The sequence below is a fragment of the Triturus cristatus genome, chromosome 6 (genome assembly GCF_964204655.1).
Source record: "Triturus cristatus chromosome 6, aTriCri1.1, whole genome shotgun sequence".
NCBI lineage: Eukaryota > Metazoa > Chordata > Amphibia > Caudata > Salamandridae > Triturus > Triturus cristatus.
In genome coordinates, this window is record NC_140589.1 from 677,655,625 (window position 1) to 677,727,713 (window position 72,089).

The following is a 72,089-nucleotide window of genomic DNA, read 5'->3' on the forward strand; positions in this document are numbered from 1 at the left end:
AAACAGCGGGGTGGCTCCCGCTCTCAGGGACACCAATGCAGGGTGGGCTCCCACTTCCGAGACATCAATGCGGGGGAATCCCCACAACGGGATTCCCTCCAAATATATTGCAGCTCAGCGCTGCGAAGCCCCAGCACTCTTCTTATCCTGGAGTACAGGAGAAAAACAGTGCAGCACTCATGAGGTGCTTGAATCCAAAATTCCAGGGCAAAGGCTGGGCCCAGGCAGGCCAGCTCACAGGGCCCTCTAGCAGGGAGGCTGTCCCTTGTGGCGGTTCCTCCCTGGGCCCTGCAGCAGCAAGTCCCAAGTAGCAAGGCAGCACACTGACATGGGGTCACAGCCCCAATATTTATAGTACATTTTCTTTGTCTGCCATGGCACAGGGCTTGGGGGAATCTAGCCTCAACTGGTTCTGGGGGGTGTGGAGCACTTTGTTTACAGGGCTCCCACCCTCCTTTGTCAGGTTGGGGTTCTGTCATCAGACACACCACAGGGGGCGGAGCCAGCATTCACCTAGGCAGGCACAGGCCTATTCAGGGTCAGGGGACTACTCTTCCCACTACTCCAAATGCAGATCTCTCATTCAGCCTAGCGCTGACTCACCCTGCCCTCCCTGGAGCCACACACACCTCACCAGCCCCTGTCACTCCAAAGCCAGACATGCAATACACATCAGGCAGTCAGACACATAGCACACAGAAATGCCAACTTCTAAAAGTGGCACTTCTAAAATAGTGATAATAAATCTGCGCACACCATTGCATAGCATTTATTATCACTATTCCAAACATACCAAACTTGACCACACTGCTCCTCTCATATCAGGAATTACCACTGAAACACTTATCAGGGAATGCCCAAAGCATTCCTATGAGAGGGCAGCCTCACAGCAGTGAGAAACCAAAATGGTGGTTTGTCACTACCAGGACATGTGACACACTTAAGGTACATGTCCTACCTACAATGCACCCTGCCCATAGGGCTAGCTAGGGCCTACCTTAGGGGTGACTGACATGCAGTAAAAGGGGAATCACAGACATGGCACAAACTTTAGGTTTTGCGTCACAGCGGCAGTAACACTGCGCGCACAGGCCCTGCAATGGCAGAGGCCTGAGACAGGTTTGAAAGGCTATTTTGGTGGGTATTGCAATCAGCGCTGCAAGCCCACCAGTAGCATTTAATTTACTGGCCCCGGGTATATGAGATAACACATTACTGGGGACTGACAGGTAAATTAAATATGTCAAAACAGGTGTAGACTAATCTTACCATGTTTACCACAGAGAGCACACACACTTTACACTGAACAGCAGTGCTAAAGTGCCCAGAGTCCTGGAGGAAGGCAAAAGTTCAGGGATGACCCTGCAAAAAGGGCCAAGGCCAACAGGGTTCTTCTGAGATCTTTATTGTTTGTGATTTAGGATGGTATAAAGTGGACTGGAAGTAATTTTTTCACTTGATTGACATTTGAACATTAGGGGTATTTTTACTAAGGTTTTGCGTCAGGGTTGTGTCACATTTGTGGAGCAGTCCCAATGCGAAATGGCATTTGGCATTTACTAACCCACGCAAAGCAAATTTGCGTGGCTTTGCTTGGTTTAGCAAAGTAATGCAAGGTAGTGCATAGTGCTGCCATGCATTACTTTGCAACGAGGAGGCCTTCCATGGGTGGAGCATGGCTGTCCCTAATGCTTTCACCCAGGAATTTTGGCGCAATTTACTAAAGCTAATAAAGGTGGGAATGCATCAAAAATCTCTGCCTCCCTGAAGCAGGCGTAATGGGGAGAAAAATCCTTTTTCTTCATTACATCCTCTTTCTATGCATGATTAATTCTGTAGCACACATAAAAGAGGAATATGCTTGTAAGGATTGTTATTGTGCAGGAGGGCATTCCTTCTCAAAATCAATCCTGCTCCTAACGCATGCACCCTTGTACTATGGTGCAAGAGTGTTTGCATTGGTGTTTAATTAATCAATCAATCTGGATTTGTAAAGCCCAGCTAATCACCTGTGAGGGTATCCAGGTGTGTCATTTGCCTCAAGTGGCTATCTCAGGGAGAAATCTGAAGAGTATCATATATTAGTAGATATGGAGCTTTCAGCTCTCTCACATTCACACAACACAACACAGCAACCTGCTTTGCTGCACTGCATTGCGTTGCGTGAATTCGAAGTAAATCTGCCCCAAAGTGCATTTCGACCAATATCAATCATGCACCAGCAAGCAGGTAGTATAATGAATTACACCAAGAGCATGGCCAATTCTAAAGACCAACTGGAGGTCTGGGAGTCGCCTCATCAAATACTGCAACTCAAGGCCGTTTACTCTCATATTGTGATGGTGGATCACAGTGGCCTAACTTAACAGCTTTGTATTCACCACAGCACGCCTCATCAGGAGCTTGACAAAATACAACTACATTACCTCCACCCTGAAGAAACTCCCTGCACCATCTTTAAAACCATCTGTGTCATATACATTGTCATCTTCACCAGCCCTCGTGCATATCTGGTTGACCAGCAGGAAACCATCAGACAAGAGACGAAGAAGTGTGAAAAATAAAACAAAGCAACAAGCTTTCTCTTGATATGCAACCAGGATCGAAAAGTAAACCTCCTTACCCACCATATATCCCCACTACCGCTCTAATTTATGAAGACACATTTCTTTAAAGAACACTGCATCATGATGCAATAATGATTGATTTCCTTTCTTAGAGATCAATTACGAGTCTCGTGGTCCACAGACCACCGGATTTGCGGTGCGCAGTGGTGGCGGCTTGCAACTGCCGCATTACGACTCTAGTGGTTGTGCTACCCTGGGACTGCCGATACTGCCAGGGAACCGCTGTTCCCTGGCAGTGGTGTGGCGGACCTGAGGCATCGGTATGCTTGGCGGGACTGCCATGGTCCCACCGAGCATATTAGGAGTTTCCTCTGTGCCAGGGTTTTCATGGTGGTTTCTCCTCCATGAAAACCCTGGCAGAGAGGAAACAAAGTGCTTCATGCCCTGTGGATGCATACAGGGGGAGCCAAGCTTGCGCAGAACTTCCAGAACGGCACATACATTTCAGTCCATGCCATGATGGAATTGTTTTTGACGTTCCCATTACTGTGCTTACTTTATAGTCACAACGTTGGGAACGCCAAAGGAATCGCCTGCCAGTGACTAAAAAAGTCATAATGCGGCTGGCAGTTCTCACGCAGATTTGGCGATGTGGCAACAGGGCGGTCCCGCCGCGCTGCACCATCAAACTCGTAATCGGCCCCTTAGAACCCAGCTACACCTCCAAACACTTGATGCTGCATCTCTGCAATAGACGATCTACAGCACCAGCTTTACATCATACAGATACTACATACATATATACATACTTATATTCCACAATTCACAGGTCTCTGAAATCAGTACTATGCTGGAGAAAACGAAAGGACAATTTGACAAATGAACTTATCAAGTAAACAACATTTGCATGAATATCTCTTCTCACTTGCCTGGCTAATATTACCACAATGTTAAACACTTTGAGTGCAATCACAAAAATAAGGCATTCTTTAGGTATATAGCAGCACCATGTTACGCAGTGTCGTTCCTACTTCCAGGCATTCTTGGCAGTCACATGTGTAATGCGAAAACCTCAGTATCTTGACAAGTTTCACATTCCCATAAAAAAGATGAAAATGGCTTCTCCCTTCAGGTGGAGAAGAAAATAATTTGCAAGCCTAGCAGAAGAGTGAGTGTTCTGAAGGCGCCCTCTCTGCACAGACAGCTGGTTGTAATCCTGCCGACTGACGCCTGCATCTATTAGTGCCTTAGGAGAGGCCTTGATACAGTGTTTATGATTCTCAGGAGAATCTATCTGGATTCAATCAACTGTACAGATTTTTTAATAGGGCATCCAAGTCTGAAGCTATGACACATTTTTCACACATCACATCACTCATTGAGTTCTCTTGCAGAAACTGTCAGAGCTCATCTCAATGTACAACATTTCAGGGAAGCTGCATTGGCACATTCGGAGACTGCCCGCCAAGAGGCCTGGTAATTTACGCACTCCATATAAAATCTTAAACAAGTGTTTTATTCTGCTTCAACGTTTACTCGTTGTTATCATTTTTTATGTCATTGTTGAGTAACTAATTAATAGTTATCAAGGCATGGAGCTGTAACATATTTTTGCTTTACTTTTTATCCAGTATAAAAACTGAATTACACAAATGAAAATCCACAAAGAGCATTCATGTGGCTGCAATGTGGCTTTTGCATTCTATGCTTTATTCTCCCTGTTCCATAAAAAGTTGTCCAATAGCAAACAGATCAGTTTTTTTAATACTCATTTTTATTAAACGGTTTAAGTATATTCAATAGTATGCAAATAACATGATTATCTATCTATCTATCTATCTATCTATCTATCTATCTATCTATCTATCTATCTATCTATCTATCTATCTATCTATCTATCTATCTATCGATCTATTTGTCTATCAATCTATCTATAATAGATATATATATATCAAGTAATGCAAAGTTTCCTAGTAGTTTGTTTAAAGGGTACAAAGATAAAATGGGTATCCCAAAATGCATTTTTCCACCAATAAATTTTCCTTAGACTTTTGTATCTTGTGTAGCGCGATAACGTCTGAAAAGATTTACATGAAATTTGGCAGGATTAGACATTATGGTGCACATATGATACTTTTGGGTATTACAGGTATGTAAGGTAAGTATATTTTAAGTTATGAGGTATTTTTAAATTAGTGATATATGTTGTCACTGTATTTTTTAAGTATTAGGTTTGATGTTTCCCCCCTACTTATTACCTCTTTATTAAAGTATTAATAAGTAGGGAAAAATATTTACAGGGTTCTATATATTTTGAAAAAATGTTCGGAGTACTGCAGTACTGCCTCAAGAGTACTCCAGTACCACCAACAAATTTAAAAAATAAATATATTAAAAAATGTAAAATATACTGTAATACCCTATATTTTACAACCAAAGTGTACTATAGTATAGTCCATTTTTTCAAATTGTTTACATTTTTAAATATTTACTAAAAACTTCTAAAGATTACTACTGTAATACCTACAAATTAACATGTTATTATTTGTTTTGTAAAAATGCACCGTTCTCCTTAAAGTGCTGTAAAAATATATAGAAATGTTTAAATACATTTCTCTACCTATTACCCCTTTAAAAAAGTGGTACTAGGTAGGGAACATCAATTAACCTACTACTTATCTGGATCTTATACCCTAACCCAGAAAGCATTGAAATGCAGAACACAGACAAAATGTGCTGAAAACGACATGACTGCCTTTTATAATTGGTAAACACAGTCATTAGCCAATCACATACTGACTTATCCTGCACATATACCACAGTATACTGCAAACCTACCACGAGATACTGTGACACAATATATAACCAAGATTTTAAGAAATTATAACATTTGCACTACCTATATTATTCACACATACTATAAAAAATGAACATTTATTCCAAATAACCTATTTTCGTGACACATTATATCCGTTAACACACTTTTATGCTATGTCTGTTTCAATTACCACAATTCATTTTACCCCACTACACTATTTGCCACTCCGCTCTACACTACTACTATCTATGCTATTACACAACGCTATTACACTCTATGCCACTCCACTCTAAATCACTCCAATATTCACAACGCTACTCTGCGTTAATCAACTATCCGCCACTCCACTCTACCCCACTCCGCTCTACACCTCATCAATGTATGTTATTACACTCTATGCTACTCCATTTTATGACACTACACTCTATGCTATTCCACTCTATGCCATTCCACTGTCAGCCACTTCAGTATACACCACAGCACTGTATGCTATTCCTCTGTAAACCACTGCTCTTTCCGCCACCCCACTGTACGCCACTCTACTATACGGCACTTCGCTCTGCAGCAATCCACTGTATGCTATTACACTACATTACTGCATTGTCTGGAACTACACTGTATGTCACTTCACTCTATGCCAATCCACTCTACCATGCTACACTCTATGCTATTCCACTGTACAACACTCCACTCTACGTCACTCTACTCTACGCTGTTCCACTATATGTAACTCCACTCTACGTCACTACACTGTATGCCAGTACCAATGAATGTTGTTCCACCCTACACAACTCCACTGTATTCTACTCCACTGTATGACTCTCCAGTCTGCACCACTCCACTCTGCACTAATAGTCTCAATGCTATTACACTGTATGCCACTTCAATCTACAACACTCCAGTCTATGCTATTCCACTATACACCACCACGGTATACCTCACTCCACTTAAAACCACTTTACTCTCTGCTACTCCAGTATACTCGACTCCACTCTACGCTATTACACTGTACACCTCTTCACTCTATGCCACTCCATTCTACACCTCATCACTGTATGCTATTACACTTTATGCCACTCCATTTTATGCCACTCCAGTGTACCCAATACACCGTATGCTCTTGTAATTCACACTACTCCACTGCACGCTATTTTACTGTTCGCAACTCCACTCTAGGACACTACACTCTACCCTATTCCACTCTATGCCATTCCACTGTAAGCCAATTTAGTGTACACCACTGCATTGTATGCTATTCTTCTGTACACCACTGCTCTTTCCGCCACCCCACTGTATACCACTCTACTATATGCTACTTCTCCCTGTGGCAATTCACTGTATGCTATTAAACTACATTACTACATTGTCTGGGACTACACTGTATGTCACTTCACTCTATGCCAATCCACTCTACCATACTACACTCTACGCTATTCCACTGTTCAACATTCCACTCAATGTCACTCTACTCTATGCTATTCCACTATATGCCACTCTACTCCATTTCACTACACTGTATGCCAGTACCACTGAACGTTATTCCACTCTACACAAATCCACTGTATTATACTCCACTGTATGACTCTCCACTCTGCACCACTCCACTCTACACCACTACCCTCTATGCTATTCCACTGTATGCCACTTTAATCTACAACACTCCAGTCTATGCTATTCCACTATACGGCACTATTCTGTACCTCACTCCACTCAAAACCACTTTACTCTATACTACTCCAATATACCCTACTCCACTCTACGCTATTACACTCTATGCCACTCCACTCTACCCAACTACAGTGTACGCTATTCCACTGTCTGCCACTGCAGTATACACTACTCTACTCTACGCTATTCTAATGTATGCCACTACAGTGTACCTCACTCCATTGTATGCCGCTCCACTCCTCACCACTGAACTCTATACTACTCTCCTGTATACTCTTACACTCTACCACACTACACTCTATGCCACAGCACTCTTCGCCACTCCACTGTAGATTATTCTACTTTATGCCCCTCCACTCTACAACACTCCACTGTACACTATTCCACTCTATGCCACTCCACTCTACAACACTTCACTATATGATATTCCATAGTTTGCCACTCTACTGTACCACGTTCCACGATATTCTATTCCAATCTACTCCACTCTACGCACTATATGGCAGTGCACTTTACAACGTTCTCCTCCACTCCATTCAACAATAATACATTTTACCATTTCAAAAAATGTTTTATTAAAAAGAAATAACAATTTTAATTCAATGACTAAACCAAAGGTTAAACCTTTGTTCTAATTAAGAAAACGTTATTTATTTTTTCTATACAAACCAAACTTATAATACACAAACCTTAGAATGTATCCTTTACATTCATAATTTACTGACCACCTTTACCTTCACATAACTTTATTATTCTTTAGATACAAACAAAAGTTAAAGTACAGACAAATGTAAATTTATATACATATACCTTTAATGTATAATTTAGGCAGCACCTTCAAATTATAATAACGTGCGCGCCTCCATACAAAGTGTATTCAACTCTGTAGCCACACTACATTAACTATAACTTGCACCTTCTCCATGTACTACTTATTTTGTTTCATACTATCTCACTTAAACATTGCAAAATATTAGTATTAACAAGAACAGTTATGACATGGCAAATCAAATCTTTTGCAAGAACAGTGCATTGTAGAGTGCTGAGTTATAGTTCATACAGTGTGGCTACTGAGTTGAACATACTGTGTATGGAGGTGCGCAATCTACAGTAATTTGAACGTTGTGCATGAATTATATAGATATAGATCTATCTATCTATCTTTCTTTACATTAGCTGAAAAAAACAAAGATTAAAGTAACTGTATAGTTAGATGAAATGTTCAGTAAGAATGAAACATTTTTAACTAAAAGAAACGCAGAAATTCACCAGTTATAGTTATCTCAAGTAACTATAACGCGTGCCCTAAGGTAACTATAACTTGCGTCCCCACCATGCACAGTTTTCTCAACCATAATTTCATTGCAAATGTTGCAGTGACATTATCAATGTGAGGTAAGTAGCAGTGCATGATTGGGGCATGAGCTATAGGTCACCAATTATAGGTACTTGAATAACTATACCTGTTGAATTTCTGTGATTTTTTTAGATTAAAATATTACGCTGATACTGAAAATTTCACCTAACGATAATGTTACTTTAACCTTTGTTATTTAAGTAAATTTCCAGAGGTTTTAAAGCTAAATAATATGTTGTTACCATCAATAATACCAACCTCCTTACAGGCAGCCAACCCCATGATCCAAGGTTGGCTGCAGGGTCTGGCCTGTTTCTTTGCAGTATATGGTCCGAACTCGGCCAAAAGGAATTGGAAAGCTCTACATGAGCACCAGTTTTATTACTCAAGGTCACATTTATGTTTTAGGTACAGGAAGATTGTGATTTGTTCATAATCACAGGATGTTGATCCGATGCTGAAATTAGAACATTCTTCAGCACTTTCAAATTTGGCAGCCTTGGCCATAAAGCTATTTCCTCTCCATGTTTGTTGATGCATATTACTGACGATCAGAATGAGCAGGCAATCTTACCGAGTAGAACAGAAAAGCTCTGGACAGCAAAGGACAGCAAAGATGGCTCTCTTCACTCTAAGTGAAAAACAGTAGTAGAAGTTGAAGTCTTCATTGTTAGGGTTACTAATGCCTTCTAAGTCGTTGGTGCATTGTTGTACTACAGCCAGAGAAGCACTGATTCCCCTCCTTGCACTGAAAAAAGCCTCTCCTGAACCATGATGTAGCATTCTATGCTAGTTTCATACTTATTGGGCTTATGAGGCCAAAACATTCTGCAACCCCAAGGATGTTCGCCAATAAACACATAAACAGAATCTGAGGATGGCATACTTGTTTTTCTTTGGGAGACATACATTGTAATATCACTCTCTCTCTCACGCCCTCTTTCCATATATATATATATGACAAAGTGACCAAGACCACGGACGTGGTCAAAACACGTCTTTCTGTAGTGTGAATAAATGACCTTGAACACTGATCAGCGGGCTTGTCGAGTTGCTTCATTCTCTCTGAATAATTGAAATATATATATATCTCTACCATGTATGCCAATAACTACATGAATAATGAAATGTGCAATAAATGGTCTAACTAACTGCTTGTTTGATGGTAAAAAAGGGTAAAGTGGAATTGAGAAATAATCTAATTGTCTCTTCCACTAATGTTGACCAACCCTATTTGTTTGTCTGTTACAATGAATTTGAATTGTAATTGATTGTGATTAAGGCTCCCTGTTTTCGGTTTTACTGATTTTCACAGATACATACAGACAGAAAACATTCATTTTCTTGTCTGTATTTATTTTTAAATGTGGATAAAAACGGAAATTGCTTTTTTATTAATTCCATATACCCTCTGCCATGACTGCCAGGCCAATAGATGTGTGGATTGATAGATAAGGGTGTTAAAAAGAAAGGAATTTTAGTAAAGAGGCTTCAACAGCAGTCGATTTGCACAAGGGTTATTCTGAAATTTGCATATTTTCACGTAAGTGCACTGATTTATCTTCTGCGGGTGTTCACAGCACTGAAACCTGTCACACATTCAAGCATGAGTGCATATTTATCGGTTAAATTAATGTGGAAATATACAAATTTTAGCTTCATTTTTGCACAAACCCCAAAATAAATATGGATAAATACAGATAAAATTAACAAACGTAAATAAATATGGATAAATACAGACGGAAATGAAAAAAAAAAAAATACCATAAAACCGGGAGCCCTAATTGTGATATAGAATCAAAGACATGGCTAATGCGCATATGTATGAATTTGACCATTGCACACTGCAATAGGGCACTCAATAATCGCAAATGAATTGTCCTTCCTCACTTTTAGTTATTTGAACTATAAGTATGTTTGTTCTTCCGGCGTGCGTCGACACTGACGAAGGTTTAGGCTGAAATGCGTCTGTTTGTTTATTTTGTGTACAAATAAATCCATATTGGGATTTCAAACCAACAAAAGTGATGGTCCTTACTGTTTCGAGGAGGCAGTGGAGCGTCATATTGAAGCGGATCGCCACTGCTGGACCGGGCACCCGTTTAAAGAGTGCGGGTTTTTGTTGGTGGCTGTGAGGAGCAAGGAGAAACTAGAAACGAACCCGCACCACCACGACAGCTGATTAAAACGGCATCGGGGGAAGCAGGACTTGAAATATCGAGGTCTTCTGCGACTCGGAGGTAAGAAGATATCTGCAACGGCTGTGTGAAGCGCATGAAGCGAGCGGCGAGAACGAGTTGGTAGTGCACATATACAGAGTATTGATGTTTAGCGAGACAGCGCGCCTACTGGAATTTTCAAAACCCGCCGGGAAGGGAGCTCCCAGGGTGCGAGCCAGACGCCTGATGTGACACAAAATAGTGTTAAAAGTAAATTCCAGCAACTTGAACGACTCCATGAACGGGAAATTAGGAAGTGGTGGGAGGCCACTTCCCTACAGCACTACATAGAGGTTGACAGAATACCCAGAGGTCTACGCATTTACACAGTGCCAGCATATGAGAACCCAGATCCGGACCTGTTGAGTGAGTGGGCAGAATACATGGCATGTTCATCACGGGGAATGCTGAAGATCCTAATTAAATTTGCTTGGAGCGACCGCGAAATAGCCCTAAAAGACATTGAGTCCTTGGAAAGCAGCATCCTACAAATAGTGGAACAGAGTAAACTTGATGAGGAGAAAGAAGCCATCAAAAAACGCCTGAACACATATGAAAAGAAAATCCAACTAAGAAAACAACAAAAGTTTGAGAGGGATGCTCGTGATTACGAGCAAGGAAGAATACTGACCTTTGCGAGAAGGTATGATGTACCACGCAGAGATCTAAAAACAGCGAAGAAAAAGGTAATTGAAGCCCGGGATACCTCCGAATCAAAGGTAACAAGTGCGGAACAGTCAAAGGAGGAGGGAGGAAATACGGGCCATAGCCAATGACAACAGCAGTCTTTTAACGAGGAATTCACCCTCATCAGACAGACATGGCTGAGAAGAGGGAAGGGGAGACACCCAGATCAACAAAAGACAGGCGAAACAAAAGAAGGTGCGGCAGAAAACACTGAAAAGGGAAACGGAATGAGAAGCACCAGGAATCACAGGGGCAGGAACCTCAAGGACTAGAAGACAACTTAACAATTGTCAATTTGACACCGAAAGTACTGACACCGGAAGAGGAATCAGTACTCAAGTTGGGTTTGACATTTTGCCCCACACGCAATTACAATATACGCAAACACATATAGACTTATTTAAGTTCATAAGAAAAATCTAATTATTGAAGTTCTTTAAATTAAGAAATCCAGGGCAAACGTCACAAAGTAATCCAACAGTGCCACAGGAACCTGACATGATGAATATCCGCGATTTGGACACTCTGGCAATCCTCGAAGAAATGGGTAATGAAGGGAGCTCACAGCAAGAATTGGAAAGAGATAACATCATGAGAGCACAAGAAATGGGTGTGTCACAAAAAGGCGAGACAAGCCCCTTCAAACCATCTTCAAGGTTTTGCCCCCAGATGCCAACCGATGCAATCGATACCTTCTCTGAAATTGTAAATAATGAATTTCTTACTCTGCGTGGCAAGGAGGAGGTACACACAAAAAGGATGAACTGGAATCTTACATTTAGTCAAAGAAAGGCATTAAAAAGTTTAGAACAAGACTCTGCAGTAGTAATAAAACCATCAGACAAAGATGGTAACGTTGTCTTACAGACTAGAGAAAACTACTGCAGGGAAGCCTTACGACAACTGCAGAACAAGGATAACTATGTTCCAACTACGGAAGAGAACTACCTGAGGAGCATTCACAACTATGCGGATCTCATCGGAAAATGGTACAGCAAAGGAATCTTGACACAAGAAGAATTTTTGTTTTTGGAGAATAAACACTCGAGAATCCCGACCTTCTACCACCTGCCGAAGATTCACAAGGACCCTGCTAGACCACCAGGGAGACCCATTGTGTCATCAATAGGGGGACTGACATTCATATCGGCCTACTTGAAAGTGTTTGAGACAAGAGAGATATGAAGGGTAGAGATCCTCAAAGAAGTAAACCCATGTATCAACCATATATATGATGCAGTTAAAGCTACGGTAAAAGGCAGTTTCTTTAAATGTTCTATATAAAACATAGCGGCCTGTTGCATGTTTGACAAGTAACACGGCAAAAACAATTCTGTTGCATTCAGATGTTTCCATGGCACTCAGCTTGATTTTAAAGTCACCAATTACCAACTCAATTGCAAACTTAACTGACTTTGACTATGTAAAAGTGTAGACATGTCACTTTGTAGGATATCAAATGCAGATGACACAAAATTATTCAATGAATCAATGAAAGTAGACAATGTGGTCATGCCATTATCAACAACAGCTAATGCTTTTTCTAAATTTTCCTTATTTTCCTTATCAATTTGTTGCAACCTTTCAGCAGCTTCTTTCAAAGCTCATTATATGTTGCAGATACGAAACGTTCAGAATGTGGAGATCTAGGACCTAATAAGAAAGTCCATGTTGTATGAAAGAAGCGATAAATGTTGCTTAACAGCAGACAATGTAGAATCCTCTAGTCAGTGCTGGAATAACTTACCTACACTATGGACATGTCTGAACTGGGGTGGCGGAGTGAGCTAAAGAATGATGATGGATTAAACCCAGATCAGTTGACTGGGGGTGAGTGCTTACAATGTTCAACACTCTGTCCATCATCCCCTTTGGTTTTGCTTTGTTCACCCTAAGTTGGCAGGGTATGCCCAGACGTGGGTCCCTTGCTCACTTGGCCACTTGATTCAAGCTAGCCTGGCTGATGATGGATGATTAGCCAGAAACCGGTCCCAGGATGCTTGTTTCCGGTCCAGGGAAGACATGGCTTGGCAGTTCTGGCTGGACTGTGGCACAGGGTCAGACTGATTTGCAAATGGCCATGTCTGAACTGGGGTGGCGGAGTGAGCTAAAGAATGATGATGGATTAAACCCAGATCAGTTGACTGGGGGTGAGTGCTTGCAATGTTCAACACTCCATCCATCATCCCCTTTGGTTTTGCTATCTAAAAGTGTATACATGTCACTTTGTATGATATCAAATGCAGAAGACACAATATTATTCAATGAATCAAGCTAATGCTTTTTCAAAATTTTCCTTATTTTCCTTACCAATTTGTCGCAACCTTTCAGCAGCTTCTTTCAAAGTTCATTATATGTTGCAGATACAAAACGTTCAGAATGTGGAGATCTAGGACCTAATAAGAAGGTCCATGTTGTATGAAAGAAGCGATAAATGTTGCTTAACAGCAGACAATGTTGAATCCTCTAGTCAGTGCTGGAATAAGTTACCTACACTATAGGTAGTTACTACAACCAAGTGTTGTGACTGGACTAATCTTAGGCTTCGTCTAGTAGCTTTAAAACCCTTAGAGGAATTTAAAAACGTGAATTGCAGCCATTAGTGTCAACTGTCCACACTAACCACCCACCTGAACCCTAAAGTAAAACGTTGTATGTAACATTCTGCACCATCTCATTAAGTTGTTTTTTTGCAATATTAGTGCATTGTTGCCATTTATCAAAATGTGTAACCTAAGGAATACTAGGTGTGCTTAAATTCTTTGCATTTTTTTTAGTGTTTTATATAACCCGAACTAGACCCGAATCGGGTATCAGAGCACTTTACACGAGCACCAGTTTTGTTACACAAGGACACATTCATTTTTGTTAGGCACGGGGAGATTAAGGGATTTGCCCAGAATCACAGGATGTTGAGCGTGTTTGCAGAGACTCTAACACGGTTCCCCAGCTTCGAGGTCAATCGCTCTAGCTGTAAGGCTACATCCTCTCCCCTTGCATTAGCTACTCCAGGACAGTCCAAGCCTTCAATAAAGCATCAATACCCTGGACATGCCAGTGTCTTCTACCCCAAATTAATTTCAAATCAATATTGTTTTTCCAATAATCATAACCCTGCACTGTCAATTTTGAAATAAAAGAATCCAAATAAATAAATTTCATTTGTGTCAGCATGTTTTCATTGCTTGGGAAGGTTGAAGCTTATAACAAAACAAAACGGGTCTGTAGGGATATGACTATTAAAGTAAGGAAACTTTTTTAAATACAGTTGGAGACTCACTACAGGTGGTGTTAGGCAGTGTTTCCACTGTGCATAGTTAAAAACAGCATGTGGTGTACTAGCTCTAAGTAATGATGAGCATACTGATGATAGAAAAACATTTCACCATAGTTTGGAGAATTTAAATACAAATCCTAATTTTCGAATACTGTAGAGGATTTGAATTCAAATAACATGTTAGACACAGCCTCAGCTTCCCATTCATCAGAAATCAAACCTGGATTTATTATATCGGCCATTGCAATTTTAAAAACATGCAGAATTTGTAAAGTTTCTATGGGTGTGATTAGTCTCAAAGCATGTTCAAAAAATGTCATATGGGACTTTATCCAAACAGATACCATCATGGACAGGAAATGCAGTAATGTTCACAAGGGAAATGTCTCTTCGGACCTTATGTGAGAAAAAATGGGGTGTAAGTACCTCAGCTACAAGTTTTGGTGAAGAACGTTCTGCGTGATAGTGTCCAAAGCAGCAGAAAAAATACTGTAACAAATCCAATCCAGATGAAGAGAAAATCCAAAGGTACAACTATGGAGGAATCAGATGAGTCTGTATAAACCAAGAAAGCAGTGCACGTCCATCATGCAAAGAAGTATGTGAAGACTCTGAAGAAAATTACTCAATGTCAACAAAGTAAACGGAGGTTGACTGTGCAAAAACAGGAACCTCATTAAGCAAAGGAGAGCACATTGATAACTCCTAAGGTGGTTGATTATATATAATTTCATTGTTTGGTGCTGCAGTATAAACAGGATCAGAAGTCGCCAGCTGGGGAGTAGTTAAATTAGGACTGCTTAGTGCATGTAGAGGGATCTGTCGCAGGGTAGTTAGAGGAGATAAGGGACTACCCAGATACCCTCATGGACTACTGTGTAAGACTGGTCACATCGTGGAGCTTTATTAAATCAATGGAAACTTGTTTACATCCAGCCATCAGTGTCAAAATCACAGTTTGAGTACCTTGAGCAGCAAAGGCAGGCACCGGGGCACGGTATGATAAGCTAAATTCTCTCATCTTACCAGACTAGATCCCCAACTTTAGGAATCCAGCCAGAAGTTGCCGGTTACTCCTTCATTTCAGCCGTGGCAGAACATTTAGTATTTATATTTGAGTGCTCATCTTAGAAGTCTTGTAATTCCTGTAAGACAGTGAAGCATTCATTGATGTAAAAGTGTGCATCAGCCACCACTATGCCAGGGCTATCAAGATCTGCGACATACATCTGGACACCGAAAAGGACCTCATAGGGGATCTGACAACCAAAGATCTTCTAAGCAGATTTTCTAAAACTATCTGGATACTATGCAGGTGATGGATCCAACTATGACCTGAACCTAATACTCTAGCTGATAAGAACTGCTTTAAGTTACAGTTTTTCATCTCCACTATTGAATTTTCCTCATAATGATAGGGAGAGGAATAATGCACAGTGACACCGGGGGTACCCATGGTCTCCAGGTAATCCTTTGCAGCAAAGGCCAGTCTCTGGTCCAAGTGGAATGCAACCACTTCATATGTACTGATAAAAACCTGCAAATATTTCATAACAGTCCGAGCGCCATCCAATCACTGTGGCCACACCCACAGAAATCAATACAATGAATCAACAGACAATAAAATACATGTAAACACACCTTTTGAATGGAGTGGTCAGCAACGATCCAAATAGACACAATTTAGTGGTTTATTAGAAACCATAAGGTATGACTGTGGTAGGCGTGCAACGGTGGAGCCTCAAATTTGTTGGCCAATGTCACAGCCAAGGACATATTGTTTAGTATGTTTATAAAGACAAAGCCACCACTAGCATTTCTGTAACAAGGAAACTGTACCCACCACACCATCATGGGCAGAAGCTAATCCTTCATGTGCAGCAATTATTAGCTCTAGCCTGTAGTCCTGGATAGGTATCACTCAATCACCCACCCCGGGAATGCAGGCAAATAGAATGTTTTAGGAACTCAACAGATAGGAGTATTTTGTTTGAACCTTTTTGGGTTTGAACTTACCACGGCTGAAGCAGTGACCACAGCCATAATGTTATCATCTATTCTCGTATGTGAACAAGTAATCGCAGCAACTAAAGCTGTCTGAACTGCCACTTTAGCAGATTCATCAGCCAATGAATTGCCTACACCGTGTATACCAGCACGTTGCTGGCCCTTTGCATGAATTACATGAGCCCATGGCAAAGCAACTTTAAGAGATGCCATCTTTCCCCAAAGCAACTTCTGCTTGTTAGTGTTACCTTTAGAGTCTCTGAATCCATTGAAGCACCAATAGTGCAAATTATCATGCAAATTATCATTATAGGACTGGATGCAGTAATAGGATTCACACACAATATATGTTTGGGAATGCCCGATCTGTATTCTATAGTGCCAGAACCAAAGCTTTCAATCCAGCCAGCTGCGTGGTACAGTCAACCAAAGTTTCTTGATATCTATTTCTTTGTACCTGAAATTTACAGTCTTTCATGACACCCTTCATGGCAGCACATGCTGCTGAGTATTTATGTTTAGTACCAACTACGCACTGGGCTGAATCATAAGCGTCTATCGGCGATACTCAAAGCACGGCTTGGAGGCCGCATTCGATCATCCTGATCTTTAATTGTGGGCCCCCTTGGTGAACAGACAGAGCAGGGATATTCAGAAAGCTGTGAAACAAATGGGCATACTTTAGTTAACTAAAGTAATGGTAAAGAAGATAAGAAGGTGTCCTGGTCAACTTACCTTGAGGAACACCTTTAGTTTTAAAAAACTTGACCTAAACGTAAAAACATTATAAACTATCTGCAAACTACAAAAAGTGTATTTTATTAACATGCATAAGTGTTTTACCTTAGTAGATCAGATTATATCACTGCATTGAGAGGCATTTATTAGAAGTGACAGATTTCAAATATGATCATTGAAACAATCATGCCAACCCCATTCTTGAAAAAATGCCATTAGTGAACCAAGAGGCAAGTCATTTGTCAGGTGCACCTTGTGTGTAACCTTGGTTGTTACATAATTGGAACAGCATTAGAGTTCATTAAATAAAACACAAGGAAGGTTTTGTACATCACATATCCTGAACTTGCATATTTTAAGGGGCTCTCATATGTGGTAATGAAGAAATTGGAGGGAAAGTGGAATTAACCAATTGCCGTGGATCGCACAATTTTGTCAAGTTTCGAAATCAGGACTGATACTAGGGTTTTTGGTTTCACATTTTGCAATTCAATCACCAAATTAGTATCTCTTTCCCTCTCATAATTAACATTAGAAGTTAATGCTTTGACTTTAATTCTTAGCGCATGATAATACAATATTGGTGGCAGACAGAAGGCACATAAAGGCTTGGATTATTGTCTACACCAAGGATCTCCTGCACATCCCCCAATGCCCACCTTTCATCACCCGGACTCTTGCATTCCTAGCATCGGTGTGGCCCAAGGGCATGCTACAGACAGTACTTTGTGGCCCCCAGGGAAATGTTTGTGAGTGCCTATAGTGTAGATTATAAAGCATACTGGTCTAAAGGCAACATTTCATTGGAAATGGGGTAATCTTGTTCATATTAGAGAAATCCCTGTGTTCTGAGTGTAGGGACAAAGACATAGTCAACATTAGTAACTGTGAAGGAAGTGGCCCATTGATCCATCGTGAATACAAAGCTTTAGCATTAGGGGTCTTTGTTATTGTGACAGCCTTTAAGGCTGGAATGGGAGAAACCACAATTATGCATTTGCCCTGTTTGAATTACAGTCAGAATTGTTTTAATTGATGCAAAATGTATATTTGCATTGGAGTATAAATGTGATTTATGCAATTGGCACTGTTTCACTTTTATTAAAGGTGATGTACCTATAGCCTGTAGAACTCGCAATGCTGCGTATGACTAAATGAGTTTTGTTCACACAAGTATGTAAGTGTTTGGATGCAAGCATTTCTGTTTGCAATGTTCTGAGAACAGTGGTATGTTCTGTAGTCCCATGTTTGTCTGTAAAATTAGGACAAATTAACCATACAACGGTTTAACCGGCTGTGCGTAATCTCGTATGTAAGTTCTACCAAAGTTTAGAAAACCTGAACGTGATTGTAGCTTTAATGTATTTGGTGGTTGTTAGAGAGCACACTTCTCTAAGAAGTGTGGGGCAAGGCTTCTGCCTTCATTTGATAATGCATATCCTAAAAATAGGACACTGAGAAAAGCAAAGCAATTTCAGATTTTTTTAAATGTAATTTGTAGCCATGTTCAGCGAATCCCAAAATGATGTGAACCACTCCGGCCAAGTGTGTGTTTAAATAATCTGTAAAGTAATTTTCATCAATGCAAGACAATGCTTCTGAGTCAATTTCTTGTAACATTTACACAGGCAGCAAACAGACCCGGGCTGTTCTTATACTCTTGTGGGAGTTGACAAACATTTCTTTGGGAACCTAAAGCAGTAAACACAGTCAAACATCTGCTTTCAGGTGCTATATTTTGACAGAAAAAAGTTGGAAATTTCCAATGTTGTTTTGTATTTTTTACGCACACTGTTGTTCATTAAAGCTGTGCTGTGTGAATTTTGCACAGCAAAGGGGCGTGCATGACTGCTCAAATGTCTATAGCCTAAGGGCCTGATTTAGATTTTGCCAGACAGGGTACTCCATCACAACAGTGAAGGATATCTCACCCTCCAAAATATAAACACCATGAGACATTAGTGGATTTATGTTTCGGCAGGATATCCATCACCTTTGTAATGGAGCAACCCACCCGCCAAACTCTAAATCAGGCCTTCGACTATGCAATAGAAATGATCTGGCTACAGGAAATAGAGGATTATTAATTGGAAGGACACAAGGCTAAATCACTCTTTGATTTTCTAATTGTGATAGAATTTCCCTAACATGTTGTCTCTGTTCATGCTTAAAAGGGTATTGTGGTTGCACTTGCGGGATGGACCTTATGAGCATAATATGATACGGCAAGCCCTTATCCCAGCCTGCCTGGTTGTGATATAACGCAGAGGCTTGTGAAAGAGCCCATTCTGTAGCATACGATTCTTTAACGTCCAACAACTGAAAGGTATGGCAATTTTACCTCCTCTCAAGGGACTTTTCTATCAAACCCAGGGGCATATTTACAAGAAAACATTGGAGCGCTGAGCTGCGCCAAATTTGTTAGCGTAGTTATCTGGCATTTTCAAAACACAGGGATGCACCATATTTACAAGAATACGGTGCACCCCTGTGTTTTTTCTAGAGTTGGCGCTAGATTTAGCTGCCTAGGGCCAAAGCAGGCACTCTTGCACCATTGTGCAAGGGTACCAGCATTGCAGGGAATGATTGTTTATGTGCAGGAAGGTGAGCCTTCCTATACATAAACAATCTATAATGGTGATTTATTACTTCTATGTGTGCTTCAGAATGCAAAAACACATAGAAGTAGCAAATCGTCAGTATTTAATGATTGTTTATGTGCAGGACGGAACACCTTCCTGCACATAAACAATCATTGTTGCCATTTTGCTCTTTCTATGTGTGATGCAAAATGCAGCACACATGGAAAAAAGCAAAAACGGGGAGAAATAAAAGTATTTCTCCTCGTTTTGCCATTCTAACACCTGCTCTTCATCAGAGTTACACCTGCTTGTAAATCCGGGGCAGTGTCAAAAGCAATGAGTGTTGCCGTGGAATGCCTACAGTAACTGACATTGCACGTCCCTTCACACTAAGTGATGTGTGTGAGGAGGCCTTATTCACAAGGCAGCGTTAAGCCAGAAAAAGTGGCTTATCGATGCTTTGTAAATATGGACAAAGGCATACCGCAACCAGAACGTCACTAAAAGTGATGTTCTGGTGGTGATATCCCCTTGTAAATATGCCCCCCAGATGCCAATCTCCCTCACCCAAGAGAATGTCATAAGCATTTTTTTAATTCTGCCAGAATGTTACTTTAATAGCACTCAGTATGTCACGCTCGATTTGGGTGCATAAATCATAAAGTCTTTCAAGAGGGCTCAGCCGCTGATCTGGCGTTTCAACTTGAATATAGTCATTTGCCCGTCTCGCCACCATAAACTCTTGAAGGTTCTGGTGAACTATTGTGACCTCTGTTGCGCTGTCTAGCAGTGTTTTTGCCCACGTCTTGTTCAGGAGAAGCGTCTTGAGCATTTGTGGCATATTTAACAGAAATTCCTGCCACTTTATTTGTTTTTAGAGTGTTGTTTTTGCTGTGAACGTTTTTCTTCCTTTTTTGTGATGACATCAGAAGAGCATTGCAAGTCCTTTTTTGGTTTCACATACTCTGTGTTCGCCTCGTCCCACTCTCTGTAACTGTCTATCTAAAGAGTCCTGAAAGCAATGAGAGGGACATGTATCAAAATACTCATACCGACCAGGCTGTTTAATTGTAACACGGTTACATAAATTATAGTGTTTTTAGTGGACTCCTGGTGGGGTGATCCACTGTGTTTTCTGTTTATCTTTTTTTATTGTTTTCTTCCCAGTGTTTTTTTAGATGACTCAGGTGTCTGCTTGATGGTATCTGAATCAGATTTAGTTTTAAGTTGTGGCTTAGCAAGCCTGGTTCCCAAGATATTATGAACTATAGAAGAATAGGTTTCAGAAACAATTTTCGTTACCTCGTGTTCCTGATCTGCAACTGGAATAGTTGTGAGCCATTGACATATTGCCAACGCTGCTGAATCCCCTTTGATCTTACTTAAAATCATTGAAGATACTGTGGAAAATTTGCCAATTAATTTTAGCCCCAAGTCCAGTGCAGGGCCCGCTCCATATTTATTTTGAATTTGCTTTTGCACTTCAGGCAAAACAGGTATATATGGCAGCAAAAGCAGTACCCCATGTCGCACAATCTTCAATTGGTGGAAGCATACCAAGTGTAAGACACATAGGGAGAATTCTAAATTTGTCTTGGGGCCCCGTATTTGGAAATGCTGCTTCAAGCTGATTTTTTTGTGCTATCCAAAACTGAATTTCTTCACGTTTGGTGGGTACTTCACCCATAATGGCATTCATAGTAACTGGACTAATGGCAAGCACAGCTAACTGTGGCTGCCCAGTTTGAACAGCCCTTGCTGGGACAGCTGTTAATGTATGCATAACAAACTGTATTAGATATCAATGTAGTCTAACTAAGTCATTATATAAAGCACGTATTTTGCCAATATTTAATCCAGCTGTATTTAGAAATGGTGTGTATCCGGCTAAGACTGGCCAGGTTGCCCCTTCATTACTGAGAGGACCCTGTCTTACATTTTGTGGTGTGTGTGGGAGGGAGCCTTGAAACCATTTTTGATGTTCTGGTATGTTAATGGTATTTATAAGAATTCATTAGGTTTATATGCAGTCAGAGGTGCTGCTTCACTGTATGTATGAAATGTCTGTGTGTTAGCATTGACTGCAGGAAAGTTTGCCCAGTAATAAGAAACTTCACATTTGTACGCTTCGTGTGCCTGAATCACAAAGGTAACATCTCCCTTGCCATTAGCAAAACCATGTGTAGTTAAGTGAGCAGTTACTGCCTGTTTACAGGAAAAGTAACTGCCAGTGCCTTGTGTGGCCCTGAGTGGCCTGATAAATCTGGAATGACACAATGCAGCACAAATCCCTGCGGTGTTTTATTCTGCCCCAAGGAGGCGTTGGCATTCCATTGGTGGTTTGTGGGTGTTCCCACACAGCACCCATGGATTGTGGTATATTCCCAGATTTACCATAAGTGGTAGACCTGGGAATGCGTCAAAACTGCTACACATTCCTGTTTTTCTTCTTTCTTTGTGTGATGCATTCTGCAGCACACATAGAAAGAGGAAAATGACTCGGGATTGTTTTTGTGCAGGAAGGTGTCCCTTCCTGTACAAAAACAATCCTGCTTGCAGTGCAGGCACCCTTGTTCCATGGTGTAAGGGTGCCTGTGTTGGCAAGAGGCAGCACATTGCAAGTCAGTGCCGGGAAAAAACAGGAAAGCCCCGTAAAATGTTAAATAGTGTACATTCCTGCCCTTTCGCTGTCACGGAGGGCAGCAAGGTGACTATAACTGCTGGAACTCTTTAATCATAGGTATCCTGTAGAAAGTACATAGAAGGTGTTAGACCTGTCATCCTTAGGGTGGTCTTCCCCAACTTTTTGCCTGCTTACCTCCACTTTTTGCTGTATCTTTTTGTTGGCATTAGGACTCTGAGCACTTTTCCACGGTAACCTGTGCTAAAGTGCATGTGCTTCTGCCCAAAATATGGTGACATTGGTGTATACCTGATTGTCATATTTAGGTTACCTCTAAGTCCCTTGTAAAGTGGCATACCATATACCAAGAGGGAGTAATCTAAATGCTGCTAGTGGTCCTTCAGCACTGATTGTACAACACACACAAGTAGCCTTTCAGAACTGTGTCAGGCCTGCCTTTATAGGGCCTGTGCCTGCAGTTTACTGCTGCTTAGACTTGGCATTTAAAACCTCTTGCCAAGGCTTAAACTCCCCTTTTGTTACACATAGGTCACCCCTAAGGTAGGCTCTAGGTAGCCCTAAGTGCAGGTGCTGCATAAGTAAAAGGTAGAACATGTACTTTTAAGTGTTACATGTCCTAGTAGTAAAAACAGTTAAATTCATTTTTCACTACTGTGAGGCCTACTCCCCTCATAGGCTAGCATTGGGAATTCCTTAAAACACTTTTGAACTGTAATTCCTAATCAGAAAGAAGTAGCTAACTCATGTTGCATATCTTTGGAATGGTAATAATAAATCCTCGTTAGTGGTAAAGTGGGATTTGACATTGCTATTTTATAAATACCAGTTTTAGAAAATGTACATTTCTCTGTTCTTAACTTAGCTCTGTGTTCCGGCAGCACGTTTCTAATACACGTCTAGGATGGGTGTCAGCTGCACTTTGTGCATTCCCTCTAGACATCCAAAAACACAGGAAGGGTGGGTGTGGCAGAGGACTCATCTGGATTCATCTGTATTCTGGTAGCCTTCCTGGGCAGGAAGGGGGAGAGAGATCTCACACTTACATCTGATTAGACTGTGTCCTGTCCCCACACAAAGGACTGGTTACCCCCCACAGATAGCTTGTCAGACAGGACTGTGATGAAATGGGACCTGTGCACTTCAAGGAGCTGCTTTGAAATCACCCCTCACTTCAAAGGCACATTTAGGTATAGGTACTGGGGCTCTGACCCTACCAAATCAGTACACTACTGAATCTGGGAGGAACTCTGCTGGAGTAAAGACTGCTGTGCTGTAAGGATGGCCACGTTACCTGGAATGAATGCTCTGAGGAACTGCTTCTTTGCTTTGGTGAGCTGCCCTGCTGCCTGCTGATCTCTGCCCTGCTGAGGACAAGGACTGGACCCATCTCCCTTGAACCCAGAGTGACTCCAAGAACTTGCCGGCTTGCCTCCTGTTTTCGGAAGTCTCAGGGACACAAAAGACTTCCTGCAATCCTACTGGTGCTTATGGACTCTGTCATCTGTGAGCCACACACTTGCCTGAGGTGCCCACTCCAGTCCTGGGAATCAGAATTTGGTTTTGCCACTGTTTTGCTACAAAACCAATACAGCGTCACCACTGCCCCGGTCGGAAATGACACATCGTCCTTCGATGTCGATGCAGCGGCTGTTCTACAACAGCAGTTCTACAGCCTGCACGGCCAGATGATGACACTCTGCGCAGCTCAGCAACAATGCATTCCCTGCATCTCAATGGAGCTTGACAACAACACAGTGACCCGACTGCATGGAAAATATTGACGCATGGTGCCCTCGGTGGTGACACTTTGTTCCATCAAAGGTATTTTTTCAGCAGGACATGCAAGAGTCTCGTATTTGGCCTGCCCTCCATCATGGTCTGCCTGAATTTTGGATTTGCCCTGTTCTCTTGCGACCTCAAGTAACCTTTTAACGCTATTATAAGCACTGGGTTTTTATTTATTTATTTAAAATTCTTATCTTGACTTCTACTGATTGAATTTTTGTCATTTTGATCTTGTTTTACTCAGATAATTAGTCTCTATTATTCTAAACCTGTGTAGAGTCTTTTTGTGGAGTTTTCAGTGTGTTACTTTACACATCGCATCTTAAGATAAGCCTGCCTGCTCTCTGCCAAGCTACCAGAGGGTGAGCACGGGTTAATTTAAAGTGTGTATCTAGCTAATCCTGAGTAGGATTGTGGTTCCTATTTGGATGGGGTGCATACCTCTGCTAAGTAGAGACCCAATTTCTAACAGAAGGATACTCAAAATATCTATTTGTTGCTATATCTTCAGGAAACAACTGACATGCTCCTTGATCACCCAATATCACAGATTCATAAGATAAGGTAATGGGCCTAGACAGAGTGCGCCTGTCCACAGTTATAATCGACACTGGGCCCGAGTCTGCTAATCTGCAGAGCAAAAATATTTGCTGCTCTTTGCAAAAAAGCCCATATGCTCTTTTTAATGGAGCTGGCACTCATGCTTGGCACCTTTGGTTGTTTTTTCCATTATCTTGCCCTAAAAACAGCCCAGTTGGCCTGTGGCTGGCATTTTAGACAGCATCATTCCTGCAATTTGAGTGGAATAGAGAGGTAAATGTCCAGTAAAACAAAATGTGATGGATAGCTATTGTGAGTATACACCCGATGGGGCGATAAATCAAGGCTGCTTGATTGATGCACTGTGGAGAAGAGGTTCTTTTCGATATAGACTTTACAAGTTGAAAGACAGACACAATGTATGAAAGTGCTTGATCTGGGGCCTGTGCGATAATGTTATGAATGACAGAGAGGACGATTAATTCCCCACAGTGATGCACTGTCATGAAAATGCTTTCATTTGGTCAGTGCCTGTGGCCAGATGCATTGGCCATTTTGAAGGCTGAAATCCTCTGCTACAAGGGAGTGGATGTTATGCAGATGGATACCTGTGGTATACATGGGAAGGGCATGAGATGGCCCTATTGGCAGAGTTATTCTGACCCTGCCCAGCTATACAGTGGAGATGTAGTTCATTAGACAGAAAAATAGGTGTAAGATGCCTTGACATCAACAGCAATTCCTGAAATTAAATGATGTTTTTGATGAAAAGGGGAGAATAAGATATTATACAATTAAAAGGAAGCTGTTTGCATAAAACCAAGGCCAAACTGAATATCATGGTTATCAGTGGATCATTAAGCAATTTTCGTCAATCCATATGGTGGCAAGCACAAGACTCAATCCTCTCCGTCAGTGAAAGAGAACAATCGTTGTCTCCAGTTCAGTTTTGACAAGTCCATCTCACATCATGCCTCAGCCTGTATGCTAAGCACCATTCGTGAGGCTGAACAGTATTCTCACACTGCTTCAAACAAAGCACTAGATAAAACTCAGTAAACCTGATACTATGATATTTCTATTGTAAAAGTGCAGCATAGTTTTATCTATGGCTTGGAAACAACATGAACGTGCAGGGTTTTGGCACTACAAATCTACTCAATGCATGAATAACATGTTTACAGTGAGGACAGCAGTGTTACATTTACTGGAGGTTACTGGAGCTCTACAGCCTTGTTACCATAAAAACCTACAAAGACTGAGATTTGCTGATAATGCTCATAATCTATTATTCTTCTTACTTTGCTGAAGTTATGCTTAATATTGATGTTTGGAACTGGCATGTGTGGCTTGAGAGTAAAAAGTATCTACAGGAAAAATAACACTGCACTGCAAACTATACAAGACCCCATAAAGTTGTGCATATGTTTTGTTGTGTTATCAGTGGGGTTAACTAATCAGTGAAACGTGGCAACACGGATGTGGATCACATGACATAGGGGGCATATTTACAAGACCTTAGCACCATTGAAACTTCTCTTTTTTTAATGCTCCCATGGAGCTGTGTGCTTGCATGGCTTTACATGGCCTTGTAATTATGGTCCTCTTTCACACAATACTCTGCAACAACAAGCGTGTCATGGGTGTTGCTGTGTGTGTTCCCATGCAACACCCATGACTTTTTGACACTGCCCCAGATTTAGAAGGATTCGTAAATCTGAGGCAGTGCCAAAAACTAACACCTTTCCAGGAGAGACATTAAAGTGGTGCAACTAGTAGAAATACTTCTATTTCTTTTAATTTTTTGTTTTTCTCCTTGCATTCTGCAGCACACATAGAAGAAGCAAAAGACCATTAACGATTGTTCTTGTACAGGAAGGTGTCCCTGCCCAACAACAATCATCCCTGCAATGCTGCAAAGGTGCAAGGATGCCTGCATTGGTGCACGGCTGTTTATTTAGTGCAGGTGCAGGGGAAAGCACAGCGGTGGACCGTATTCTTGTAAATATAGGGCATCCCTGCGTTTTTTAAATGACACAGCTCGGCGCAGTAAAAATGCTTGCAGCGCTGTGCAATTTCATTGTAAACATGCCCCCAGGTGCAGAAAGAGAGTATCAAACAATGAAGGAGGGATTTACATCCTGAGACACCAAAGATATAGAACATGAGGAAAATAAAGGTTAGCAGCATACAGGACTGACAACAGCTAATTGAGTATAGACACAAAATACTGTGTAAATCCATTAATGCAAAGCCTATTTCAGACTCAGAGAAGACCTGGGAATTACCATTAGGGTATAAAATTAAAAGTGGAACCCTGGGTGACAAGGACATACACCAACACACAAATGTATTATCAACAAAAGTGGAGTTTGGAGGAAAAAGAATAAGGTAACAGATTTGTATAACTGTGCAAGTTTCAATAAGGTGAAGACCCTCAGGCTAGCACAGAGTACCAAGTCTTTCTTCATGCTAAAATATATAAAGAAGGAAATAAGAGGTAGTTTTAATGCCCACACAAGATAGACATTTTACTGAAATTAACATTTTGGATATTAATATTACATTTAACAAGACCACATGTTGACCAACTTTAAATGATGTATAGTTTAAAAAGCCAATCTTTCCATCAACACTCGCCTGCCGCAATCCCACAATCTTCCTACCACATCTGCATGCACTACACCCCATGCAAATTTATCTCTGCCCATCCAGCTGTATACACACTGTGATGGATGTAAACTTCAGTCGGAAGGTGATTGCCACCTAGGGGTAGCTAACACTTGTCGCTGCTGGGATTTTTGCAATTGTAGATAACAACAACCATGCAGTAACCCCACCCACTCCTGGGCATTTGCATGAAGAAATGTTGCAAAAAAGAAATACAATTTTATCGATTTAGTGGTAGTATGGTGACTTATCCATGAGAGATTACTCAGCCAAGTATGGAGTGTAGACTCTGACTCTTGCTGGATAAAAATAAAAACTTTTTTTTTTAACTATATTTTTGGGATGTCTACCCATCCATCTCTTAGTCCCTTGAAAACATTCTTTGTCTGTCTGAGATCTTCATACAAACATGCAGGTAAAGTTGGGGATTACCAGACCATTGACACCAGCCTGCTCAACATTAAGAGAAAGGGAGCCGTGTAAACAGATGAATGCACTTTATTTACCCCACACACATAACCGCAGGTAAAAGTCAATGTTACCAAGTACAGCTGAGACGCAGCAGTCACTTCAGATTTGAATACATACAAACTACTCTCTGCTTTCTACATTTAAATCAGTTAAAATAACTATACTGTATTAAAATATACAGACACAGGACACAACACATCGTTCATTTCTACAAATAACAAAAAAATGAAGGCAAGCACATAAAAGAAAATCTCAGCCTAAATACTGAACAAAAACACAAAACAAAATCAGTTCAGTTCAGAAAAACGTTATTTCGGTCGATATGAACATAAAAATATGTACACAATACAATACATTTAATTTAAATAAAAGAAAAAATGATAAAAAAGTAAAAGGGATCATTCTGTCTTACAGAGAAGAATACACCTCATCTTTGTATTTCTTAAAGCAGTCTACAGCGACACATTTCCAGATTAGTTGTCCTCATTAAAGTGCATGTGCAATATATGTGCAATTACTAAGAGAAACATACCAAAAAGGTCACACAAGAGGTACACTTGCTGTTTATGGCTCTAGGAATGAGATTAGTTTGAAACAATATTAAAAATACTTAGGTGAGGTCGTTGGGTGGTAAGTTCAGGGGGAAAATCTCACAGATAACCCTGCGTACACATACAGGGAACGATTAAAAGTTAATAAAATACATTTTGAGGCATAAAAGCTTTAAGATTTAAATAAAAGCTCTGGTGGATGGGGACAATTACGTCTTGGGGGACTTTAGAGTCGAGTCAGACCACTGCACCAAGTGACGTTGTGTGTGGTTGCCTCTTTGAATTCTGATTTAAGTGGGTCCAACGGCTACGCAACACTGAAATTAAAAACCGTGATATGGCAAATATAATGGGTGTACGGTTATCAGTTTTCAGGACTCTAAAGACCTCCCCACAGTGCACAAACCCTAGATTCCTGCACAACTGGATAAGCCAGCACTGCCTAGCTGGCTTGTAGCCAGGGCAAAAAAAGAGAACATGTTACTCTGACTCTTGCTCACTGTTTCAGAAAGGGCACTCTCGCAAAGCAGTCTTTGACCATTTGGATGAAAAAGCACAAAGCGGGTGGGTGCCATATCTGAACTAGACGTAAAGTTTCCTTGCGAGAGGAGGTTGGATATCATCCAGAAAGGGTTCAATAATATATACTTCTTTCAATAACAGAAAATAAGGGGTGAGGTGTCCTAAGTTTGAGCTCCCTGCGATAGCTGCAATTTTGGTCGTATGGTAGATTATTACTAGTTCAGTGCGTGAAATTGTAGGGCATGCTTCCTCTGGGTTACTCCAAAGACTGGGCTTTCCCAACCTGGAGCATTCATCCTTGATGTCTGTAAACCAAGGGATTTTATCTACACCCGGGAAGCCCAATAGCTCTTTTAATTCTGTTCAATAGTGTGCCAGTTCCGGCGTCACCCACAGTCTTCGCCAAAAGGTTAGGGGTCTGAGACCAATTTCATCCCTGATGGGTCTAATTCCTAGGTCCAATCGTAGGGGGATTACAGGGGTCCTTACAGGAAGACCTAGGGTCTGCCTCATAAAAGTGTTCTCTACTTTGCCAAAGTTGGTACAGGGTGATTGGCCCCATAATTCTGCCCTGTACATTGACGCACCCCTGGCTTGCGTTTTACAGATCTCTACTAGGGGTCCAGCGGGTTTGGCAGAGGAGTTTCTAAGTAATTTTGCAATACCCCCAGTAGTCTGGGCCAACCTAAGTTTGGCCTTGGCTATTTGTGGCCCTCACTCCACATTTTCTGTCAAGGTGACACCCAACTAGTCGAATACCCTCACCCTCTTCAGCATTGTACCATCCAGACAGGGATTGGAGTGTGCTGTCTTGGCTGTGTTGAATACCATAAACTTGGTCTTCTGGGTGTTTATCTCCAGCCACCTGTTGTTACAAAAATTGACAAAGCTGTCCAAGACCCTCTGGATGCCCATGTGTGATTTTGACAATAGGAGGGTGTCGTACGCAAACATCATTGCTGGGAACGTTGTACCTGCTAGCTTAGGGGCATCATTATCTTTTACCACTGATACTTGGGCAACCAATGCGTTGACATAGAGACAAAACAGGGTATGTGCAAGCAAGCACCACTGCCTTACTCCTCTGTCTACTGGGAAACGGGACGTTAGTTCACCTCCTTTCCCACATCTCACTTGAACAAAATTCCTTTCATGCAATCTAATTATCATGCTCAGGAGATGGCAGGGGATCCTCATGTCTCTGAGTACCCCCCAGAGTACCGATTTGAGATCCACAAAAATTAAATAGAGGCTGCCACCCTCCATTCTCACAGTTTTCCAAAATATAAGTTGAAGTCTATATATTTGATCGACGGTGGAAGTGTTCTTTATGAATCCCGCTTGATATGGGCTGAGTATTTCATATTTTTTCATCCACCCCTGGAGACGATTCAGAAGTATCCTTGAAACAGTTTTTGCGTGACATCGGACAGACTGATCGATCTATAGTTTGTAGGCGGGAGTGGTGACCCCTTTTTGAAGATTGGGACAATTTCAGCCCCTGCCCAAGTTTCAGGGATTGGCATGCCTTTCACGATGGTGTTGAATAGAGCACATAGGTAGGGCCCCCGTATTTTAGGTTCGTCCCAGAAAAGATCCCCCAGGAGCTTATCCAGACCCAGAGCTTTGCCAGAGGGGAGCTTATTAATTGCATTTTCAACTTCAGGGAGGGTGATCTCGATAGGTTCATCATTACTAACTCGTGATGTAGTTGTTAGTACGTCTTCAGGAGGGCCGGATACTTTCTTCATGGTATATAGAGCCTGGAAGTGTGCTTCCCATATTTCTGCTGCTATATTAGGTTCAATTGCTGAATTACCTTCACTACTGCCCGTACTTACAATGGACCAGAATTCTCTCATATCTTTGTTGGAAAGGGCAGTTTTTAAAGCATCCCATCTGTTCAGTTCCCAGGTCTGTTTTGCTAGTCGCGTGGTTTCTTTATACAGCCGGAACTAGAAAAACAATGAGAGAGAAAGGGTTTTGTGTGTTTGGGGTACTCCTAGTCCCCTAGATCAAACTAAACAAACAATGGAAGGAGTACACCCTCAAAGGTAATTCAATACCTCAGAGATAAAGAGAGGTGCACTGAAAGAAAAGATTTAACCTTTCTTATAGAAGACCCCTCACTCACCAACCTAGTTGGTGACATGCTTCATCATCGGGGTCCCACCCGGATAGTCGAGTGCCATCCGGGTGTGCTGCGACACCTGATTACAGTGGAGCTGGTATTGTTTTCTTTTTGTGTGGTGCAGGTGCAGGAAGTGAATTAAAAATTGGTCAGATTTAGCTCTCTATCAAAAATTATTTAATCCTGGAGCAACTGAACAATGTTAAAAAGGATTAGGGGATACCATATGAGGTTAAATTGACCTGAGGTATCAATAAAAAGTAAAGTGAATAAAAATGGGAAGTAGGTCTACATGTTTCAACCTTTAAGGAAAACTATCCAGGTTTTCGTCAGGACCGATGTTGCTAACCAGGGCGGTCTACACACGCTAAGGTGTATCCTACCCTTGGTTAGAATGAAAGTCCCCTCATGTACTTACAGTGGGGTAATCCTTACTTGTATTTCTTAAGCAAAATCACCTGTTGAAAAAAAGAAGGAAACAAAATATACACAACATAATCCGTTCTGTAATCAACTGTCATTTCAGGCTCCTCTCAGTCGTCAACCAATATTGTTGCAACGTGGTTGTAGGTGACTAACTATACAGTCATACCGTTTAACCAACTACAGTAAATTGGTCTCCCCGTGCTCCGTTGTGATTTCCAAAACGCAAACACTATATCGGGCTCACATTCACCCGTGATCACTCCATCTATCCAAATGAAACAGACAAGTGATTTTGTGCACTCACAAGGAAAATACCGGGGTGCTCATTTTAAGCGACGAGTGGTCAGGTGACTAGCACGGGTGCCATTTGTCCCACATAAGAAACACACTGCCTGTAACTAATTTGTACCAACGTGGGTGTCCTTAATTACAACAAAACAAGTCAAAACTAAACAACATAAAAGCACTAGGGAAGCGCGCACCTCACGGTAACATGAAAAGAATAAATTAAAGTTAAATTAAAGGGACGCGTTGATACAACGCGAGCAAATCAACATGCTACTCAAGTGAAAAAAACATATAATGTAGGGCACGGGGTCTCTGTAACCCAAATAAGGGACAAAAAATCCCAAAGGAAAAAAGAAGAATCCCGATTCATTTTTAGGATGGGGTGATGGTAGTATTAACCCAATGACACCGAGGCAATCACACAGGGAAGGAAAAACAGCCAGGATAGTCATTCCAAAGCAGTGGTGGTAGGTTCCAATGGGTAAATCAAAGTAAATGTTATTAACAGATGAGTGATAGTCTATTTTGGAAATACAGAGTTCCTTGGAATGTTATCATTCAATCCACTTTTGTGAGTGGAGAGTCTATACACCCAGCGTTGTTCTTTTTCAAACAATCGTTCTTGCATTCTTTCTCCTGTCTTAATTTGCTCAATGACGGTCCATTTCAGATCGTTGGTTGTATGGCCTTTCACAAGGAAGTGTTCCGTCAGTTTCGTCATTGATTTTTTGCACCTGATAGTGCTACGATGTTCACAAATTCGCTGTTTAATTTTTCTGCTCGTCATGCCCACATATTGAAGTTTGCAAGGGCAGATGATCCTGTAAACTACGTTTGTACTGTTGCAGTTAGTATGTGTCCTCAAGGTCCACACCTTGCCAGGTTCTAGTTCCAAAGTTTTTACATTGTCTGTAAGGTGACAGACACTACAATTGCCACATTTGTAGTGTCCAGTGATGTTCGGTAGACCCCACGCATTGAGGACAGTAGTTTGTTGTGCTTGGATTACCCCTTTAGGGCGTGTGTTAACCAGAGTGTCCTTTAAGCTTCTGGATTTCCTGTAAGAAAACAGTGGTTTCTCCCATTTAAGATTACCGGTGTTACCAACCACGCATTTTTTCATTTGTAGATTGTGGTAGGACTTGGCAACGTGACCTCGGCATCCTCGAGGCACGCTTTCACCATAACGCTAGTAAGGCTGGCCCTTCCGCCTCTTTTTTTCATTTTTTCATATGCCTTTAGTCTCGTCCTCGCACGCATGTTCTTGAGAGTGCTTTTATGTTGTTTAGTTTTTGACTTGTTTAGTTGTAATTAAGGACACCCACGTCGGTACGAATTAGTTACAGGCAGTGTGTTTCTTATGTGGGGCGAATGGCACCCGTGCTAGTCACCTGACCACTCGTCGCTTAAAATGTGCACCCCGGTATTTTCCTTGTGAGTGCACAAAATCACTTGTCTGTTTCATTTGGATAGATGGAGTGATCACGGGTGAATGTGAGCCCGATATAGTGTTTGCGTTTTGGAAATCACAACGGAGCACAAGGAGACCAATTCACTGTAGTTGGTTAAACGGTATGACTGTATAGTTAGTCACCTACAACCACGTTGCAATAATATTGGTTGACGACTGAGAGGAGCCTGAAACGACAGTTGCTTACAGAACGGATTATGTTGTGTATATATTGTTTCCTTCTTTTTTTCAACAGGTGATTTTGCTTAAGAAATACAAGTAAGGATTACCCCACTGTAAGTACATGAGGGGACTTTCATTCTAACCAAGGGTAGGGTACACCTTAGCGTGTGTAGACCGCCCTGGTTAGCAACATCAGTCCTGACGAAAACCTGGATAGTTTTCCTTAAAGGTTGAAACATGTAGACCTACTTACCATTTTTATTCACTTCACTTTTTATTGATACCTCAGGTCAATTTAACCTCATATGGTATCCCCTAACCCTTTTTAACATTGTTCAGTTGCTCCAGGATTAAATAATTTTTGATAGAGAGTTAAATCTGACCAATTTTTAATTCACTTCCTGCACCTGCACCACACAAAAAGAAAACAATACCAGCTCCACAGTAATCAGGTGTCGCAGCACACCCGGATGGCACTTGACTATCCGGGTGGGACCCCGATGATGAAGCATGTCACCAACTAGGTTGGTGAGTGAGGGGTCTTCTATAAGAAAGGTTAAATCTTTTCTTTCAGTGCACCTCTCTTTATCTCTGAGGTATTGAATTACCTTTGAGGGTGTACTCCTTCCATTGTTTGTTTAGTTTTCTTTATACAGCCTCCACATATGTTTGGTTGGTGGTTTATCTTTGGCTTTAATGACCTCTAACAAAGCCCATTTCATCTTCCGACAGTTGTCGATGAACCAGGATCAAATGATCCGTATTTTCACCTTAGAGTGTGTCTTTGGGAAAAATATGTCAGCCAGTTGGATAACCAAGCCCGCGTGAGGTCTGCAACTTCATTAATGAATGCTGGGTTGCCCGTCACTGCAGTGATTTTTCCCATTTTTGATAGAACAGGTACAATTGCTGTATATAGTGTCGTCAGCTTTTCGAGTGACTGTTTAATTGCCCCCCATTTGATTCTTCTCCTGTTGTTAGTGAGTGCTAAATTGTTGTCAGGGGGGGTGCTGTTGGTCAAGGCAATTCCAAGGTCTGGCATCTTTAATTCCACAGACAGAGCATTGTAGTCACTGTCATGTCGCTGATGAAAAATTAAATCAAGGACCCTACACCACATCCTGGTCTCCACTAGGATATAGTCCAGTAGAGAGGCTTGGCCAATTCTATTGAATGTTAAATTCCCCGGTGTATCCAAGGGTGTGCGGCCATTGCACGCTCTCAAAGAGTGATTCAATGTAATCGCATTGATCTGGAGTGCCTGCAGGGACCACACCTTGATTAATGGAATTTGTGGATCAGGAATTAGTCATCGTGCATCCTCCTCACTGGCGATTGATTCAGTAATGTCGGGAAGAGGTTCAAATTAGCAATTAAAATCTCCCCCAACAACCAGCAGCATATTCGGGAGGAGAGTGGGAATAAAGAGATCCAGTAAACCAAAGGTCGGTGATTCTTTATTCAGGGCTGTAGGTCGGGAATAGATGTTAATGAGAGCCAGATTCAACTTGGTGGGGAAACAAAGTGCTACACACAGAAGATCATTAGACAGGGAATACAGCCAGTTAGCTTTGCAACCCAGATGCGTGCCAACCCAGATGCATACACCCCCGACGGTCTGCCCCTACCCTTCGAGATGGCCGGAATACCAAATGACGCAAACCCCACCCTCACTGAGTCTTCCCTTGTCCAAGTCTCCTGGAACATGAAGATGTCAAATTGGTCCACAAAAAGCCCCAAGTGTGGGCAGGACAGTTTGCTTTTGAGACCATCAACGTTCCAAGATAAGACCCTTAGCTGCCTCTCTGTATTTTGTTCGTTAGTGGGAACAACCGAGGCAACAATGCCAAGTGTTTGGGTGCCCCCTACTGGAGCCGAGGGTGTGGTCACCAATATGCTATTGTGTTGTTCTACCATCGTGTCACTGCTGTTTAGGGGGTCAGGGGCTATGGAGACTGCTTGTCCTGAGGGTTCTTCCTGTGGTCTGGCTGCACCACCAGTCACCTGCTGTAATAATATGTCCAGGTCTGTTGTCTTTGTCCCAACCCCAGGCTTGGTAGATTGAGTGTGTTGGTCACAACCCTGCTCCTCTAGTGCTCCACGGTACCTCGAAATTCTAGTACCCCAGTCTATTCCTTTGGTCACTTTTAGTCAGTCCACTTCTTCTAGAACCCTGTATCTGTTTACTACCGGTATGTTATAGGGCAGAAGTCTATCAGGGGAATTCCTGTGGTCAGTGATTTGATATTCCACTTGCCACCTGCCAGGGTCTGGTGTATTATTGGTCCTATCTAAGATAAAGGAGTAGGGGTAAAGATAATCCAGTGGGAGGGCCCTTACCTCTGTATGGGGCTATGCGGGGCTGTGGCTCCGGGCTAGTAGCCTACACACAGTCAGTGGATTTTTAAAGTTAATCACCACGCAGTCCCCTTGTGTGGTTTTTTGGCTTTTGCCCACCCAATCTACACTGCGGACCATTAAAATTTCCCCTGCCCTGTCATAGGAAAACTGCCTATGCTTTGCCAACCAAAACAAGCTTTTGTTCCGCAAGTCCAGTTGTGACTCCCTCTGGCCGCTCTAGAGTTCAGGAACCCCTGTCAAAATAATCACATAGGGGAATGAGACTGGAGGTAAATTGATAGTGGGTTGAAGGCCCACTGAACTATCTACCCCTCCCGACCCTTCTCTACTGGCTCTTTGCCCTATTGGGCAAGTGCTACATCTGTTTGTGCTCAACATGGGATGTATTGTGTTATTATTCCCTTTCGCACAATTAGCATTCATTGATACTGTGTCGGTAGTATGGGTCAGTGCCCGCTGTACCTCTAGTCTATGTGCGTGCATCCGGGGGGTTGTATCTCTCAGATTAGTGTGATGGTTTGACCGACTGAGGCCCCCAGGGCTGACAGGTTCTTGTGTCCTATGTGTCTCTGAGTTGTCTACGGGTGTCAAACTAGAAACGTCTACCTGGCAGCTGAAATCAGGCCCCTTCAATACAGGTTGCCTGGTATTAGTGGATATATGTGTTTGTCTAGCGTCCCCCATTGTAGTCAAATTGTGTATGCGGTAAGCTAGTAAGGTACCTTCTTCCTTATCAATCCCTCTAAATTTGATCAGTAGATCTACTATCAGGTTTTGAACCCACACTGGGTAGTCCAGGTCTATTTGGGTGGTGTCATTGCATTCTCCAGTTACTTCGGGAGTGTCTACAGACTCTACGATTGGTACCGACCTGCCTTTTGCTTTCTTACTTTTGGGTGCCCCCTCATTCGGTTGTTTGCACTTCCTATTTTTACATATACTAGGAGCAGCACCCCCCTTCCTAGTTGCAATTTTTGGAACAGCTTCTGGTTGCGGGTGGAGGGGAGGACTCAGAAGCTCCCAGTTTGAGGGGCAGATTTAGGAGTAGGCGGATCTGGCAATGGGTCTAACAGCGGGAGACAGAGGTCTGGGGTTAGTGACAGGTGCCTTTCAGTCAGTTCTATTTCTGTATTAACCGCACCTATAGCCCTCTGCAACATTCTATCAATTGAGGTTTGGGGCAATGAGGAAGAAGGGGTTGCTTGAGGGCTGGGCTGCTTAGCAGTACAGCTGCATTTCCCCATTGTTGGAGCTTAATAAACTCACAGTATAAACCACTCAACTAGAAGACAAGACAAGCACTCCAACCCAAATTGATCAACAGGGCATAGAACATGCAATCAGTATAATTGTTGGATACAATGGAAAAAAAAGACTGGGGTTTAAATCTGTGCGAATCGAGCTGACCGATATTCCCCGCCCCTCCAACTCATTGCACAGAAATATTAAATAGCTATTACACAGAACTCGCAAGAAATAGGTTAGAATTGTCAGTACGGTACATAGGGACAACCCAGTCCACAACTATGGGTAGGTGGTGGAAAGTACTCCTGTTTTTCGAAGTTAAGGAGACGCTCCACAGGGACGAGGTGAGACCAAGTAACTGGACAAGATATAGAACCAGGCAGTTAGTGTAGATGGTAAGTAGACCAGCAGAGTCTTACTGTCAAATTAGATTTAAAGTCAAAACAAGGGGGGTGGCCCAGCCCAGCCTCCTCCAGGCTTTGTCGGGCACGAACGGGCCTGCCCTTGGCCCGGGCTAGGCCCACGCCGGGGGATGGTAGCAGCACTTTTGACCAAGTTCGTGGCTCCTCCCCCTCCTGGGGAACTGAAACCTTGTGGGAAATAGAGTGCCCACGCTGAAAACACCGGCAAAGAAACCGTCCCATGCCATGGGATGGTAGCAGCGCTTTTGAGCGCGTTCGCAGCTCCTCCCCCTCCTGGGGGACTAAAGACTTGTGGGAAATGGAGTCCCCACGCTGGAAACACCGGCAAAGAAAGCATCTTTAAGCAGTCAGTGTCTACACCTAAGGTTTGTTAGAATCTCCACTAGACTAGCCGAGGTCGCGCTGCACGCCCACACCTCACCAGAATGTTCAAAGCCACTTGCTTGTCTAATTGGCCTCGAGGCGACAGTCGCAGTTGCAGTACTCTTCCTTGATGTCTCCTCAGGCCCGAGGCTGCACTGGTTGCTTCAGCCGGCGCTCACCATTGGAGTTGCACCTCCCGTCTAGCAGTCGAGCTGTCTCGATCAACAGATACGCTGTTCTCTGGCAATCTCCGGCGATTCATGCCCGCTATGAGTGACACCGGCGCACACCGCTCCGCAGCCTCTACGGTTTGCGCCACCATGTGTCTACTTCATTGTGGGGTGGATCGGCCGGTGGTCCTCGCCCTTCCTCTCGGCCACAGCTGGATCACATCAGTTTTGGGGAACGCCCTCTATATACAGACACAGGACACAACACAGCCTTCATTTCTACAAATAACAACAAAAAAGAAGACAAGCACAAAAAAGAAAATCTCAGCCTAAATACTGAACAAAAACACAAAACAAAATCACTTCATGATATAGGGTCAGATTTCGAATTTGGCAGATGGTTATTTCATCACAAACGTGATGGATATCCCGTCTGCTGTGTTACAAGTGGCACTCGATATAATGCACTTGTAATACCGTGGATGGCCTATCCATCATGCTTGTAGCTCAGTAACCTGTATGCTTAACTCTATATCAGGCCCATAGGGGCAGATTTATGAAAAAGTCATACAGTGCAGCACAGCAATCCACCATTGCTTGACTGTGTGACAAGGAAAGGGTAGGCATGTGCCATATTAAAGGCAATATGGCTCATTCCTGCCTTTCCTTCTGCGCTGGTGCCCTTTTGGCTGTCTAGCACCAACGAAGGCACCCTTACACCATGGTGCAACGGTGCCTATGTTGTTTGTACTTTCCTGCACAAAAACAAACCTGAGAGGCAAATTCCTCTTTTTTTTAGAGTTTTATATAGCACAAATTAGACCCGAAGATATCAGGTATCAGAGCGCTTTACATGAGCACCAGTTTTGTTACAGAAGGACACATTCATTTTTGTTAGGCACTGAGAGATCAAGTGATTTGCCCAGAATGTTGAGCGTCAATGCCGAGACTCGAACCCGGTTCCCCAGCTTCCAGGTCGACCGCTCTAGCCATAAGGCTACATTTGCATTCTGCAGCACACACAGAAAGAGGAAGTAATGAAGAGAAATAAAGATATTTCTCCTTGTTACGCCTCTGTGAGAAGGTGTATCTTTTTTATGCTTGCAGCGCGCTTGAACTACCTTGCGTGGTGCAAAAACAACCAACTTCGCTTGAGAATATGCCCCATAGTCAATCAATCAATCAGTTATCTATTAAAGCGTAACTACTCACCTGTGAGGGTCTCAAGGTGCTAAGTGGGGAGTGGTCTATGCTTCAGTGGAAGAGCCAGGTCTTGAGGTCCTTCCTGAATTGCAGCAGCAATGGTGATTGCCTGAGGTGCAGAGGCAGGGAGTTCGAAGTCTTCGCTGAGAGGTAGGAGAAGGATTTTCCTCCAGCCATGGTCTTGCGGCTTCCATGGAATGATGGCATGGGCCAGTTGGATGGAGCAGAGATGTCTGGTGGGAGTGTAGTAGAAGAGGCAGTGGTTGAGGTATGCAGGTCCAGCATTTTGGAGGGCTTTGTAGGCATGCGTGAGAAGCTTGAAGGTGATTCTCTTGTTGACAGGTAGCCAGTGAAGGTCTCTATGGTGGCCATTGATGTGGTTGCTTCGTGGGATGTTCAGGATGAGTCTGGCAGAGGTGATCTGGACTGTCTGCAGTTTTTTGGGGAGTGTCTGGGGGTGCCGGCATAGAGTGCACTGCTGTAGGCGCATCTGTTGCTGATGAGCGCATGGGTGACCATTTTCCTGGCCTCGGTATGGATCCACTTGAACATCTTATGAAAGAGGCAGAGCGTGTGGAAGCAGGAGGATGAAACGGTGTTGATTTTGCTGCTTCATTGAGAGCGAAGAGTCCAGGATGATGCTGAGGTTTTGTGCGAGGGCTTTTGGTGTCGGTGGGTTCCGAGCACTGCAGGCTACCAAGAGTCATTTCAAGCAGAGGGGGAGGAGCCCAGGATCTAGGTGGCGACTGCCTTCATCCCATCATAGAAGTTGCTCTTGGTGGATGTGCGTTCATTTATAAGAGAGAGAATCTGTCGGGTGGCGTCGGCATAGGAGACAATCTTGAGTCTGTGGCTTCTGACGATGGCTGCAAGCAGGGCCATGTAGATGTTGAAGAGGAAGGGAATCAGGGAAGATCCTTGACGATCTCTGTGGGCTCTGGGTTGAATGGCAGAAGTCTGAGTCTCTGCGTTCAGCCATTAAGGAAGGAGCGGATCCATTCTAGGTCTGTGTCATGGATGCCGGTGTCATCGAGTCTTGCGCAGAGGGTGTGGTGGGAGATGGTGTCAAAGGTGGTTGAGAGGTCCAGGAGGATGAGGGCTACAGTTTCTCCAGGAGGGTGCAGATATCGTCTGTAGCGGTGAGAAGAGCAGTTATAGTGCTGTGGTTGCTTCTGAAGCCCGATTGGGAGAGGTCCAGGATGTTGTTCATTTTGATGAACTCGGAGAGTTGGGTGTTGATGGCTTTCTCAATGACTTTGGCTGGGAAGGGGAGCAGAAGGATGGGTCTGTAGTTCTTGAGGTCCATTGGGTCGGCAGAAGGTTTCTTCAGAAGGGGGATGATCTTTGCAATCTTCCAGTCTTCCGAGTTGGTTGTGGATCTGATCGACGGAGCAGTTGATCGTGCGGCAGAGTTTGGGTGCAATGGAGGTGCCAGCACTGTTGAAGATGTGGTGAGGGCAAGGGTCCTAGGGGGATCTGGAGTGGATGCTCTTTATGATGCTGAGGGTGTTGTCAGAGGTGAGGGTAGTCCAGTTGGTCATGGTCTACTGAAAGCTGAAGCCATTGAGTGGTGTTGTTGCGGGTGGGGTGGATGAGTCTTGGGGTGCGAAGCTGTCGTAGTTCTCCTTGATCTTGCAGTGGAAGAAGGTGGTGAGGTTGGAGCAGAGGTCTTGAAACAGGGAGTTCTGCTGTCTCTGTGCTGGGTTTTGCAAATTCTTTGACCACAGCAAAGACTTCTTTGCTGTTGTGTGCATTGGCGTTGATGTATTCCTTGATAGCTGCTTTCTTTGTTGTTCTGATGAGGCGGTGGTATGCGGTGACAGTGGATTTGAAGACTGCATGGTCTGCCATGATCTTGTTGCTCCTCCATCTACTCTTGAGCCATCTACAGGTGCTCCTGGACTCTTGCTGAGAAGATAGGGTCGATCATGTGTCCTGCTGAGTGGTTTGGCGTTGTGACCAGTTATCTTTGAATCTAGATGGTAGCATTGTGCAATAAGGGTCTGTGTCACATGCACATGCTGGCTGCAACAACATCTCATATGTCACCTACTGCTATGCATGCTTCTAAATTTACAAGCTACCCACTGTAGATTAAACCCCAACCCACTCACTAACTTAGCTCTATTATCTGTCTTTTCCCTAATTACCACCTCTGCACCAATATCCTTTCATAAATGTATGTTTTGGTGCCATATTTGGCAAGAAGGAAGACCACTTCTGCTTGCCTTCGTCAAACCTTTTTACACATTACCAATCAGTTTAATCTTCCCAAATTTCATTTAACTTTAGAGCTCCAATGAACCAACTTCAGCCTACTGCACATTGTCCATCATGCTGGATAAAATAAATCATTCAAAACTTTATACCTCAAGGTTTTAAACAGAGTTCCTCAGAGAAATTGTGCCTTGTGTTATGATTGTCTCAACAAGTAAGGGACGGGACTAGGAGCAGATTGTGGTCCAGTACCCGTGCTCCTAATGCTAATCACAATACCAAATCAGGGGCAACTGTTCCAAAGGTGGAGGTGCTGCAAGTCACCTACACACAGGGAGGAGAAGAAAAGAAAAGAAACAGTAAGAGGGGAGTCCTAGGTCTAGCGCCCACTAGTAGGAGGCAAGCACATGTCTTGTCACTTGTTGCCCTCACACACCCCGAAGGATGTCAGGCTTCATCATCGGGCATTTGCTCCTCGTCGGGCAGGCGCTGCAATGCCCTACGGGTCCCCTGAAGGGTCACTTTGGTGGAGATCTTTTGATTGAACAGCCCTCAGATGAGTGCGGGTGTGTGGGGATGGAGTCCTATGTGGAAGGTGAGAGGGTGTGTGAAAAGTTAAAATTGGCTTAGGGGTACCAGGGGTAGATAAATTTAATGTGAAGGTTCCCTTGTCAGGATAAAAGACCCCGAAGGTCATGCGTTACTCCAACAGGCGCAATGTGCCCAAGTAACTAAAAGGTCAACATGTTTTGTGCCTCACTGGTCTGAAGGATCTGTGATGCTTCATCAGGACCATAAAACTGTGATGTGACAGTGAAAGTGAGTGAAGGGGTCGAGAAACCCTACTAACGCAGGGCGGGCCACGTATGTGGATAACTACAGATAGGCTAAAACTAAATAGTTTGTGCCGCTCCTGAGGAAACCTAGCAATAAAGTGAGAGAAAGAAATAACAAAAAACACACATCAGGCACATAGGAGGAGTCATTGCGAGGCTCCACATAGCGTATGAAACCTACAAGGAGACAGACTACACATATGACACATCAGGCTCTCTCCCACAGGGGTAGCTGTCATGGTGGGCATGGTGAGCCGGCTATAGGTCAAGCAAGGATGCTGGCAAGGGCAAATGCGGCATGTACCAGGTGCCCCCAATGATCAAGCTTCCAAGCTGCGATGAGACGTAAGAACAATGGTTCCTGTATTGTAAGAAAAGAAAATGCACTAGTTACACTGCCAGCGCAGTGCCTCACATGAGCTAGATCATGACTCATGTAACACAGCGTCGTGAATGGTAGGAACGTAGGTGGTGAGCAACGCATGACCTTGGGGGTATTTTATCCTTACATGGGAACCTTCAAATTAAATGTATCTATCCCTGGTATCCCTCAGCCAGTTTTAACTTTTCACACAACCTCTCACCTTCCACATAAGAATCCATCCGCACTCTCCCGCACTCATCTAACTGCTGTTCAATCAAAAGATCTCTGACAAAGTGACCCTTCGGGGGACCCATAGGGCATTGCAGCACCGGCCCGACGAGGAGCAAATGCCCGATGATGAAGCATGACATCCTTCGGGGTGTGTGAGGGCAACAAGAGACATGACATTTGCTTGCCTCTTACTAGTCGGCTCCAGACCTAGGACTCTCCTCTTACTGTTTCTTTTCTTTTCTTCTCCTCCCTGTGTGTAGGTGACTTGCAGCACCTCCACCTTTGGAACAGTTACCCCCGATTTGGTACCTTGTGTTAGGATAACATCATTCATCACAGCACCCCTACAGCATCCAACAACGACATGCTCCCTGCACTTGCCCATTAGAATAACCATCCACAAGCTTGTTGGCCATTTCCATGGTCCAATTAAGTAAACTGCATACTGTTGTCTTAAGTTAGAAAAAGGTCTGGTAAAATGCTAGCACACTCTTGGTATCTGGAGCTCTAACAAAGTGTACCTTAGTTCAGTTTGAATGGTTTTTCACTAACTGTAGAATCCTTGTGTTCTAGTGGTAAAACTTGGAACAGACCTGTCCTTGCTCTTTCAAAAAAACATTCCTCGTATCTAGCTTCACCCATTGGCTTCAACAAACACTTCATGTTGGTACCTTATCTTCTACATCCTGGACTATACTAAGCCCCCAGCATTATTTCCGAAGCCACTGTGTGCAAACTGTTCCGAGAATGTAGTCCTTGATACAGTATTGACAGATAATTGCAGGTGATGATATATCTTTTTTTAATTAACCATCTACATTCTCAGTTTTGTCAACCCTCTTGTTAAGCACCATGTTTTCCATGCTCTTTTGTAACTCAATGTCTTCCACCACTACATTGTGTTGCTTATCACCCTGTGTGACATGTATGAAAAATGGCCTACTGGCCCACACCAGTTACATTCACTTTTAAGTGCCAATCACAGCGTGTGCCTTGGACAATTTACTCTTGACGCACATCTATAGCAAAATTCCCCCTTACTATTATGTTCTTTCTTGCTTATGGACTTGAACATAATTTGTTTATCTTACCAACACTGTTTCATCTCCTACCTTACTGAGAACTGCTGCAAATTCTCTATACCAGTCTGTAGGCTTTGCTATAGCTAACACTTAATCCAACAACAACTCCTATAGGCCAGCTGAGCCTCCTCTATTTTCTTATTATTGCATCCTGTGACCAATTGCTCTCTGCTCAATTGTTCGGTGAAGTTCTTCAATGCACATTTTGTTGCCAAATTCTTCAATGGCCACTTGCATATCAACTAACATAGCAGACTGTTGTTCCAGTGGTGTAAGGAAACCTTAGGTGGCCCACCTGCAAGGGATGGTGCAGAGGGCCCTAGCAATACTAGCAATCGAGCTAACAAGCTGGGCAGCCCCTCCCCTTTATGTATAGAAGACTGGGGCACCCCAGCACCACAAAGGCTTAAGGGGTGTCCGTTATAACAAAGTCTTATGCAAGATAAGGTCAATTCTTTTGCTTCCAAAGAAGACTATAACAGGGATCTGCTTAACCCTGCCCAATGTAAACCTTAGGTAGATAAACATAAGATAGATACTGTCTTAACATGGCTTAGTTCACTTTACAATGCTCATTAACTCCAACAGGGCTTGTTCGACCATACTTTTGCCTTTACAAGATCCAGCCTAGGCATTAATAAAAATATCATTTTGCTTAAGCCGGTGATTAAAGTGATCAAAAAGCATCTTTTTAAAGGTTTTATATTGGAAGTCAAGTAATGAGATGATAATTGCATGAATTCTCTGTGGAGTCTTTCTTGCGGAGAGAAATAATTAGGGCCCCTTTCAACATCTCCAATATTAATCCACCCTGGGGTATCCCAATCACCACAGCTATAAAATAGGGGCTTCAATTCTTTTTCTCACAGTAGTACAAATTAGGAGGGACTTCGATTGACCAACTAACACGAGTCCCCCGCATTCTTCTCTTGTGGCCCCCCGAGGCTTCCTCAATTCTACCTGCTCACACTTGTTCCGTCCAGATGATGATCTCACATTCCTGAGATCGAAACGCCGTCGACCTTAGTTACAACAAAAACTCCACTACTGCAATTAATTAATTTGGAGTTTTGTGTATTGTTGTTGTCAATGCCATGTAAATTTTACTGTCACGAGCACCCCTCACTTCACGCACTTTCACTTTTTGTGTGAGCACCGGAACTATTCCTAGAAAATATTCTATGATACTCCATTTATGCTGTTAATAAATGTGATGTCATACCGAACCTTGTGTCCCAGCATATATTGCATAATAAGTCCCGCCTGGATTTCCTCAATTTGTTTTATTTGTCTAAACGCTGTTCCTAAAATACTTTAGTAGTCTAGGCTACATGAGGACCTTAGTGGCCTCCCGCAGACCTCTGTTTTTTCAAAAAACTTAAACACCTCCGGTCTCTATATTGGGGTTCCCTTGCTCTTTGAAACATTAATAAAAATATAAGTAACATGACTAGAGACTGTCCATGGGTAGATCCTCAGTGAGATTTAATTGAAAACACAACCACAGCATTCAAATAAACCCTCAAAAAGCATCTGCTGCTTTAACTGTTTACTTATAATGAAAGACATTCTAACAAGGCAGTCAACTGGGGGAGTACCCTAATACCTTTCTTCTTCTATCAATGATTCAGAACTACTAGGGCATTCAATCTGACAAGAAAATTAGCCAATAACCATAATACCAATGTTCACATTATACATAGCCCCCGTGAGATAACTCCAAACAAAAGTGCTCTATATTCTGAAAGGTATGTGTATCTTGAATGCCTTTTACTGCCTCATTGTACCCATTAAAGACATGTAAACCCTCTCTATAGGAGAAGTTATACACATACATTGGAAGTTAATCTAACACCTTTGTTTCATTAAGTTTAAACTTGGTATTAACCTTTGTCCTGATGTTCTACCTGCAGTATGCCCAACATAAAGTTTGCTGATCTGATTAACCTTGAAGTGTTAGAGATGTTTAATTCCATGTATCCTGGAAGCAACATGGCAAGAACTCTTTAATAAATGATAGTCTGTCCGACTTCTCTAATTTACTAAGGATACTTGCCACAATCCAGGATAACATATAACAATGCGCGCAAAGCTCACAATGATGTCTTTCAGGAACTCTCTGTGAAAAACATACCTATTTGCTCTCTCTCCCCCTCCACAGCTGAAGCAGTGCTCTCTGCTCTCCAGTGCTACACTTAACAGGATCTTCGAGAGGCTTGTAACAGCAGCCTGGGATTCCATTATCATGTAGCAATGGTGGGAAACATATTTTGTTTCCCACTGTTCCTACAACATAGCAGTGAAAAACCAGGTTTAGAATCTGGTTATCTATTCTACAGGCTTCCAATGGAAGCCATACATGCCATAGACTTATAGAGAAATTACCAAGAATGATGAGGATGTTTTTCACTGAGGGCTAACTAAGAGTCTCTCAGAATCCAGAGGTGAAAAACATCCCTGTTATTCACTTTTTACTCATCTATAATATTATGTTATGTAAGGCCCCAGAAATCATGTCTCTGTTTCCAACCATCACATTGGGGCAGTGGAGTAATGGGGGAGCTATAAATACCATGTCCTGTCTTCCTTGTCCCAAAAGTAAAAATACCTTTCTAGCCTCCTGCTGCCACACCCCAACAACCTCTGAGCTTTCTCTGCCCATCTCCTCCCCTTTCATTTCTGAGACTGTGCTCTCTGGTCTTCAGCACTGCACTGACAGGTGCTCAGCTCTGAGGCAGGGCCGGACTGATAAAGCAAAAGCCACTCTGGCAAAAACTCTCAAAAGAGCTGTTCTCCTTTACTCTCTCAGTCAGCCAATCTCTTGCAATCCATCTCTTCTCTCTTTCTTCTTGAATCCCCTCTATCTCCTCCCTCACTGATCACTTTCTCACTACCATGCTCCTTTTCTCTCTTTTGAAGACCCACTTTGCTTGCTGCAAATAACCTCGGGTAGCTAGATAATGTGACGGAGTCATCAGTAGTGACCCTGGGCTTTCACAACTGGACCTCCGATCCTTCAGACCCCCGGGAAAAGGCCTGATGAGATAAAATGTAATTCCAGACTTGCTAACAGGGCCCTGTCTGAGCAGTTTAAAATTCTTTCATGATGTATCAACAGTGGGAAGCAACCCTTACAAATCCACTGGATGCACTCCAGACAGTGGATTCTTGATGGTGATGGTCCAGGTGAGGTCTGTTACCCTGAAGCTAGCCTGAAGTAAGGTACAGCCGCAGGACTGTAGTTTCAGATAATGCAGCAGGTGCAGTCAGTCAAAATGCAGGGCCTGATGGTGCAAATCAAGTTTCCAGCTTGGCAATCCTTCTTCTTCTCTCAGTTTTAAGCAGCAGATCTAAGAGGCTCTGCTCCTCTCACATGCTTGGGGAGAGGATATGGTCTCATGGCTAGAGCTGCCAACTTTGGAGTTGGGGAACCAGCTTCGAGCGTCAGCTCAACATCCTGTGATTCTGGGCAAATCACTTAATCTCCCCGTGTCTACCAAAAAATGAATGCGTCCTTGTGTAACTTACTAGTGCTCATGTAAAGCGCTCCAAAACTGTTGGGACGAGTTTGTGCTAAATAAATCTGCGAACATATATATATGTATATTTATTCAGTGTTCTCTGGGTCAAGCAGGAGAGCACTTCTATCCAATGAGGTGCAGGGCAACACCCCAGAGCATGGCCACTTTCTTCAAAGTGTGGCATGATCTTCTCCCAGAAGGCACTATTCTTCCAAAATTCAGTATGGCTGAAGAGGAAGAACTATTTTAACCAACCTCCAGTATGGCTCCTTTTCATAGCTCACCTCTCCCTACCATCTGCAAATTCCTGCCATAAGCCTGCCCTCTGGCTGTGTTAGAGGGGCTGGTGGGTAGATGGACCTGGTATTCCCTGACTGTCCTATTCCCCCTTTGAAGCTTCATGCTTTACAATCCCTCCCCCTTGCTCTGGTATTCCTGTGTAGAAGAGCTCTCTTCACCAGATAGTCTCTTCCTGGGTGAGTCAGAGCCACTTATCACTTCATCAAAGCAGCGTGACTAATATTTTTAGGTCAGACCAATCAGGGAAGAGGACAGGAAGACTCAATTTTGGCTTACAGACAAGAAAGTCTTATCACTTTTAGGATAAATTCAGCAATGGCATATTGCTGGATTTATCAATAACATTCTCCTAAATCATTGAATGATATCTTAATTCAATTCCTAGCGAAGGTTATGCATTCATAAACTATTGCAATGTTATCCTATGGGACTAGGTATCTACAATGGGTAAAATGAAATGGGCAATTTCTCCATCACTAGGGCATATAAAAGGTCTTTTAAAAAGGCCATGCTTATAGTTACATGACCCTCCACCCCTGGGGCACGTAGGGTAGACTTTAGGGGTCCTGAATATGCATATCAAGTGTAGGTCCACAGTGCTCCTAGCACCAAAGTCGATATTGGGAGGCACTTTACTATAATGGGCAAAGTGACATTTGCAATTTCTCTATCCCCAGGGCATACAAAACTTCTTTTAAAAGGGCCCTCCTTATAATGACATAACCACCCAGCCCCCTGGGCAACTAGGGGAGACCCTGGATATACTTAAAATACCGAAATATTGTAGTTTATCACTTTTTAAGTGCCCCCTCCATGGAAGTCGAGTTTGGGCACAATCTACATTTAAAAGCAGTGCTGCAACCTAGTGATGCTTTTAAAATGACCTCAGGCTCTCAGAAGTGCACAAATGCAAATGCAGAAAGGGCTGCTGGCCTCTAAACTGCCCTGCCCTATTATATACTAGCGACTTATAGGTAGTTTTAATCCCCCTTCCCTATTATGTAGTAGGGGCTTATGGAGTAGGCATGCCAATTATAAGTGTTCCCTGATATATAGAGCACCGTCATGTATGTGTGTGTTTTCACTGTGTTTTCAACATACCACTGGGCCTGGTTAGACAGAGCCCAGGGACAGTCAGAGTCAGTTGCCACCAGTACCAGTTAGCAAACAAAATGGGGGTGTACACAGCACACAGGAGGACTTTGCATCACCGTCACTGTCAAAACTGTATTTAAGCAGTGTTTGGGAGACATAAGGACCATATTAACAAGATATAACAAGACTAACATGAGATATCTTAAAACTAAGTTAAATGCAAAATTACTTACTGCTGTCATTATACACAATAGATGTGCATAGGCACAAAAAGGAATGCTGCGTCTGATAAGCTTTGTTCTTAACCCCTTCGCTGCTGCGGACATTCCGCTGCAGCGCTGGGGGGGGCAGGGGTGCAGCGCGGTGGGCCTGTGCTCATGACGGAGCCGCTCCGTCATGAGCCACAGTTGAGCTGTGCTCATGACGGAACGGTTCCGTCATGACTCCGCCCATTTGCGTTGTCCCCCCGCACAGGCGGGGAAACAGCGCCGCGCAGGCGGAGCGGCCGCCAACGGGCGTGTCTTGACGGAACCGTTCCGTCATGAGCACAGCTCAACCGTGGCTCATGACGGAACGGTTCCGTCATGAGCGGGGAAGGGGTTAAAGGAGGGCCAAACAAGAGTGCTGAGAAAAAAACAAAAAAAACTACAACTGTAATTGAAAAATGGAATGTCACAGACTCCCTGAAAACTCTAAAGAAAAATAAATATTATACTACGTAGAGAGTCTGCTCAAAAAGAAAATGAGGGCTGTCAGTATTGTGGGACAGACAATAAAGAGTTAACAATCAAAATTTGAAGGACACTCGCTCCTCTGCTTCCTGTTAAAATGATGCCCTTGGCTGTGTAATTAATGGGTAATGCACACGTTCATGTGGCATCATATTAGAATGTGTGCATGTTCTCATGATATGTCAATGGAAATAATGCAAGGTAAAGTGAGAAGCAAATTAAATGATGTTGAAACCAGTCAGCACTCCATGACTAAATGTAGAGAAAAAGATTAATAATTTACTTGGTAAAATCTATAATTTCTGTAGCGCTCGTAGATAACATTGGCATTGAATTATTTAGTGACTAAAATGATAATGCCTTTCAGTAAATATTCTATATAATATTATTTCTCAGAATTAAATTCACAGGAAAGCTGTAATGCTGCCACATTCGCTCCATTCTTAACGTTTCTCACCTACCACAATGAAAACTTAAAAAGCACTTTCCAGGGCTATAATATACAACACATGCTGTGTTTGAAAAAAAAAACAGTCCAACTCATGAAGTGTTAAAAATATGAAGACCTAAGCAGCATGTGAATCAGAAAACTGAGAATGTTTCTTTGTCTTTCACGGTGTAGGGAGGAAATATTGGAATACTCAATAGTTTGAAGATGACATAGGAGGCCCACCTTGCATAGTAGTTCAAAATGGACACCGTGCAAAGGCACGTTGTATCCTTGCTACTAGTAAAAGGGGGCCATGTTACAAGTCTTAGCAGAAGTGGTATGAGAGTGAAAGGGACAAGCTTTTCAAAGATGGAGGAAATCTCACCCAGCCTAGCCCTAAACATGTACAATTCCCTCAGCCTGATGCCTATATGCGGACAGGCTCCCCACCATGATTTCCAAGATTACTCTCTTCCCATCCAGGTCGCATAATATGTCATGTAATAAAGCGCTGATGAGAGAACGCAAAAAGACGCTGTTTACTCCATGGAGGTCGGTTCTGATCCAGTAGCATCAATAGGAACCAACTCTGGTGATACAGGATGAAATAAATCAGATCAAGAAGAGAATAACTACAAGTGGTCCATCTTGAACCGGTTAATTACGAACTCCTATCTTTCTAATTTTACCAGTATTCTCCCTATTTTTTCAGGACCTTCGAGGTAATTATGGGGCATATCAACAAGGGATTTATCTCTGCTTTTTTGGCTTTAAAAGCCAAAAAAGCAGAGATAAAACTAGCACCCTATCAACAACAGGGTGCTAACACGCAAATTTGCATGTTAGCACCCTTTTACTCTTCGCTTCCCCTTGCATCTCTAATGAGATGCAAAGGGGGCGTTCCAGAGTAAAATAATAGGAGAAATGTCGCTAAGCGACATTTCTCCTATTATCAAGAATATCGCTAACCCTGTTAGAGACAAAAAAAGCAGCGCTAACCGCAGTTAACGCTGCTTTTTTACGTCTGCTAATTTTCAGACTTAGCCATGATATCCTATGGAAGGAGGATATCATGGCTAAGTGTGCCTGTCCCTATCAACAAGGTAACGTGTGATTATCGCTGGGTTTCCAGCGATAATCTCACGTTAGCCTGTTAGCGTGTAGATTTTTATCGCTATTGAGATAAGCGTTGCTAATAGCACGCTATCTCTGCGATAAAAATTCACGCTAGCCGGCGATAATTATCCTCACGCTAAGAGCGCTGAGCGATAATTATCGCCGGATGTTGTTGATATGCCCCTATGAGTTTTACTTGTTTTTTATCTTATGGGATAGACCTCGAGTATTCATTCTCCTTTACCAATTAGCTTAACACTTCCCCTATTTCAAGGCTATGACATTTACGGTTTACACTTAATACTTACTGGCACCCTTCAACATTTTTTAATTACATGGTTTTTGATCTCCGGAATTTTCCTTTTGTATCCCGGGGAATTAACCTGACAAAATGTCATGCTGCTTTTTTATTAAACACGGAATGTGTGGAAAAGACCTTCGTTTAACTAGGCATTGAAGTACATTGTGTAACCCCAGCAGTCTCGTGAAAAACTTGCCACAACAAACCACAGTTAAAATGTTTGCTGTAGGCGAGGCGCTCTCTCTTCTGTCATAGTACAGCACAATGACAATGCAGTCTAGAAATACGCCAAACGAGAGAAGGCCTGGTACTATTCAGAGCTATTGTGGCAAAAATGTTCCTTTGTTTCCAGTGCACAGATATGTAACACCGAGGGAGGGAAGGCGGGCACGTTGCACTTAAAGGGAAACCTCGCGCCCTCGTGCCCTTATGTGAAAAGAAAAATATACGTGTAGCAGGGTCTTTTGCGTCCTTTATTGTGAGAATCATACAGGTTGTTAAAAAGATCCATTGTCCTTTCAATAGGGACGGCGTGTTCAATCGTGTTACCCCACTTGACGGGACACCATTGGCAGCGCTTTAAACGCGCCAATGAATATCCAGCAGGCTTTGCTGTCGGCCGCACATCTTTGAGAGCTTCAAAGGATGCAGCAAATGGTAAACTCGACAAGAGAACGCTATGGCGTCCTAAAAGCCTATAACGAGCAGGTAGGCTTTGAAGCACCAGAGCCCAAGCGTGGAAACGCGTTGAGCTCCCACAGCGCGCTGCGTGAGTGACATTTCACCTGGAAGGACTCCACAGCGCCGACATGTTGTCTTGTGGCCTCACTCTTTGCTCGTTTTTGCAAGTGGTGGAGAAATGACCCATATTTTCAAAACTGAAGCTGGAAATAGAGCAAGCAATACATTTTTTGAAGATAACACCTTCACTCTGGTAGGTGATACACTATCTGGTCATGCTGTTTATAGGATCATTGCACAATTTCTATATTCTTTTTTCACGTTGTTATAATTTTACTGATTCGTTCTAAAGCATATTTCTGAGGCCAATATGTACCACAGAATTTGGAGTAATAAACCCGTGCTGTAGAAGTGATGACATCTGCGCATGCAAAGTCCCACTTTGCATTGGAATAATTTGACATTGTGACTGAGTTTGCAAGTTGCAACATCTATATTGCAAATTCCTAGGAATGACAATGCAAGAGGCGAGGAAATGAAACTGCTAGCTGCTTGAGGCATTCAGTCCCATGTATCAGTGCTTCGTGACCAGTCCTGCAGTGGTAAAGCATTGACTGATTTCTGACTGCCAACATTCTGCAGGTCCCATTGTGACAGGAATACTGGCTGCATCGGGGAGAGGGCACACTATACCAGTCTATGGACATTTGCTTCTTTGCCATGTCTTTGCATAGTGTGGCATTTTTTTTAAACGTTCTTTAGTACCCTTGCGATTGTGTATTGAAACCCTTATTCAGCTTACAATCTTTTGTTAAATGCACCATGCAAAAGACAGACTGTGACAGTTCACGCAAGGGTCAGAAATTGAGATATTTTTATTATTGATTTAACTCTTCAAATTGAGGCAAGACCTCATCTTCATTTCAGACAGAAGGACGTGGCTTTTCTGTCCACCATCAACAAATCCTTGATAATACCTTAAAACATTTAAAAACCCTATAACACATTGTGACATTCGTCGATTACAAATAACTCCTACTGCTTGTTTGATTGCCTTTACACCATTCTTGTTTAGCATCAATCGCAAATATCTCCTCGCAGAACATGTTGAAAATATTCAGAAAACTTGCTTTAAATCCTAAATCCCCACTCCAAGAGCACACCAGGCACATGAGCTCAAGTCCTCTTACTAACTTCTAATGGAAGAACTCCAGTGCTATATTCCAGTTTTAATATGCAAAGCAGGATATTTTTGGGAAAAGTGAACATTATGGGGTCTATTACGATGGCGGGTGTATGCAGGACCGTCCGCCAGAGGTGCGGGGGTCCCACTGTGGCCATTAGGATGCCACCGGCACCGTGGCGGTGGCATCCCCACTCCACAACATTGTGGTGAGCGATGCTCACAGCACCGCCCGCCACCATGCTGTAGATGCACGTTGTGCATTGGCATGCACAAGGTGACAGGCACCGCACGGTGCCTGCCACCGTGTCCATGCCAATGTAGGGGGGTACCATGGGTACCCCCCATGTGCACCCCCACCCCCCCCAACACTCTGGGGGTTGGCAACGGGCCCCCAATAGCAGAAACCGCATGCCATGGAAAGGCAAGTCCCCGCAGGCATCCTAATATGGATGGCAGTGTCTTGCAGACACCGCCACCATATTGTGGCAGTTTTCCGCCTGGTCGACGAGTCGACCGGCGGAACAGCAGCGGACAGTCTTCCAGTCCGCCGCAGACCCCCCGGACCATCCTAATGTGACGGGGGATCAATCATGGCAGGCTGGCGGGGGAGATCCGCCCGCCATCCTAATAGACCCCCATGTGTTTTCACAGTGTTTCCTGTCTATGTAAAATGCTGCTGCCATCAATTGTAAAATAATTGAGGTAAAGCATAATCCCAACTCGGTTATGGTATGCTGCTACTGGTTTCTGAATTTACTGCTGTTTGAAGTTTTAAGCTTTTTCATTTGAAAAAAAGTAATACTAATGTTCTTGATTTTATTTGGCAATTATATTTTAACCTCACAAACTGCACTTTGCTTTGCAAGATCATATTTCCGAGGATCCAGCTTCTCTTCAGATTTTGCTCCCTAGGCCTTCCAAAAGCAGGGTTAGACTTTGGCATCCTTGGCATGGGTTCCCCTTTTTGCCTTCTAACCTCATGTCTGCTGACTTCATTTTTGCTTGCTTCAGGATTCTGGGCACTTTACCACTGATAACCAGTGCTGAAGAGCATATGCTCTGTGCTCAAAATATGGTAAGATTGACTTATCCACTCGTAGGCTTGGGACTGCTGACAACTGTGGGAACATCACGCGAACGCCGCGCTGCCCTGGGGGCGATACCCACCGGACTACAAACATCAGAACGCGGGACTGCTAGGACTGCGAGGACCAGGCTGCTTGGCGGTGAGCGCAGCTGCATCCTCTTCCCGGCTCCTCCCCTCACGCCCCTTTGTCTTCATCTTGCACTTTTCCTACCGCGCGCAAGCGGGACCCGCGCGGGACTAAGCCCGGGGCGAAGACCGGGCTAAGAGCTGGCCGTTTGAGGCCGTTCGAGACTGGAGACACTGGGCTGGGCCACCCCCCTATATCTTAGTAAGTGTATGTGACTGCGACCTTCTTATCGATATTGGTGGGAATAATGTCTAGGAATAAAAATGTCGCCGCTGGTACATCTATGGCAGGGACCCTGGACAATTTTATTGTTAGAGCTGCAAACATTTTAGAACGAGAAATAGACCTTACCGAGCGACGTCTATCGCTTGAACCTTTTACAACCAAACGCTCATCTCTAGGGAAAATTGCCTCATCTGTTACACCAGGGGTAACCACTACTAACCTTATACCATCTGAATGTCTGTCTAGTGAAACTGAAAGTGCAGACCTCAGTACTGATTTAACTATTGACAGTAACAAGCGCAGAGATATTATAAGGTCTACTATACCTATAACTACTACGGCGGTTGCTGCTAACAATTCAACTGAAGGTGTTTCTACCCGCGCACAATTACATGCAATAACCGAGGCTACCTCACTTTCCTCCTCCTCTCCCTTAAATTTAGGAGCAAAACCGAAACTTAAGGCTGCTCCGCAAGTAAAAAGGGGGAGACAACCAAGAGGGTCAAAAAATAAAAATAAAACAAATGCGTCTAACATTACCCCAGGCGCTGCTGAATATCCTCTGAACGAAGTCCCCTCAGACTTGACCAGGCAATTAGATGTTGGGTTTCAGTCTAAAATAATAGAAGTGTTTGAAAATTCAACCCGTCTGATCCTGGATAGACTTTCCAAGATCGAGGAGCGACTACAGAAATTAGAAAAGACTGCCTCTGCTAATTTAGAACATAATCAATTTTTGAGGACAGACCTACTTAGGGAGCTCCATGAACACCCTCTTTTTGCCAAAACTGCCAGCAACCCAAAAGAGAAAACTCCCCCCCCTATGGTTTTGCCGTTAATCGACAAGCATTTGGGACTATTAGAGGAAAACTGTGCAAACACAGCCTGCATTGAAAACACCACGACTAGTAGTGGCCTTCAAAACTCCTATGCAGGAGTAAAGCCCCAGCAGAATCCATCGGAAGTTAACAAAAAAAACAATAATCTTATTCCACAAGACAGTAATGAGGTAGCAAATGGAACTGTTCTTGCCCAAGATGTTGTTCCCAAATTACCTACCTTAGACCTTCCCCCAGAATCCTCACCCTACGTCATCATACTGGCGGGAGTACCTGGCTTGCAGGGAAAAACCAATGAGTCTTATTTAGAATTGAGGAACAAAACTATCTATTGGCTTAATTCCAACCGACCCCTCCCTCCTAACATTCATACTAAAATCCTATTTGTACGGAGAGTTAGTTGGGTGGGTAGAAGGAGTAAAGACATACCGGGAGACTGTATAATTGTTAATTTTAAGGACACTCAGGCTGTAAAATATATCCAGCACGTACAATGTTTTGACCCTAACACAAACATCATTCCACTACCTCTCGATTACTTTTATCCTCACCATTCAGCAAACAAGCAGTGGGAACTAGTAGGGAGGGCAAAAATACACACTAACCAGGCAAGAGGTATGTTGCCTATACCCAGTCAAGGCTGGTTGGAGACTATTCCACTGTCAAACAGGTATAGCTGTCTGAATTTGCGGGGGAAGTCACAGTGGGTGATAAGCCAAATTCACCGACAGACCCACGGCCCGTAAAATCGTCAACTTCCTTAGAGAACAACTTAGGAATTATCCCTATTAATACTGACGACAACGAGAAAACTGACCACCTCACATTGCCGAGCAGCGGATCTTCCAAATCTGTTGCCCCTGGCGTAACTCCTATAGTGATCTCATCTTTAGAGGGCGACACATGCCATTCTATTAGATTTCTATCTTGGAATGTTGCAGAGCTGTCCTCCAGGTTAGGCGACATAAATTGTGCTTCCTTTATCAAACGGTTTTCGATTGCCTGCCTCCAGGAATGCTGGACGGTTGAGCCCATTCACATGAATGGTTATCGTACTTACCACACGCCAGCTGTACACACCCTGAGAGGGAGAAATAAAGGAGGGCTTTGTATTTATGTCTCAAACTGCTTAAAGGAAATTAAGATTTCTTTTTTCTCCAACTCCATCTTCTACCAGATTTTGCATATAACACTGGGAGGCAATCAACATATCAACTTGATAAATTTCTATAATAACATACCGAAAGATGCTTGGGCCTCGACCTACAAAGAATTACTTGAGACCCTCAAAAATATAGACGAAAAAGAACGCATTGATAGCTGTGTGATCTGGATGGGCGATTTTAATTATTTTCTATGCCCATTGAGTGACCAAAACCTATGTGGACTGGGAGAGATGGATGGTGTTCCTGTGACACATTTCTCACATACATCTTTGGGAAAACATCTAAATGAGATGCTTTTTTCCTTGGACCTGGGCTTTGTGAACGAACTATGCTCCCCACCAGTCTCTTTTAACCCCACATTCATTGGGCGGGGTTGCAAATCAATAATTGACTTCATGTTAATATCCAAACGCTATTCTCACTACATTCTTGCGTTTGAAACATGCGAGGTAGCAATGAGCGACCACTTACCGCTTAGTATGTCCCTTAATACAATGCTGGGTAAAAAGAACATGGTTACTAAGACCCAGACCCTGTATGACTTCAAATTAGAACTTGCAAAGAAGAACGGTTATACCCTAAAATGGGATAAAGTGGAACCAGTGGCCTTCCTAGGAAAATTAATTCGCTCCAAGGAAGAGGAATTCAATATCTGTCTTACTGAGCACATTGAGCCTCTTAAAGTCAATGATGCTTTCCTTAGCATCTCGGAGGAAATTAAAAAGCTACTCACGAGACCACTGCATTCTGGGGCAAACAAAATTAAGAGATGGTTTGATAGAGAGTGTAGCAAGACCCACGCTCATTTAATGGAACAATTAAAAAGGGAGCCTAGGGTAATGGCTGAAGTTAGATCAGCCAGATCTGCCTACCAACAGGCAGTAAAAAAAAGGAAAAAACAAATTAAACAGGAAGCCTGGAGTACTCTTCGGGAAACCTGCATCTCCAAAAATAACACCGCATTTTGGAAAGCGGTGAATGCTCCGTTTTTCTCCAAAGATTCAACAGACTCTATTGTAATAGCAATCTCGGAAGAAGGCTGGTTGTCCTTTTTCCGTGAACTTTACACAAAGGACTCTCAGGTCGAGACAGAAGGGGACTTTAATTCAGGCAATAAGGACATAGTACCCTATCCAATAGACATCGATTTCACCATGGAGGAAGTTATGACAGCCATCAATAAGAGCCCAGCGGGTAAGGCCCCGGGTCCGGATGGCATTCCCGTAGATGTTTTTAAGGCTAACAGTAAGTTATGGGCCCCCCTGCTAACCAACGTTCTTAACAGTTTCACTAAAACGGGCTTCCCAAAGAGCTGGCAGGAAGCCATTGTGGTACCCATTTTCAAGAAAGGAGATCGTAGTTCACCTAAATGCTACAGACCGATCTCCTTACTTGATTCACTCATGAAGATCGCGGGGAGAGTCATACTCGATAAACTACAAGCATGGGTGAACGACACAGGTACTCTCTCCCAATTTCAATACGGTTTTAGGGAAGGTCTAGGCACAATTGAGCAAGGTCTGAATTTAGCACTCCTAGTAGCCAAATACGTCGAGGCAAAAAAAGAGAACTTGTTTCTTACATTTGTGGATTTAAGTTCGGCCTTTGACTGCATCAACCACAATAAACTCTGGCTAACTATGCAGGAAATGGGAGTGGACCCAAACCTCCTTATATTCATTAGAGAACTATATCGGGAGGCGGGCGCAAGGGTACGCTATGGGGAAAAGGGGGACTGTACCTCCAAATTTTCCATAGAAAAGGGTGTGAGACAAGGCTGTATTTTAGCACCTTTTTTATTTAACTTATATATTAATTCGGTCGCGTCTCACCTCCTGGAAGATAAGCAGGACTATCCCAAAATTGGTAACTCCTTTATTCCCATTCTCCTATACGCAGACGATGCTGTAATCATGGCCCGGACCCAAATCGGTCTCCAGAGATCGATTACTAGCTTTTCCGAATACATGGGCAGTAGAGGCCTAAAGATTAATATAAGCAAAACATTTAACATGTGCTGTACAAAAAAGAATAATCTCAGCTGTAATTCATTTTTATCTAACACGAAAATCATGACTGTTAATACTTTTTCGTACTTAGGTATCACCTTTGACAATAAGGGAACTTGGACAGCGGCAGGTGATTCCCGAAAGCTAGCATTCTCACGAGCAATTGGGGCGGTTAAACATTTTTCAAATAAGGTTGGAGGTCGCCCGGTACCAGTCTTGCTTGATATCTATAGAGCCAAGTGTGTATCAACTGCAATATATGGTGCAGGAATTTGGGGGATTGTGAACACCTCAAGTACTCAAATCCAGATTTGCCAGAATGCTTTCCTGCGGTATCTATTGGCTGTGTCGGGGTCAACTTCTTCTTATGCCTGTCATCAAGAGTTGGGCGTGCCTTACATTGCTGATCTTATCAAACTGGAGCCCATCTTGCTGTGGCATAAAGTCTGGTCTGGAACCGAGACAGTCCTGAACAGGGAAATAATAAAGGATTGCCTAGGCCTAGATGGAGCACTGAAAATTCCCTGGTTCAATTATGTAAGGAAATTCTTCACTGAATTAGGCCATCCGGAATTCTTCAATTCTCCAGCTAGTATGACGAATTTCTCAAGAAAGAAGCTCAAGCAAATTTGTCTGCACTTCCTCTCAGAGGAACGCTGGATGTCAGAAAAATGCAAGAGCTCTGTTATGGCCAATCAGCTACTTATTACCAACCCAGGTATCCAACCATACTTGAAATTAGTCCCCAGCTGCTATACTCGTATGCTGCTATCTCGTTTTAGGGCTGACATCTTTTATAGAATGGTCACATTCCCTGAGAAGAATTGCTGGCTTAAGGAACTTACTCCTTGTCCCTGCGACCAGATTTCTGTCCAATCTTCCCTCCATTGTATCCTTTTTTGCAAATTTTATTCAGAACCGAGAAAAAGTATTCTTCGACCAGTTTTAAAAAAGCTAGGGTTGAGACAATGTAGAGCGGCGCTGGTCAGATTACAAATGTTAGACGATGAATTTCTTATCTTTTCGGTCTCTATGTTTCTAAAAACCGTTATTAGATTCAGGATCTCTATGAATTAGATCATTTTTAATATGCTGTTATTTTTAACCTCGAAAGTTTGATTTAATGAATGAAATGTGATGCATATTTGCTTTTATGGTTTTGTATCTTAAAAATCGAATAAAGCTGTTTCTGATTCTGATTCTGACTTATCCACAATTGGCGTATTTATTTTACCTATGAATCCCTAGTAAAGTGCACTACATGTGCCCAGGGTTTGTATATTTAATGCTACTAGTGGGCCTACAGCACTGATTGTGCCACCCAATACTTTAAACATGGCTCAGGCCTGCCACTACAGAGTCTTTGTGTGAAGTTTAAACTGCCAATTCGACCTGGCAAGTTAACCCTCTTGCCAGGTCAAACCTTCCTTTTTAATACATATACATCACCCCTAAGGTAGACACTAGGCAGCCCTAAGGGCAGGGTGCAGTGTTCTTAAAAAGTTGTAATGTAACAAAAATCGGTCAATGACGGATCGCTGAACCTAACCAAGGGAGAGGAGGTTCAGCAAAATGTGCGAAACACACCCCTGTACTGAGAAAAGAAAAATCCTTTTCTAGAGTCCCCTCACTCACCAAGGGTTTCTCCTAGGTGACATGCTTCATCATTGGGGCCATCCCAAGCAGGTACTATTTGGGGCATGCTACGACTTGCGACATTACGTAGGAGCACTTTAAAGATTTTTTTTATATTACATATATTTAGGAGGGTGAACCTAACCTCGACCTCCTTCTCACCCTATTTTTGTTTGTTTTGTTCTTAAAAAGTTGGACATGTACTTTTGAGTTTTACGTATCCCGGTAGGGAAATAGTCTTAAATTAATTGTTCACTACTGCAAGGCCTATCCCTCAAATAGGTTAACATAGGGACTGCCTTGTAACATTTTAAAAGTGCAGTTTCCCATTGGGACATAATGGGAAAATTAAATTTGGGTTCTCTGGACTCACAATTTTAAAACACAACTTATGGTGAAGTTGGCTTTTAAATTGCAATTCTGAAAGTGCCATTTTTAGAAAGTTGGCTTTTTCATACTTATACCATTTGGTGCCTTCTGCCTGTCCTTGGAATACACATCTGGGGTGGGTGAGAGCTGGCTTGCTGCATTCCCTCCAGTGTGACTGTGCAGCAATCTGCATGTTAATGGGTCATCCTTAGGCAGGATGAAAGGGAGGAGCTGACACTCTGCACCTAAAAGGGCTGGGCTTGTCCACACACAAAGGGTTGCATCGCCCCCTGAAGTGAGTCTGGGGCCAGGGTAGGAACGGCAGGACCTTGTGCACTTCAAAGCATCTCATTGAAGTCTCCCTACTTTCAAGGCCGAGTAGGGTATAAGTACTGGACTTCTGACACCAAGATTTGAGAACTTTGCTGGAACCAAGGACGTTCTGCTAGAAAGAAGTGCTGCTGTGCTGCAGGAGGAACTTACACTTTGCTAACTGCTATGCTGAGTTGGGCTGCTGCCTGCTGCTTCTTGACTATGAGTAAGAAGGACTGGACCTGCTTTCTACAACTCTGAACCCAAGTTTCTCCAAGGGGTTGCTGACTGGCTTCCTGTTCATGAAGTCTCAGCGCCATCCAAGACCTACTTCAACACTACTTCAGCTGCAGGAATCTGCCATCTGTGAATCCTCGCTTACCTGTGGCAGTAATCCAGTCCTGGGAATTAGAAGTGGGTTCTGCAGCTGCTTTTGCTTAAAAATCGGTACAGTGACAACTTTGTGCTGATTGGAACTGACAAAGTGCCCTTTGACACGACGACGCAGGACCCGACTGTGAGGTTCTACCACTTCACAGCACCAACTGAGGTACTGATTGCAAGGCTCGATGAGAACTCAGTGCAGATCCAAGGTTCTGACTGTGAGGCTCGATGATGATAATTCGCCTGCCTCGTAATGGGTTCGATGACGGCGCAGGACCCGACTGCGAGGCTCAACTTCGACACATCTCCTGACTGAATGAACCGGAACCGCCGTATCTAGTCTTTGACTCCAATGCTTGCTCCATCCAAGGTACTGCATGGGTCCTGTAGCCGGCCTGCCCTCCATTGCAGTCGGTATGAACCCTTGGATGTACCCCGGTCTAGCGCAACCTCAAGTATCCCCTAAGTGTTATTAACTTTAAAGCACTATATTGCAGTTTAATCTTTAAAAATGAATAGCTCAAATTCTACTATTTGGATTTTTGTTGTTTTGGTCTTGTTTTACTCAGATAAATATTCTCTGTTTTTCTAAACTGAGGTGTTTTCACTGTGTTATTGTAATTAAAGTGTGCACAAATACTTAACACATTGCCTCTTAATTTAAGCCTGACTGCTCTGTGCTGAGCTATCAGAGGGGGAGCACATGTTAATTTAGGTTGTGTATCTGACTTACCCTGACTAGGATTGTTGTTTCTGCTTGGACAGGGGGTATACTCTGCCAACCAGAAACATCAATTTCTAACAGGCAGGCTTTTCAGTTTCTCTTTGTGTGGCCATTTTCTTTTGGGACTGATAATTGAAGATCCATGCTCTACTTGTTATGAGCAAGGTTTTTGCAGGGATTTAAATCCATGCTGCAGCATGACTATGCAGGAGCTCAGAGTGGACGCTCCAATAGAAAGCCTGTCCTTTCACGTCTGCGACCATGGGCAGGTTACGGCTTGTCACTCTGCCCATTTGGATTGTGACTCAACCTTTTCAGCTCATGAAAATAGCCTTACAGCAATACACTCAGTCTAATATATTGGCGTAAGTAATAAGCCTTTTTGAAGTATCTTTGCACAACTTATGTCTTGTAACTTTGATTCACCACGTTTATCCCAATGTGGTCAACAAATTGATTAAAGAGCATCTTTTGTTGTCAATTATAAAACCGTAAATAAGGATACCTAAACATCCTCCCTTTAACTCAAAACGACCAGTAAGTGAATATTACATGCCTTACTCTGTAATTGGAAAACAAGCTTTTGCTCACCCACCACATACTAGACCTGGTTGAAGAAAATAAGGCAAATTTGCTTTTCCACACTGAAACTTGGATTGAAGAGAACCATACACCCAACTTCGATGAACTTGTACCTAAAAAGGTTTTACATTTATCATGCCTACCATAGTGACAAACAAGGTGGCAGGATAGCTGTTATTGCATGTCCACACTTTGAAATTTAATTAGTAACATTTGAAACAGACCGTGATACAATGTAGGCTCTATGGCTATCTGTAGTAAAACCAACACTAATTTATTTGATTTTATATTCATTTCCTGTACCACAAATGTATTCATGACCATTTCAAATTCTTTCTGGCGGCGGTTATGGGCAACCTCGGAACTGGCCACCTTTCGATCGGAACTCAGAGAGCTCTTGAGCCTCCCTGGCACCACAAAAATACCATGGGTTAAGCATATAAGGGACCTATGTACTAAACTGGGCAAAACAGATCTATGGAGTACACCCGAGGAATTATGCCCTTTGCTTTCACGGTTGGAATTGGTTAGATCTTACAGAACATATAAACTTTCTGACACCCAGGAAAGCTCGCCTTGCGGCTGTCTGACAGCCGTTTTTATGCAGATCAAAGACGAGTATAACATGGAACCTTTCCTGGATGACATCCAACCAAATTTGACTAGGAAACTGTATGTACAGTTCAGACTATGGACCTTACCGCTTCATGCCTTTACAAACAAATGGTCCAACACCCACTCTGGTGGATGGCCTGCTTGTAATTGTAAGGAAGAGACAGAGCTACATGCCCTATTCTTCTGCGCCTCCTATACACTACCTCGGCAGCTCTGGCTTATCCAACTATGTAGGAACCTAGGTTTCGTGCACTGCGCTGAGGTATTAAGAGTTTCAAAGTATGATACTGATAGAGATCAGGGTATCTAAAATATGCCCACTACCACGGATAGAGTAATCATACAGTTACACGCACATACATTCATCATACGCTAGGGCCCATTTCACTAACATGCACTCAAATACTCTAAACCTGTGGAAAGAAAACACCTAAACACCCTGCATCAATATCAGGTCGATCAGATCTGGTATAGTGACTGTCCTAATCAATAACATAATCTACACAACATATACAATAATGATCAAAATATAAACCCAATAATTGACAAGAAAGAAAATTCAACACCATGTTTAAAATTATATTGCTTTATCTAAAATTAGTCAAAGTAAATCAATCAGAATAAATCATTTCTCATCGTTACCTATTCTAACTAAATGTCAGAACGGGTCAGGACAAGTCTCTCGGTAAAGTCTCTCAAGACGAAGTCCTCAGCATCGATCCTCAGCAACGCAACCTCACGCAGCAAAGGTAAAATGGCAAGTGGCAAAAGGGTGGCCAGAACCCTCTCTAAGCTAACAGTTTTTATAATAAATTGAACAATGGAAACACACATTAAGTTTGCAAAATACACTGAATCACTGAGCAGAGCGAGAAGGAAAGGATGCAACATTGCAACATTTGTGAACCTCCGCTCAGGAAAAATACACATAGCGAAGACTACGGTACAGGAACCAAGAAAATAAAACATGTATCACATTTAATCCGGCTTCTCCTCGGCCATCGAGCCACAGTTCAGAGTTTTCCTCTAAGGCTCCTTTGTCTTTCGAGATTGCCAAGGACACTTTCACTTCTCTTGGAGAACTCCCAAAAACTGCTGCTGTCCTCATGGAAAATTTCATAGAAGGACCATGGTCAGTCAACTTCAAGACCATTTCCAGCAGGGGTCTCCCTCGTCACGTCTTTCACATATTCACTCGAGGCCAGGCTTCAAAATTAGCCATCATGAATTAGGCCTCCATAGGCCACAATAGACCATCTCAATTAAAAGAAATAAAAACAACGTTACTACAGCATAATGATTAAACAGTGTTAACCCCACTAATACCCTTATGTGTATGCATTTATCTAGCTTTCGCAACATAAAAAAGCATTAATTCAGACAGCGTTTTGTGCTCAAAATAAACAGCACACAGCAACGTTTAAACATGAAAACTTGCACGTTATTTTTTAGAAAACAGAAACAGCACACACATGCTAACCCTCGTGTAACTTTCTCTTATGTTAAGACAAACAAATTGATTAATAAAAACACACTTGCACAAGACAAATAATTAATTTGTTATTTATTAATATTTAATAAAACGCATAGACATACCAGAGCTTCAAAAACCCCTGAATTTTCTAAATGAAAACTCTGCTCCAGCAATCCCCCCTTTGGTGATTTTATCACCAAATAAACCAAAAAAAAAAAATTTGTGAAAATTTAGTCCCATTTTAGGAGAAATCAGAAATGTCTTTTCCCCTTACACAACATTAAACACCAGTCACTCTTTCATCATCTCTCTTTGTCTCTAAGTAAACACTCTCCCTCAATTCTTCTAGTTCAATTTCTTGAGGTTCTCTTTTCAACTTCTTATTTTTCTTTTCTTTATTCAATTTCTTTTTCCCTCCCCTGTTTTTACAACACACACACACCAATCTTATTATTAATAAAGCCACAATTATACAAGACAAGGGAAACAATATTCTACCTATAATTGTACTACCTATTTTTGCAATAAAATCCTTAACAGCTATCATTTTATTAGCTATTTTAGTCCACAAACTCCCAACTTCAAGTGGTACTAATTCTTCATGCAAATCAGTAATATTTTTGATATAGACCTTCAGGTCTTTACTTTCGTCAGGAATGTAAGCGCAACAATGTTGAACTTTCAATATTCCACAGACTCCACCCTCCTTGGCCAATAGAATATCAAGGGCAAGTCGATTTTGCATAGACATGGCACGTACGGCACTTAATTCCGTATTCACCAAAAGAAACCCTCCTGCGGTATTTGTCGATAAGCGATCAACCACTGTGGACAGTTTCCGAATTCCATAAGCATTTAAAGAAATTCCCACTGCTGGAATCAAAACCCCAAAAATGTCACCCACAATTTCAGACCAAGTTTCTCTCTTAAAACGTGTTAATAAGTTAATATCTTCTACATCTCTTATTTTATCTGTATGAAAAATCTTAGGAAAAACCAGGCCTACATAACATGTGCCATACCAATGGTCCGGCAACTTGTAATAAGCCTTGTTCCCACAAACATAGTACACTCCTGGAAAAATCGTATCTTCTCCACCTCTGAAACCCCAACCTGTCGCAACGAAGTATGTATCATGGCACTCACTAGTCCCCACAAAATATGTATCATATTGGGATTTCCTTCTTGTAATGCAAAGTTTACCCTTCTGCGGTGCATCCAGAGCTAAAGTTGGACTAGCCCCATTCTTCAACTCTTTTCCCATCTCAATGTCCCAAATTGTCTCACTCACTTCATATTTTCCCCCTTTCTCATGCATGTTCACTCTCCTTTCTTCTACCATATCCAGGAAAGCTCTCTCCTCTTCTTTCAAACTGCAAGTTAAATTATTCTTAAAAATGTAATCTAATGTTAATCCTTTTTCTTCAATAAAAATCTCACCAAAAGTGTTAGCTTCTTTAGCTGGATTCAGCTCTTTATTCATTGGCAAATGCCCAAAAATACTATCTCTGTTAGACATCTTATAATCTATTTTCCCTAACAAATAAAAAACACTACTTAAAATACTACAGGAAATACCATATGTAGCTGGTAAATGGTGATAAGTAACACCCTCTGAAACGGATGCAGGTAATTGCATACAGACGTAGCAATCCCTCACTTCCATTGTCTTCACATATTCATATAACAGTTTAGAAAAAACATTACTAGAAAAATTATTAATTGACCTATCTTTGTGTATGTAACTACTACTTCTAATTGGAACTACTTCTTGTGAATTCTTCTCTACATTTGTCACATTTTCTATATTCATTCCAAACTCTACTCTAAAAGTAACTAATAAAACTAAAACACCCCATAGAAGCATTAATAATCCAGTACAACAGCAGCACATTCTACACCACCTCTTAAAGAAGGCACATCTATTTCTATTATCCTCTATGTTAGCCATTTTAGTTTTAGTTTAGCCTCTACTACTCCACTACTGTTTGAACTTCTTCAATTCTTCAGCAATTCTTCAGCTTTCAGTTTATCCAAATGATCTCTTTGTTCACTTAATCCAAGTGAATCCTTCTTTCACTCAGTTTGGATACTTGTCATCCTTCACTTCAATTTCTTCAACATCAAATTGTATCAGATCTCCAACGTCAAGATCCTCAGTACTCGACTCTTCTCCAATGTCAGTCAAGAGTACTTTCAGAATTTCACCAGTATCTTCCTCAACCACTTCTCTCAAGACCACTTCCGGATTATCTCGAGTCACTGTTTCTTCTTTTCCTCCTTCAGACAGTGCCACATAAGACCATTCCGGTGATCTGTACTTTTGGTTGGGTCTTCTTACTCTTTTTATTTCCACTGGTTCATTTGATTCCTTTGATTCTTCTCCTTCAGCTTTTGAACTTTGACTCGAAACTTCATTCACTTGTTCAGCTTTCGATGAATTTGCTCTTATTACTCTGTATCTCAGCCTCTTAACTCTGTTGTTAGGCCAACGATCTCCTCTTAACACCTTTTTCGGCTTTGTTTCTTTATTACTCCTTTCTCCAATCCAAGTTCTCTTTCTCAGAACTCGACCCTCTGTTTGTTCATCTTCATCATCTGTTTCAAGTGCCTCTTGTTTCCGTTTTCCAGCAGTTTTCTTCTTCTCCACAGATTTTTTCACCACTGTTTGAGACTTCCCTACTCCTGTCCCTCCTCGGGTCTCCGACACGCAATCTTCTTGCTGTCTACTTGTCCCTTCACCTAGCTCATCAAGAATGTTCCCTACACCTCCTCGGGGGTCTTCCGCAATCTGTCCCTCTCTATCTTCTTCTGACCCTACTTCTTCAAGTATAATCTCAAGTGGTTCTTCAATCTCCTCCTCTTCTGATTCAGGAGTAGTCTCTGTGTGATTTCTTTTTTCTTTTCTTTTTCCTTCACTGCTGTTTGAAACTTCAGGCTCTCTTACAGAATCTGATCTTCTCTCTGATACTCGCAGTGATTCTCTTGAAGCTCTTTCTGCTTCTTTTCTCACTGATTCCGTATCTTCAGTATCTTCATCATCACTGGAATCTGACTCTTCAAAATACTCTTTACCAGTCCCTTCTTTTGGATTTGGAACTCTCAGAGTATGACTTGCATGTACCCAGTGCTTCACTCCAGCACACTTTACTGCAGTCGTCGTAGTCAGAATAACTTGTCTCGGCCTTCCCCACCTTGGAATCAAGCAATTTCTTCTTCTGTGTACCTTAATCCTCACCCAGTCTCCTGGACTCAGATCATGGGCTTGCTTCTTCTCAAGTGTGGTAGCTTCTTCTCCAACCTGGTGAAACACAGAATGAACTGCGTCAGCCAGGCCTTTACAGTAATCCAAAATCATGTCATCAGTTATTGTCACTAACTTATTGACAGGCACGAATGCATGGCGCATAGCACGTCCCATGATTATCTCATGCGGGCTCAAACCAGTAGTTCTATCTGGAGTAGATCTCATTGTCATCAGAACTAAAGGCAAAACATCTGGCCATTTCATGCCAGTGGCTAAGCACATCTTTCCAATCCTATTCTTGATTGTGCCATTAATCTGCTCAACCACACCAGAAGCCTCTGGTCGGTATGCACAATGTAGCTTCTGCTGTATTTTCAATGCTTCACAAATCAAACCCATGAGCTCATTCTGAAAGTGTCTACCTCTATCAGACTCAACTGTTACTGGAAACCCGTACCTAGGAATCAACTCCCTTAACAGTAATTTTTCCACTGTTAATCCATCATTTCTTCTAGTCGGGTAAGCTTCCACCCACCTTGAAAACAAACAGACTACCACTGGAACATACCTCAGTCTGTTTACTTGGGGCATTTCAATGAAATCAATCTGCATTCTTGTAAAAGGACCTCCTTCTCTGCCTATTGTTCCCAGACTCACCACTGTCTTTTTCCCAGTGTTAAATTGCTGACAAACTAAACACCTCTGACAGATGCTTTCTGCAATTGTCCTGAACTTTGCATTGTACCAGGTCTGCTTAAACGACCTTACCATCGCGTCTCTTCCCAAATGTCCCTGGCCATGATACATCCTTTTTGACCTCCGGTACCTTAAAATGGCAAAAACCGAGGTTTGCCAATAAAAGAACAAGGAACATAAAAGACATTCTGGTACATACCCGACCACCCCTTCCCTTCCCGAATATGATCAACACCTTGTGGGACTTACAACCAGTCACAGGACATAACCCCTGCGGACAGTGTTCAGTTTGTCACCTGACCACACCGACAAAGACCATCCAACTAACTCCAAACATGAAGTGGACCATAAGACAACACACAAACTGTAACACATCCTTTGTTGTCTACATGATCACATGTCCCTGCAACCTTAGATACATCGGCATGACATGCAGAAAAATCAAAGTAAGAATTTGCGAACATAAGAGCAACGTAAAATGCAAACGAGAAACTACAAAGATGAGCCGACATTACATCGAACAAAAACACTCAGTGAACGATCTGAAATGGACCGTAATTGAAACACTAGTAGGATCAAAGACCAATGCCGAAAAAATCTTATTCGAAAGAGAACAAAGATGGGTACACCGCCTTTGCACAGACACCAATGGACTGAACGATAATATACCCTGGTTAAGTTTCAAATAATTTTTGTACAAGGTCTTGACCTTGAATACCCAACTATGCCAGGTGTAATCTCATGCTGTCCCTTTGATGCGATGGACAATATCATGTTTTAACACGAGATTATCGTAAATTTCAGACCCTAACCTGCTCCCAATCAAAACCTCCCTTCGTTCAGCCGTAAAGAGAAAGACATTCACAAAACACCACAAGGCTCCTGCCGTGAAAACCAATCTATAATAGATGTGTTAACCAATCATCTAAAAGACATAACATGTCATACACATTACGAATCTTTCTTCGATACATACAAACGATGAGAGATATAGTCCTTCTACGATATCTATGAAGAAAGCACAAAACGGCAAGAACACGGGATCTCGCTCAGTACGAGCCCTGCAAGCCAGCGTCAGCACAAGTCGTGCATAGCCCGCAAAGGAGGCTACGCGCTTACGGTGGCAGGCAGCAGCCGCAACACGGATGCGCCCAAAAGGTAATTGACGAGGTTTCGTTCTCTTTTCTGTAAAAACGTACCGCTCATGAGTTTTATAACCCTGACATTGTGACTTTTCATCTGAATGTCAAACAATCAAAAGTATCGAAACTGTACATTACCAGGTTACTCAACTTTTTTAATTCTCGTTGTGATAGTAGGAACCACATACTATCTCTCCTCATACCTCAGCCCTCCATTCAGGTCCTGTGTGCTAAAACAATATACAGATACGAACACCTTGAGATCTTTTTCTTGGAATACAGTGAAGATTTGCCATTTTTGACATTGCTTTACAGTACAGTATTTTAAAGAATTGCCATTTTCCAATAAGAAATCTGCTGTATAATCGCCTAAAGTGGTGTGCATTTCATTGTACTGTCTCTTTTATTTTTATTTTATTTTATTTTTCTTGTTCTTCCTTATTGTAGGAACTGAATAACCATAAAATAATGTTTATGAAAATCATCATAAACCTCATTCTTTGAACTGGAAAATACCGGTTCACACATTCACTAGGTCCTGAGGAATGCCCAACGACCCCCTCCAGGGGCGCTAGAGGGGCAGAAACATGTCGACCATTTTTGTTTTGGACACTTTAAAGTGCTGGGGTCACATAATCTGACCTACTGCACCACCATTTTTTAAAAGTCTACCAATGCACCTGACAGAATAAATTTTGCTTTTTGAAGGTAGTACTGGTAAGACATTTTTAACATAAACTTTTCACGTTATTTTGCACCTTTTTTGCACCAATATTTCTGATCACTACTGCGAATTAGCGGTTCCCTCCGGGTGGAGGAAAGCATAACACACAAAGAGACCCGATGATAATGCTTAAACGTATTTAAAAGGCGGAGAATCAAGATACACCGCCAATACCATCATCAAAAATACGTGATTGAGGGTTTTCATAATACCTATTCAGGTATTAGTGGCTTAGGAAACGACCCGAAAGACCCCTATTTCCAGTTACAAGTGATCCATTCCCTTATGATTCATGATATATAACTAGGAAGAAGAATGGATGACTGCTCCTTCTAGCTCCCTCCTTTTGATTACAAGATATTAAGCAGCGCACAGCTGTGGGAGCGTCTCTGACTACCTCCCCACATCTGGGAAGACAAAGTGACCCCCCCCCCCCTTTTTTCTCTATTGAGGAATTAAGGACTTTACTTATAAAACACAAGAGTCCGAATAGAAACTTCGAACCCACTACAGCAACCATGGCCGAAAATCTAGGTCTGAGTTATTCAGCGGATGAAATAAATGCAATTCTTTCGCTACCATCACTACTTCAGAATAACGATATCACACAAGCACTGGAACAGAATACAGACTGGGAAGAACTCTCTGAGCTGAAAAAGGAGCAAGTAAGGACTGCCATCCACGGCGTCATAATGACCGAGTATTTGCGAGCCAACGCGGCCCCGAGGGGCCTCTGGGTACACAATGCACCACGGATTTTCCTAAAAGATCTAGCATTCCGAAAGGATTGGTCTGCGATTTTGTGGAAGTGTACAAGAGATTATCTTGTGTTAATAATAAAAACAGCCACAAGACTCACTGATGCCCTAACTATCAAGATTCAATTACATGAAACCAAGATCAAGAACATGGTTCAACTATCTGTCTACAAAAAAAGACTCGAGGAAATTAATAAAGACATGAATGAAACCAAAGAGTACATAACCAACAATAAAATACAAAAACTAGGAAAAGATCTCAAACGCTTCTCCATGGAGAAAATGCACCCATATAGTAAAGACGACTATGAAATACCAGACTACCAGTCCGATACCGATAATAGTGGATCATCAATTGACAGTTCCGACTGGAACAATGGAGAGACAAGACCACCAAGACGGAACCGAGGTAGCTACAGACGTCAACAACAACGGAGACCAAATTTCTGGCGCACTCCCCAATACGGAAACCAACAACCACTCCCCTTCCAACCATACACCCCAAACTTTCAAGGTTGGATGAATCCATTCACTCCAG